The sequence below is a fragment of the Dendrobates tinctorius genome, unplaced genomic scaffold, assembly GCF_039654945.1.
Source record: "Dendrobates tinctorius isolate UK_male_01 unplaced genomic scaffold, ASM3965494v1 ptg000160l, whole genome shotgun sequence".
Classification (NCBI taxonomy): domain Eukaryota; kingdom Metazoa; phylum Chordata; class Amphibia; order Anura; family Dendrobatidae; genus Dendrobates; species Dendrobates tinctorius.
The window spans coordinates 29,662,330-29,734,418 of NW_027361827.1; positions in this window are offsets into that span (position 1 = coordinate 29,662,330).

Genomic DNA, 72,089 nt, shown 5'->3' on the forward strand with positions numbered 1-72,089 from the left:
TTACACAGTGGACCAGAGCACCCGATATCAAAAAGTTGCGGAGACTCCAAGTTGGGTCTCTATCTGTTAGGTTGCCTGTAGTGTAAAGGGTGTCAGGACCCATTATATTATTTCTACTCTGTAGAAATTGATGCCACTTTAGTGGTGTTCACTATTTTTTTTAAATGTGGAGACTCCAAGTTAGGTCTCCATCTGGTAGGTTGCCTGTAGTGGAAGTTGTGTCAGTGGTCCATTACACGGTTTATACTCTGTGAAATATGATGCAACTTAAGTGGTGTGTGACAATCATTTTTTTAAATGTTGGTACTCCAAGTTGGATCTTCATTGGGTTGTTGGGTTGCCTGTAGTGGAAGGGGCATCAGAGGCCCATTATACTATTTCTACTCTGGGAAACTGATGCCACTTTAGGGATGTGTAACAATAATTTTTTGAAATGTGGAGATTCCAAGTTGGGTCTCCATCTGGTGGGTTGCCTGTAGTGGAATGGGTGCCAGAAGCCCCTTATACTATTTCTACTAAGGGAAAATTCATGACACTATAGTGGTGTGTGACAATTTTTTTTTAAATATGGACACTCCAAGTTGGGTTTCCATCTCATGGGTTGCTTGTAGTGGAAGGGGTGTCAGAGGCCCATTACCCTATTTCTATTATGGGGAAATTGATGCCACTTTATTGATGTGTGGAAATATTTTATTTTTCAAATGTTTGCACTAAAAGTTGGGTCTCCTTCATGTGTGTTGCATGTAGCAGTAGGGCTCCCAGACTGGCAGGCTTGCACTTACTTTCAGTCAACTACCTGTATTACTATCCTTAAATTTTTCTAACACTTGTGGTCTAAAAAGCTGACATTTGTGCCACCCAAGTGTGGTTGAAAAAAGCAATTTGAGCTGTTGCATGATGTATCAGGGCTCCCAGAAAAGAAGGCTCACATCGGTCCCTCACCCACCTCATATTAGTTTAAACTTAAATTCAAAGCTCTAAATGATGCCCCAGAACCTGACACCTCATGCATGGCCCATCGATGACTGCTCCTGTGCCATTAACAAATTTTTACTGTGGGTCAATTGATGCCACTTTTCCTGGTGTCTGCCCCTAATTTATTTGGAAAGGTTTAGACTCCAAGTTGGGTCTCTTTCATGTGTGTTGCCTTAATTTGGCAGGGCTCTCAGAGCACCAGGCCTACACCTCTGATTTTACCTTTATACCCTTTATTATATTTTTGTGCCTATTATCTTTTTGCTCTATTTGAAACATTCTCTACAATTGACTCCTTCTACAGATAAATCCCTGGTTAAAAAAGAGAATCCAGATGTCATCACAACTTCCTCTGCGTTCCACTATGCGTGTCACCGGTACTTCCGGCCACGGCCATTTTACCATGACGCACTTCCGGTTGTGCGTTCCACCCTGCATTCCACAGCAGACACACTTCTGGGAAGCCGACACATGTGCGCCTGGGCGCACACTCTATCCCTGACACACGACCGATATATAAGTCCGAACACTAGCACTTTCACTTTAGCGACCTCTCCACCTGCAGCGGACACCCGCATTTCTGACAGGCGCCGTTATCACAGACACCCCGTTTCCTGCAGTTCTGTGGTAAGCTGAATATGTTTTTTCATGGGCACACTATGCTGGGCTCCTTTTGCCTATGTTAGTATTAAGCATGTCATTACCTCTTATCAGTGCCATGATAGGCGATTTCACCTACTAATTATACAAGGGAACACACGGGGCATCTCTGGAGGTTTATAAGGGTAAGAGGCATTAGAATTTTTTGTCTTATTTTCCCCATTTTTATTTTCATTTTTTTATTTATTTTTTTCTGGCTAGAAATGCCTCGCTTTTTCTTTTTCTTTTCATCAGCCATACAATACTACATATCTTTGTGATTCTGATATATGCTGATGCTATATTTAATTTTTCCATACCCCTCTATTAGTATTACTCTATTAAATTTTAAGTCAGATTGTACATAGTGTTTATATTTAAACTATGTAGTGCTATATCTCAGATTGATCATTTTTCCTTAATATGTACTATGTGTGAAAGGCTTATCATTTATTATATATTTTTTCTTGTGATTAGTGTTGAGCATTCCGATACCGCAAGTATCGGGTATCGGCCGATACTTGCTGTATCGGAATTCCGATACCGACTTCCGATATTTTTTCAATATCGGAATTCGGCATCGGAATCGGAAGTTCAGTTGATTGACGGCCTGACGTCATCATGATGCGCGGTGTGTGCGCATCATGATGCGCCGTCATTTCGGGCCTTCCGGGGGTCTCTGCCGGCCTGCCGGGGGGCTGTGCCGGCCTGCCGGGGGGCTGTGTGGACTGCCCGGGGTCTGTACCGGCCTGCCGGGGGGCTGTGCCGGCCTGCCGGTGGTCTGTGCACCCTGTGGGGGTCTGTACCGGCCTGCCGGGGGGCTGTGCCGGCCTGCCGGGGGGCTGTGCTGATGTCCGGGGGTCTGTGCAAGCATCGTCCGATGGGACTACAAGTCCCATCGGGCGATGCCTGCTACCATGACAGTGATTGACACATTAGCCAATGATGGGACAGTAGTAGTCCCATCATCCGGCTAATGTGTTAAATGTTAAAAAAAAAAAAAAAAAAAAAAAAAAAATACTACATACATACTACATGCATGCTACATACATACTACATGCTACATACATACTACATGCTACATACATACTACATACATGCTACATGCATGCTACATACTACATATATACTACATGCATGCTACATACATACTACATACATACTGCATGCTACATACATACTACATACATACTACATAACATACTACATACATACTACATGCATGCTACATACATACTACATATATACTACATGCATGCTACATACATACTACATGCTACATACATACCACATACATACTACATACATGCTACATATATACTACATGCATGCTACATACATACTACATATATACTACATGCATGCTACATACATACTACATGCTACATGCATGCTACATACATACTACATACATACTACATGCTACATACATACCACATACATACTACATACATGCTACATATATACTACATGCATGCTACATACATACTACATATATACTACATGCATGCTACATACATACTACATGCTACATACATACCACATATATACTACATACATACTACATGCTACATACATACCACATATATACTACATACATACAATACATTCATACAATACATACATAGACATACAGTACATATAACATAGAGTAACATACTTACCAATACTTGTCACATTGTTCCCCGAAGCCATTGTCTTTTCCGGGATAAATATTAACATAACAAACCACAAAAATACTCACCCACGATCCGAAGCAGTCCACGAGTGTGTCCCACGACGATCTTGGGTAGAGAACTGCAGCATCAGATGATGCTGCCGTTCTCTACGGGCTGCAGGAATCCAATGACGGAAGGTAGGTATCCTTCCGCACTGTATTCCTCCGCCACTTAAAAAAAAAAAAGTCCCTAGTCTCACTTTATGCCATTGCTGTGTGGGAAATTCCCACGCAGCAATGGCATAAAGTGAGACTAGGGACTTTTTTTTTTTTAAGTGGCGGAGGAATACAGTGCGGAAGGATACCTACCTTCCGTCATTGGATTCCTGCAGCCCGTAGAGAACGGCAGCATCATCTGATGCTGCAGTTCTCTACCCAAGATCGTCGTGGGACACACTCGTGGACTGCTTCGGATCGTGGGTGAGTATTTTTGTGGTTTGTTATGTTAATATTTATCCCGGAAAAGACAATGGCTTCGGGGAACAATGTGACAAGTATTGGTAAGTATGTTACTCTATGTTATATGTACTGTATGTCTATGTATGTATTGTATGAATGTATTGTATGTATGTAGTATGTATGTAGTATGTATGTAGCATGTAGTATGTAGCATGCATGTAGTATATATGTAGTATGTATGTAGCATGTAGTATGTATGTAGCATGCATGTAGTATATATGTAGTATGTATGTAGCATGTAGTATGTATGTAGCATGCATGTAGTATGTATGTAGCATGCATGTAGTATGTATATGGTATGTATGTAGCATGTAGTATGTATGTAGCATGCATGTAGTATATATGTGTTATGTATGTGGTATGTATGTAGCATGCATGTAGTATGTATGTAGTATGTATGTAGCATGTAGTATGTATGTTGCATGTAGTATATATGTAGTATGTATGTAGCATGTAGTATGTATGTAGCATACATGTAGTATATATGTAGTATGTATGTAGCATGTAGTATGTATGTAGCATGCATGTAGTATGTATGTAGCATGCATGTAGTATGTATATGGTATGTATGTAGCATGTAGTATGTATGTAGCATGCATGTAGTATATATGTGTTATGTATGTGGTATGTATGTAGCATGCATGTAGTATGTATGTAGTATGTATGTAGTATATATGTAGTATGTATGTAGCATGTAGTATGTATGTAGTATGTATGTAGCATGCATGTAGCATGCAGTATGTATGTAGCATGCATGTAGTATATATGTAGTATGTATGTAGCATGTAGTATGTAGCATGCATGTAGTATATATGTAGTATGTAGCATGTAGTATGTATGTAGCATGCATGTAGTATATATGTGTTATGTATGTAGCATGTAGCATGCATGTAGTATATATGTAGTATATATGTGGTATGTATGTAGCATGCAGTATGTATGTAGCATGCATGTAGTATATATGTAGTATGTATGTTGCATGTAGTATTTATGTAGTATGAATGTAGCATGTATGTAGTATGTAGTATGAATGTAGCATGTATGTAGTATGCATGTTGTATGTATGTAGCATGTAATTTTTTTTTTTTTTTTTTTTTTTTACATTTAACACATTAGCCGGATGATGGGACTACTACTGTCCCATCATTGGCTAATGTGTCAATCACTGTCATGGTAGCAGGCATCGCCCGATGGGACTTGTAGTCCCATCGGACGATGCCTGCACAGACCCCCGGAGCCTGCACAGACCACCGGCAGGCCGGCACAGCCCCCCGGCAGGCCGGCACAGCCCCCCGGAGCCTGCACAGCCCCCCGGCAGGCCGGCACAGCCCCCCGGAGCCTGCACAGACCACCGGCAGGCCGGCACAGACCACCGGAGCCTGCACAGACCCCCTGGCAGGCCGGCACAGCCCCCCGAAAGGCCCGTACAGACCCCAGAGAGGCTGTACAAGGGCAGGAAAGGGTTTTTCTTATTCCGATACCGGAAGTCCCATAGACTTGAATGGGACTTCCGGTATCGGAATCGGCGATACCGATACTTTTTTTAAAGATCGGCCGATACCATCCGATACGATACTTTGAAGTATCGGACGGTATCGCTCAACTCTACTTGTGATATATTCGTGCTTTTTTCTTTATGACATAGAGATACCTCTCTTTTTGGGTTTAGCAGCCATCTTTTCTGCTTCTATGTACTATAGTCTTTGATGCATTATGTGTATGTAAACCAGTTCACATTGACTGACTATGTACTTTGTTTTTTTCTTCTGTTTATTAAGTCTGAAGAAGGTCCTAATTGAGACCGAAACGTTACATTATTATAAACCTTTCTGGATTCCTATCTTGTGAATAAAGAAATAACTTTTCTCCTGCAAAGAGAGTGCCGGAATATTTTTTTCTATACATACACCCAGGGGTGGGATTTGGCCGGTTCTCCCTGGTTCGATGGAACCGCTTGTTAAAAAAGCAGCCGGTTCCCCGAACCGGGGAGATTCAGAGCTGCGATCCGGTACTGCCATGGGGGACCCTGCAGGGCAGCGGGCAGGGAGCGATCAAAGTAACTCTGCTGCCTTCAAAAGAAAATAGCAGCGGAGCTGCAAGGATCCGTCCTGCTTCCTGCCCGCTGCCCGCGCTTCCTGACAGAGGAGCGCCGCTGAATGACGTCATCATTCAGCGGCCGCTGCTGTGCCAGAGCGTGGATAGGAAGGGCGGGTGGCAGGCAGGCGAGAGAGGTGCTGCTGTGTTTGTGTGCGCACGCTCCCTTGGAAGAAGCATCACGCGAAACACGCGTCGGGGGTGTCATGGCTCATTGGAGGTACGACGTATTGCATTCAGCTGCCAATTTTTACTTATCTCTCAGCCTGCTCTCTGTGCTTTTTCCTTACCGCATCACTTGAGTCTATTTTGGGACACTCGGATATTGAAGCAATTGTTTTTTAGGCAATAGAGCTGATTGCTCCTAATATGGTTCACATATGGATAATATATTTTCGCCACTACTATTGTATATAGTATGTGCCCTCTCTACATAATGAGCATTATAAAGTTGGTTACTGTTTTTTTAAGCACTGTGCACTTTGCTAGCAGGCCCTCTGGCTGCTTGATATGTATATATATGTGTATTACTCGCATTGTGAGACTAATTCATACAACCTATTTGCTTATTAGTTCATACCATCTTGCTTTTTCATTCCTCCAATAGCCGTTCTTTTTTGCATTGTTTGTCCCCATTTTTTTAACTTTTTAGTAGGTTCATTGTATCATTTTAATACTACCTAATAAAAATGTATATTTTTATGGCAATATGACTTCCTGATTTTTCTTATATGACAATTTGATATTTGGAGGTTGCCACAGGTCTAGGCATCTTGTTGTTTTTTATAACTGCCACAATGTCCATCATTAAGAACCACGGCCTATATCATGGTTGCCCCCTGTCCAATGCTTTCCCTTGCACTTTCTATATCTCCATACTGTCCCCTGCTATGCTAACCTTTGTCCATACTGTGCACTAGAGATGAGCGAAACGGGTCGAAAAATTTCAAAAGTCGCCGACTTTTGGTAAAGTTGGGTTTCATGAAACGAAACCCAACCCTAGGGTGAGGTCAGCCACGAGCTCGGCGACTTTAGCGCCAAAGTCGCGTTTCAAAAGTTTGTTTTCCGCCCTTTTTCAGCCAATCAGGATCCACGGACACTGGGGGCAACGTGATGACATAGACAGGAGTCACCACCATCTTTGAGAAGGGCATGCAAGTGATTGGCTTGATTTAGGGGGCGTCACAGGGGGTATAAAAGGGCGTGTACTCCGACCGCCATGTTACTCATGCTGATCTCAGAATAGGGAGAGCTGCTGCTGCTGCTGATTCTGTAGGGAGAGCGTTAGGCAGGGAAGAAGACACCAAAAACTGCTTCTGCTGCTAGCAATTTTGCCTGTACAACACACCAGTCACTGTTTGTGCAGTGCAAGTGGAGGCTATATTTTGCTGGATCAGCTGTGTTGGTTGTTAGGCTGCCTTATAAGGCTTCCTGATAGCTGCATTGCTGTTTTCCCACTGCTCTGCAAACTGCTTTTTTAAAAGCAATCCAAATTTTTTTTTTTTGTCCTGGTGAGGTACTGAGCGTGCATTTTTTCACACCATACAGCGGTGTACGCTCCTCACACAGTACCGTGTAACGGCTGTTATCACGGCCACAGTGAAGCTATCTGTGTGTGACTCTGTAAGAATAAGTCGAGGACATGTTCCGTTCTTACAGACCTCCACCTTCTAGTTTTGTCTGCTTTTCAAACAGTTAAGTATATTTGCTGTTTGATCACATTCAAAACTATAGACAGCGTGTGTCAGTCCGTATACTTAAAAAACACAGAGATTGACAATTTTACGGACGTCGGACAGCGGTGTACGTGCACGCTCCTCTCTCAGTACCGTGTAACGGCTGTTATCACGGCCACAGTGAAGCTATCTGTGTGTGACTCTGTAAGAATAAGTCGAGGACATGTTCCGTTCTTACAGACCTACACTCTAGGGAGATTCCTATTCTGCCCAATTCTATATACACCTTGTAGTTTGTCATACACTAGCCAATTTCTGCCTGTGACATAGCGGTGTGATATTAACTGGGCCTCACACAACAGTGTCCACAAGTGTGCTCAGAAATTCTACATCTCCCCTGTCCTATAGTGACATTTTTCACACCTGCGACATTGAGCCTGTGACATAGCGGTGTGATATTAACTGGGTCTCACACAATCCAACAGTGTCCACAAGTGTGTTCAGAAATTCTACATCTCCCCTGTCCTATAGTGACATTTTTCACACCTACGACATTGAGCCTGTGACATAGCGGTGTGATATTAACTGGGCCTCACACAACAGTGTCCACAAGTGTGTTCAGAAATTCTACATCTCCCCTGTCCTATAGTGACATTTTTCACACCTGCAACATTGAGCCTGTGACATAGCGGTGTGATATTAACTGGGCCTCACACAACAGTGTCCACAAGTGTGTTCAGAAATTCTACATCTCCCCTGTCCTATAGTGACATTTTTCACACCTGCGACATTGAGCCTGTGACATAGCGGTGTGATATTAACTGGGCCTCACACAATCCAACAATGTCCACAGGTGTGTTCAGAAATTCTACATCTCCCCTGTCCTATAGTGACATTTTTCACACCTGCAACATTGAGCCTGTGACATAGCGGTGTGATATTAACTGGGCCTCACACAACAGTGTCCACAAGTGTGTTCAGAAATTCTACATCTCCCCTGTCCTATAGTGACATTTTTCACACCTGCGACATTGAGCCTGTGACATAGCGGTGTGATATTAACTGGGCCTCACACAATCCAACAATGTCCACAGGTGTGTTCAGAAATTCTATATCTCCCCTGTCCTTTAGTGACATTTTTCACACCTGCAACATTGAGCCTGTGACATAGCAGTGTGATATTAACTGGGCCTCACACAACAGTGTCCACAAGTGTGTTCAGAAATTCTACATCTCCCCTGTCCTATAGTGACATTTTTCACACCTGCGACATTGAGCCTGTGACATAGCGGTGTAATATTAACTGGGCCTCACACAATCCAACAATGTCCACAAGTGTGTTCAGAAATTCTACATCTCCCCTGTCCTATAGTGACATTTTTCACACCTACGACATTGAGCCTGTAACATAGCGGTGTGATATTAACTGGGCCTCACACAATCCAACAGTGTCCACAAGTGTGTTCAGAAATTCTACATCTCCCCTGTCCTATAGTGACATTTTTCACACCTGCGACATTGAGCCTGTGACATAGCGGTGTGATATTCACTGGGCCTCACACAATCCAACAGTGTCCACAAGTGTGTTCAGAAATTCTACGTCTCCCCTGTCCTAGAGTGACATTTTTCACACCTACGACATTGAGCCTGTGACATAGCGGTGTGATATTAACTGGGCCTCACACAATCCAACAGTGTCCACAAGTGTGTTCAGAAATTCTACATCTCCCCTGTCCTATAGTGACATTTTTCACACCTGCGACATTGAGCCTGTGACATAGCGGTGTGATATTCACTGGGCCTCACAATCCAACAGTGTCCACAAGTGTTTTCAGAAATTCTACGTCTCCCCTGTCCTATATACACCTTGTACCTTGTTTTACATTACTATATAGTTTGTGGGATTTTGTGTACATTTTTACCAAAAATGAGGAAGGCTGGTGGAAGAGGCCATGGAATTGGGCTGGGGTTGCCAGCTGGTAATGATGGCGTTGGTGGTGGATCTGATGGTAATGGCAAAAGCAAAATAGGACCGAATGCAGGAGGTGCTGAGCCTGCGTCATCGTCTGGCTCCACAAGGCCTCGAAGGCTTAATTTTCTAGGAGTTGGCAAACCGCTTTTAAAGCCAGAGCTTCAGGAAAAAGTTTTGGCTTACATTGCTGAATCAGCCTCCAGCTCGATCGCCTCCTCTTCTGAAGTTGTAAAAAATAAAAGCACGTTATTGGAGGCTCATGTTCATGAACCACACCTTTCCTTGTGTCCTTCACCCCAACCAAGTTTGAAGGATGACGCAGGCCATACAACTGATTACTCCATGGAGCTGTTTTCACATACCATGCCTGGGTTATCAAGTGAAATGAATTACCCAGGCCAAGATGAATCTGACATGGAGTGCACTGATGCACAGCCACTGATAGATGATTCTGCTGGTACATTCACTCAGAGCACTACATTGTCCTCGCAGTGTAATGAGCCAGATTCTGACCCTGATAAGACTCAGGTGCCCCTTCCCGCATACTATACCACCATACACGGTGACACAGAGGAAGGTGCACATGCCATTGAAGAGGAGGTGATGGATGACCCAGTTGTTGACCCAGATTGGCATCCATTGGGGGAAGAGGGTGCTGCTTCCAATAGCTCAGATGAGGAGGAGGAGCATCCACAGCCGACATCGACATCGCAACAGCTGTTATCTGGCAGGCCCGGAGCACTCCAAAAACAGGTTCCAAAAATCAAAAGAGTTGCTGCACAGCTTGTCCAAACGGTCAAAATAGCACAGGCCACAAAATGTCTTCCAAAGCAGGAAGAGAGCAGTGTGGCACTTTTTTGAACAAAATCCTCATGATCAGGCCAAGGTTATCTGTAAGAAGTGCGCAAAGACCTTTAGCCGAGGGAAAAATCTGAAAAATTTGAATACCAGTTGCAAGCTTAGACATTTAACCAGCATGCACTTGCAAGCGTGGACACAACACCAAACCTCAAGTACCACATGTGCAACTGATCACAAAGAAGGTAGTCAGCAACGCTACATTGTTTCCCCCCCTGTGAGCCCACCGGTTATCACAGCAGCAAATGTTGAGGTGTCATTGCAAGGCCAAAGCAGTCAGGGAATCCCACTGTTATATCAACGAAAGACTGAATCTAGGCCATCAGAAAAAACACCAAATCCATCACCATCATCAACCCTCTCTCAGTCCGCCCTGTCCACCGCTACTTCCACCATATGCAGCTCTCAAGTCCAGCTCACCCTCCCAGACACTATGAGTAGGTCAAGAAAGTACTCAGTCTCTCATCCGCGTACACTGGGTTTGAACGCCCACATTGCCAAACTAATCTCGTTAGAGATGATGCCCTATCGGTTGGTGGAAAGCGCAGCTTTCCGCAAACTCATGGCCTATGCAGTACCACGCTATGACCTACCCAGTCGCCACTTCTTCTCTCGCAAAGCCATCCCAGCCCTCCACCATCATGTGAAAGACTGCATTGTCCATGCACTCAAGCAGTCAGTGAGTGGAAAGGTGCACCTCACAACAGATGCATGGTCCAGTCGGCATGGCCAGGGCCGTTACGTGTCCATCACTGCGCACTGGGTCAATGTGGTGGATGCAGGGTCCACAGGGTACAGCTGTGATGGCACAGTGCTGCCTACCCCACGGTATAGGAAACAGTTGGCTGTAGGCGTTCGACCCTCCTCCTCCTCCAGAAGCGAAAGCTCGTCCACAGAGCGCAGTCGTACGAGCACTCCATCTGCAGCTGCCACTATTGCACACGAGGTGTCCCCCTATCGAGCAGCTAGTGGAAAGCGTCAGCAGGCTGTGTTGCAGATAATGTGTTTGGGCGACAGACACACCGCGGAGGTGCTGGCCGAGTACTTTCAGCGACAAACTGAGTTATGGCTGGGCAGTATACATCTTGAGGCAGGCAAGGTAGTTAGTGATAACGGCCGTAATTTTGTGGCAGCCATAGCCCTTTCAAAACTCAGCCACATACCTTGCTTGGCTCACACCTTGAACCTGGTGGTGCAGTGCTTCCTCAACAATTATCCGGAGTTAACAGCCCTGCTCCAGAAGGTGCGAAGACTGTGCGCGCACATCCACCGGTCGCCTGTACACTCCATTCATATGCAGAAGCTGCAGTGATTGCTCCACCTTCCCAACCACCGCCACATTATGGACATTGCAACAAGGTGGAACTCCACCCTGCACATGGTTGAGCAGCTGTGCGAACAGAGGCAGGCCATAATGCATTTGTGGGAGGATACACGGCCAGGCACTTTGAGAGCAGACATGGAGTTGACAGGTGTGCAGTGGTCGAAGCTGAAAGACCTCTGTAAAGTCCTTCAGTGTTTTGAGGAATGCACACGGCTGGTAAGCGCAGACGACCCCATCCTAAGCATGAGCATCCCACTTATGCGTCTGCTCATGCAAACTTTGACGCACCTTAAGGAGCAGGAGGCTGCAGCCAATGTTGACGAGGAGGAAGAGGAGGAGGGAATCCTTGATGACATTCAGCCATTGTCTGCTCAGGGACCTCTTCTGGACGAGGTGGAGGAAGAAGAGGAGGAGGAGAATGATGATGGGGATGATTACTTAGGGGAGGAGGATGCATCTCGTGGGGCAAGTGAAAATGTTGGCGTGGCAAGGTCTGGTACAGGGTTTGTGCGTGACTGGAGGTATGTGGATTTGCCAGAAAGTGCTCTTCCAACCAGCACTCGCAGTGCATCATTGACCCCGGGAACATTGGTCCACATGTCAGATTATGCCTTGCAGATCCTAAAAAGGGACCCCCGCATTGCCAAAATGATGAACGACGACGACTACTGGTTGGCCAGCATCCTGGATCCACGCTATAAAGGCAAATTACAAAACATCAACCTTCATTAAAATGATCCATGCATGGGTTTCCAAGGATTTTGTCCCACCTTCCCCTGATGACACATAGCGTGACAGAAAAATGGCTTGCTTTGGTCCTCCTCTTCCTGGGACTTGAACAATTTCGCCTTTTGCATCAGCTGAATGTCCAACATCAACATATGCCACTTTCTAAAACTCCCTAACTGTGCTGCCTCCCCCCCCATGGCCAGGGTCACCACCTAGCACACGAAACCGTGCAAGTGCCGTTGCCCTGGACAGGTGGGTAGGCCGACTCTTGGGCGCGGGCACTGGCACAGGGTCCCTCATAGTGCAATCAAGTGTCTCGGACGGTGGTGGTGCACACCCGCCGTCAGACATACCGCCGTACTATGAGGGGCCCAGTGCCAGTACCGACGCCCACGAGTGGGCCCCCCTTGCTTGAGCAGGGCCCCAGCATTTGCAATCTTTACCTCTCCCTGCTCCTCCGCTGTGTAGTCTGGGCCGTAAAATCCATACTGGGCCTGACACCGTCTGAGCCTGCCTCCTGATCTATAGACATATATTTTGAATGTGTACACTATGCTATCCATACATGTTATCCGGTGATACGGTACCCTTTCTCACCTTTGTGCAATCATGTGTAATCTATACTGGGCCTGACACCGTCTGAGCCTGCCTCCTGATCTATAGACATATATTTTGAATGTGTACACTAACTATGCTATCCATACATGTTATCCGGGGATACGGTACCCTTTCTCACCTTTGTGCAATCACGTGTAATCCATACTGGGCCTGACACCGTTTGAGCCTGCCTCCTGATCTATAGACATATATTTTGAATGTGTACACTATGCTATCCATACATGTTATCAGGGGATACGGTACCCTTTCTCACCTTTGTGCAATCACGTGTAATCCATACTGGGCCTGACACCGTTTGAGCCTGCCTCCTGATCTATAGACATATATTTTGAATGTGTACACTATGCTATGCATACATGTTATCCGGTGATACGGTACCCTTTGTCACCTTTGTGCAATCACGTGTAATCCATACTGGGCCTGAGAACGGCTGGCGAGCTGTTAAGCAAGCTACAGCACCTGTGGTTTGCACACGTAAGTTTTTCATTTTTTCAGGAATGATGGTTAGGCCTAATTCCGGAACTACGGTTGACCTGCATTTACTGGGAAATCATCGTTCGTGGGTAATAATTGTAATCCCAGATCCCCATCACTAACGTTGTTCAGCGGGTTATCTGCACCTGTAAGCGACAAACGCTGGCCTTTTCAGTGTAGCGCACATGCAGCCTCGGACATGTAAGGGCATGACACACCAGTTATTGGCCAATCTCACGTGCCAGAGCCTCGCGTGTCCCTCTAGTAAGCCGGACTCGGACCGCGGGGCATGACGGAGTCTCGTTCGTTAACGGAATTAAGCTTGCAATGTGTGCATCTTTTTTGTTGCTGGATGGTTGAGGTTGCCCGTGTTGAGTCAAATTATGCCGTAGGCTCCACTCCTGGTGGTGCCCTTCTGGACATTCCTTTAAGGTTCAGCTTTGCAACCATACTGCCCACGTAAAACAAACACTTTGCCTTCATGAACGCTGTTTGGAGGGTCGTGACTCGTGGGAATAACGCCGCCCAATCAGTTAACCCGCTAGAGAGATCCTTCGTTGCTCCCAAGCATGACATCACACTCCCTAGGAGGAAGATAATGCCACTGTGATGACCGTACTTCTGGGGGCGACACAAGTGCACTGATGCCCAGCCACTGCTCGATGAATCTGCTGGTACATTGACCCAGACCACTACATTCCCCTTGCACGCTACACGGCCTGAATCTGACCCTGATGAAACTCAGGTTACCCTTCCCATATACAGTTCCATCTTACACGGTGACAAAGAGGAAGCTGCAGATGAAAGTGCAGGTTCGGCCCACCCACCGTCAGACACACTACCGTACTATCAGTGGCCCTGTGCCAGTGCCGTCGCCAATGAGTGGGCCCCCCCTGCTTGCTCAGGATCACAGCACTTGCAAGGTTGAAATACTGTGCAGTGAGATGGAAGATGGGGAAGACGAGGAGTCCAGACTAGTACAGGGATTCCCTAGCGAGGAGACTTATTTCATTGTTTTCAATGTTGGGACAGCAATTTTTGGGGAGCACTATACTCTGGAGAATGATAGATGGGGCCCACCATACACTGGAACATTCCAAAGGTGGACATCAGACACTGGAGCAGCATATACAGGGCCCATTATACACTAGAGCATTAGAAATGGGGCCCATTATGTTTGGAGCATTATTTGGGCCCGTAAGACAGTGGAGCTTCATCCATGGGGACCAACATATACTGTAGCATTATGTGGAGTTCATCATATACTGTTTCAAACATTATATGGGACCAATGATTCTGTATAGAGAAATAGATGGGCCTCATCATGAGATGTGAAAAGTGAAGTATTTTTCATTGTACTATACCGCTATTTCTCTGCCGTATCGGAGCATCATGAGTTGTGGTATGTGTTAAAGGGGCGCTCTTTCGCCCAGGGCACATGAAAACCTGGAGCCAGCCCTACCCCCCCACAACTTTAGCCAAATAACCCCCATTTTTCAGTGCGTAACTAGTATTATGAAGTAAATTAAGGTTGACAAGCTTAAGTAATAAGAATTGATGCTTTTGGCATTTAAATGGGCACTGTAGGTGTGTTTCCTGTCCTCCTCTCACTGCCGACTTTAATTCCCCATTGACTTACATTGGGTTTCGTGTTTCGGTCGGACCCCCGACTTTTCCCTATAGTCGGCCGATTTTGCTCGACCCGACTTTTGGAAAAGTCGGGTTTCATGAAACGAAACTCGACCCTAAAAAAGCAAAAGTCGCTCAAAACTAGTGTTCACTATTTTTTTTAAATGTGGAGACTCCAAGTTAGGTCTCCATCTGGTAGGTTGCCTGTAGTGGAAGTTGTGTCAGTGGCCCATTATACGGTTTATACTCTGTGAAACATGATGCAACTTTAGTGGTGTGTGACAATCATTTTTTTAAATGTTGGTACTCCATGTTGGATCTTCATTGGGTTGTTGGGTTGCCTCTAGTGGAAGGGGCATCAGAGGTCCACTATACTATTTCTACTCTGGGAAACTGATGCCACTTTAGGGGTGTGTGACAATAATTTTTTGAAATGTGGAGATTCCAAGTTGGGTCTCCATCTGGTGGGTTGCCTGTAATGGAAGGGGTGCCAGAAGCCCCTTATACTATTTCTACTAAGGGAAAATTCATGACACTATAGTGGTATGTGACAATTTTTTTTTAAATATGGACACTCCAAGTTGGGTTTCCATCTCGTGGTTTGCTTGTGATGAAAGGGGTGTCAGAGGCCCATTACCCTATTTCTATTATGGGGAAATTGATGCCACTTTATTGATGTGTGGAAATATTTTATTTTAAATGTTTGCACTACAAGTTGGGTCTCCTTCATGTGTGTTGCATGTAGCAGTAGGGCTCCCAGACTGGCAGGCCTGCACTTACTTTCAGTCAACTGCCTGTATTACTATCCTTAAATTCAAAGCTCTAAATGATGCCCCAGACCCTGACACCTCATGCATGGCCCATCGATGACTGCTCCTGTGCCATTAACAAATTTTTACTGTGGGTCAATTGATGCCACTTTTCCTGGTGTCTGCCCCTAATTTATTTGGAAAGGTTTAGACTCCAAGTTGGGTCTCTTTCATGTGTGTTGCCTTAATTTGGCAGGGCTCTCAGAGCACCAGGCTTACACCTCTCATTTTACCTTTATATCCTTTATTATATTTTTGTGCCTATTGTCTTTTGCTCTATTTGAAACATTCTCTACAATTGACTCCTTCTACAGATGAATCCCTGGTTAAAAAAGAGAATCCAGACGTCATCACAACTTCCTCTGCGTTCCACTATGCGTGTCACCGGTACTTCCGGCCGCGGCCATTTTACCATGACGCACTTCCGGTTGTGCGTTCCACCCTGCATTCCACAGGGATGCATCCATTACAAGCAGACACACTTCTGGGAAGCCGACACATGTGACCCTGGGCGCACACTCTATCCCTTACACACGACCGATATATAAGTCCGAACACTGGCACTTTCACTTTAGCGACCTCTATACCTGCAGCAGACACCCGCATTTCTGACAGGCGCCGTTATCACAGACACCCCGTTTCCTGCACTTCTGTGGTAAGCTGAATATGTTTTTTTCACGGGCACACTATGCTGGGCTCCTTTTGCCTATGTTAGTATTAAGCATGTCATTACCTCTTATCAGTGCCATGATAGGCGATTTCACCTACTAATTATACAAGGGAACACACGGGGCATCTCTGTAGGTTTATAAGGGTAAGAGGCATTAGAATTTTTTCGTCTTATTTTCCCCATTTTTATTTTCATTTTTTTATTTATTTTTTTCTGGCTAGAAACGCCTCACTTTTTCTTTTTCTTTTCATCAGCCATACAATACTACATATCTTTGTGATTCTGATATATGCTGATGCTATATTTAATTTTTCCATACCCCTCTATTAGTATTACTCTATTAAATTTTAAGTCAGATTGTACATAGTGTTTATATTTAAATTATGTAGTGCTATATCTCAGATTGATCAGTTTTCCTTAATATGTACTATGCGGGAAAGGCTTATCATTTATTATATATTTTGTCTTGTGATATATTTGTTTTTTTTCTTTATGACATAGAGATACCTCTCTTTTTGGGTTTAGCAGCAATCTTTTCTGCTTCTATATACTATAGTCTTTGATGCATTATGTGTATGTAAACCAGTTCACATTGACTGACTATGTACTTTGTTTTTTTTTTCTGTTTATTAAGTCTGAAGAAGGTCCTAATTGAGACCGAAACGTTACATTATTATAAACCTTTCCATCTTATGAATTAAGAAATAACTTTTCTCCTGCAAAGAGAGTGCCGGAATATTTTTTCTATACATACACCCAGGGGTGGGATTTGGCCATTTCTCCCTGGTTCGATGGAACCGCTTGTTAAAAAAGCAGCCGATTCCCCGAACCGGGGAGATTCAGAGCTGCAATCTGGTACTGCCATGGGGGGCCCTGCAGGGCAGTGGGCAGGGAGCGATCAAAGTAGCTCTGCTGCCTGCAAAAGAAAATAGCAGCGGAGCTGCAAGGATCCGTCCTGCTTCCTGCCCGCCGTCCGCGCTTCCTGACACAGAGGAGCGCCGCTGAATGACGTCATCATTCAGCGGCTGCTGCTGTGCCAGAGCGTGGATAGGAAGGAAGGGCGGGCGGCAGGCAGGCGAGAGGTGCTGCTGTGTGGGCGTGCACACGCTCCCTTGGAAGAAGAATCATGCGAAACACGCGTCAGGGGTGCCATGGCTCATTGGAGGTATGACGTATTGCATTCAGCTGCCAATTTTTACATATCTCTCAGACTGCTCTCTGTGCTTTTTCCTTACCGCATCACTTGAGTCTATTTTGGGACACTCGGATATTGAAGCAATTGTTTTTTAGGCAATAGAGCTGATAGCTCCTAATATGGTTCACATATGTATAATATATTTTCGCCACTACTATTGTATATAGTATGTGCCCTCTCTACATAATGAGCATTATAAAGTTGGTAACTGTTTTTTTAAGCACTGTGCACTTTGCTAGCAGGCCCTCTGGCTGCTTGATATGTATATATGTGTATTACTCGCATTGTGAGATTAATTCATACAACCTATTATTTGCTTATTAGTGCATACCATCTTGCTTTTTCATTCCTCCAATAGCCGTTCTTTTTTGCATTGTTTGTCCCCATTTTTTTAACTTTTTAGTAGGTTCATTGTATCATTTTAATACTACCTAATAAAAATTTATATTTTTATGGCAATATGACTTCCTGATTTTTCTTATATGATAATTTGATATTTGGAGGTTGCCACAGGACTTGGCATCTTGTTGTTTTTTATAACTGCCACAATGTCCATCATTAAGAACCACGGCCTATACCATGGTTGCCCCCTGTCCACTGCTTTCCCTTACACTCTCTATATCTCCATACTGTCCCCTGCTATGCTAACCTTTGTCCATACTGTGCACCATTTCACGCTGTCCCCTTTCCATATCCATTTTGTGCCTTCTCTTTACACTATGCCCTCATACTGCTCACCATTTTGTCCTCTCCAAACTGTACCACTACACAGCAAGATGGTCACCACAGCTACCCATACAGTATATACACAACAACTTCCAAATATACACTATGATGTCAACCACAGCCCCCTATGCAGTATGATGTGCACCACAGCCCCCATTATATAGTATTGTCACCAGCACAGCCCTTAACATACAGTATAATGCCCCCAACAGCCTCCCATATAATATGATGTCCCCCAGAGCCCCTCTTGTAATGTCCCCAAAGCCAGCCCCTTGTAATGTTCCCACAGTCAGCCCCTCTTGTAATGTGCCCACAACCAGACCCTCATAATGTCGTCAAATCCACATTATAATTCACTGCTTCATAGTCCTCCATGTAGTAAAATGGACCCCATAGTCCTACATACAGTATAATGCACTGCCTATAGTTATCCATGTAGTATAATGCACCCCCATAGTTCTCCATACAGTATTCTGGCCACCATAAAGTTATGATTAAAAAAACAAACTCATTTATCCTTCTCATTCACCCACTGCTGTGGTCTCTGCAGTAATCTCTCTTTTAATCAGTACAATTAGACCAGACTTATTATTATCAGACTTAATATCAGACTTATTATTCCCAGATCAGTAGATCTTGGAATAATAATAAGTTCTACAATTGGATGTCTTTTAAAAAAAATGTTTCTGTACCAAGATAATCTTATAAATATGCCCCTGCTGTGTACTGTGTAATGACCGTGTCTGACCATACAGGAACATGGTCTGATCATACCACAGCTCCTCGGCTGGGGGGGAAGCAAAAGAGAGTATACAGACATTACAGCATTGGATCACCGCTAATTCTTTTTGTGAGATAAAGCATTTCCCTGCCTATTTTTTAAAAAAGATTTACCTCAAAGAAAGAATTTACAATCCTGTACTGTAAAGGCCCCGTCACATAGCGATATCGCTAGCAATATCGCTATAACGTCACTGGTTTTGTGACGCAGCAGCGATATCGCTATGTGTGATACTTACCTCCAACCGGCTCCCCCGCTGATTATCGCTGATCGCGCGAGAACGGCCTAAGCCATTTCTTGTCGTCAGCTTCCTGCTGGGCTTCCTGCTGTGGAGACGAGCGATGCGTGGACGCGGGCGGGAGGACGTCTTCATCGCCTCGTCTGACAGGTAAGTAGCGACCCCCAACCCCTGCTATGTCGCTGGTGAGATCTGCCTGTTTGGCAGCTCACTAGCGACCACTTAACGATGCACCAGCGATCCTGACCGGGTCATATCGTTGTCGGGATCACTGGTGCATCGCTAAGTGTGACGGTACCTTAATGTCTGTATACTCTCTTGGCTTCCTTCCGGAATAATTATTATTATTCCGAGATCTATTGATTAAAATGAACTTTGTTTGTGGGACAACCCCTTTAAGTAGACTTCACGATTTTAGATATTGTCAGATTCAACAAGCGGTGAAGAGTACGAATGAATCAAATAACTTTCACATCAACACTCAAAGGAATGGATTACTTATTGATCATTTGCCACACAAAAAAAATCTAAATGCACACGTACCGGAACTCTCGCGGAAATTACCGCGAGAATTCCGGAATTCCATTCCGCGGGAAAATCGCATTTTAAATTCCCGCGATTTTCCCGCGGAAAAACTAGCATTTTGCAAGCGTAATTAGCTTGCAAAATGCTAGCGTTCTCCAAGCGATCTGTAGCATCGCCTGGAGAACTGATTGACAGGTTGGTCACACTCGTCAAACATAGTGTTTGACGAGTGTGACCAACTTTTTACTACTGAGGCCGCCTATGCAGCATCAGTAGTAAAAGATAAAATGTAAAAAAAAATAAAAAATGGTGTTATTCTTACCCTCCGACGTCCCGCGCATCCGTTCCCAGTAATCCTTTGCGAAAATGCCCGCGATGACGTCAGTTCTCGCGGGATTGCGACGTCTCACGGTAATTCGCGATGACGTCGCGCGAATGACCGCAAGACTTCGCGATCCCGCGAGATCGGACGCCATCGCGGGCATTTTCGCAAAGGACTACTGGGAACGGGAGCGTGAAGAGAAGTGGGAAGACTGCGCGGGACGCCGGAGGGTGAGAATAACAATATTTTTTATTTTTAAATTCTTTTTTTTACAGGGATATGGTACCCAAAGCCTGGAGGACAGTCTCCTCTCCTCCGGACCATGGGTACCATCCGCAAATGTTCTGCTTACTTTCCGCATGTTGTGCACAGCCACATGCGGGAAGTAAGCGGAACAATGCATTCCTATGGGTGCGGGATCGCCGCGATTCCGCAAATTAATGAGCATGCTGCGGTTTTTACCGCGAAGCGATTCCGCCGCGGTAAAAACCGCAGCATTAGCACAGCATTGCGGAATCCCATAGGAATGCATGGGATGCTTATTTTTTGCGTTTTCGCGGCAAAATCGCGCGGTTAAAACAGCCGCGGAAACGCGAAAAAAAGCCACGTGTGAACCCAGCCTTAACGATGCACCAGCGATCCTGACCGGGTCATATCGTTGTCGGGATCACTGGTGCATCGCTAAGTGTGACGGTACCTTAATGTCTGTATACTCTCTTGGCTTCCTCCCTTGCCCAGGAGCTGTGGTATGATCAGACCATGTTCCTGCACGGTCAGACACAGCCATTACACAGTACACATCAGGGGCACATTTATAAGATTATCTCAGCACAGGAACATTTTTTTTAAACACATCCAATTGTGGAAATTATTATTATTCCGAGATCTATTGATTAAAATGAACTTTGTTTGTGGGACAACCCCTTTAAGTAGAGTTCACGATTTTAGATATTGTCAGATTCAACAAGCGGTGAAGAGTACGAAGGAATCAAATAATTTTCACATCAACACTCAAAGGAATGGATTACTTATTGATCATTTGCCACACGAAAAAAATCTAATAATAATAACCTTGTATATACAATATGCTATAATGTAATAAATACATTTATACACTAATAACTGGGGAGATTACATGCATAATTTTATCTTTGAGAGTTAGATTAATGTATGGAGAAAATATTAGAGTCATTATATATACATATATTTACATATAAGTGGGATGTCAATCAATAAATTCATAAATTGACCCAGTTGATCCATTGGTCCCATTATTTTCACCAAGCACTATACAGAATGCAGAAGAAAGCGGACAATACTTGTAAACTGTGTAAGGAACATGGGCAGATCTGATACATTTATCAGAGGGTATGAAGATATAGATTGGAAACTGGGGACTCAGATCTCCATTGAGATCAAGTCAACAATTGTAAAATGCTCTTTGGAGCAGAAGAGATGAAATGAGGAAGAAGAGTCTTAAGTAGGCGGCTTTATATAGGAAGAGTGGATTTCATTTGGAAATGGATAAGGAAAAAATGGAGTATTACACAAGAGAAGAAATTACTTAAGAGAGTTACAAAATATGACAGGGTCTGGTTTTGCTCCTCAGAGAATTTTGAAAATTGGGAGAACAATTGGAAAAAAATGTAGTGGAGAGCATTAAAACACGGAGAAAGGGATAATCAACAGCTTAAACATTAGTGGAGTTTCTTTATTTTTTATGTTGATTTATGTGTTTTTTTAATTATTATATATTTACGAACAATTGGAAAAAGGTCGGGAGTGAAGGAATTAGGAAGATTGTTGTTTTTATCTGATTTCCTTTTTTTGTATTTGTACAGTATGCTTTGTATAATTAATGTTGTAAAATACAAAAAAATGAGCAAACAATTGCAGCATTCTAATGATGTCACAATTGGCTGGACACTATAGAACGCTCCGTCATCCAGGATTCCGTTGAGGGTTTTTGTAGGCGTTTGTGGAGAGAGGAGTGTTGTGAGTGACTTGTGCTAATATGATGCGAAAAAAGCGATTTAAGCGAATTATAGTTCTCTCTGACAGCGAGGACAGCAGTGATGATGACGACTTCCATCAGGTATCATTTTATATTCTTAAATTACTAAAATATATTTGGGACAAATGTTCCAGAAAAAGATGGTGGGACCAAAAATGTAGCTTCAAGTAGATGGGGTGATACTTTGGATCATGTTTGCAGAGTAAAGGCTGCCCTCACTTGTAATATTTGTGACAATATGTCCATGTACAGGATACATAATAATATTATATGAAGACACATAAATGTCACCACCGCCCCTATCCATAGCTAACCATAAGTGTCCGGTACACCCTTTACACTCTGTATATGAAATAAGCACAGGCCAATGGAAACCACATTCATATCTGTGTCTACCTGTAATCAGTGGAATATGGAGAAATATTATAGATAGGAGAAGTTCATGGTTATAGATTCTATCTGACATGTTTGCCATTTTTTCAGTATCATCCAAGAAAGAAGCCAATTCCTAGGTCTCAAGGCCAAGATAACATCACTGGCTTCAATTCGGGCCCGACTCCGAGTTTACCAGGTACTGTATCCCTAATCCAGAGTAAAGGCTCTGATACATATCGATGCCATATTGTAGGCATTGGGTGCAGATCACGTGCACATTGTGGTCAGGGCTTGGATTTATTTCTATTGGAAGCCTACAGTAAATGAGCTCATATTAACCATTTCTTTTCAGCATTTGGTCAGGAATATTCATGCAGGAGTTATGAAGTCAGACAGAAGTGGGATTTGGGGAATGCTTCTCATGGTGGCCATGTACAGGGCAGATTACTGCAGCTGAATGCATTTTTTGCCCCATGTACATATAGAAGTACACTGGATACTTTATTAGGATTTATTTCTTTTGATATTGAGCCTCAGTCATTGCTATTACAATATTCTAATAAGAGGTTTATGTTGTGTTGCCCCCACAGATCTGAGTTTACCACCATCAGATCATGGTCCGGACAGTACCACCTGGTAAGACGCACGTCTCCTCCATTACTAAGTACATGATGGGGATTAATGATTAATGGTGGCTCATTACCTGTTACATTTATTTCACAGTTCCGATGACATCATTCTTAATGATGATGACAATGATTCCAATAGGGCAGGAACTTCCACGTATAATAGTAAGTTATCATTTCTAGATAACATCCGGGGTTATTATAGAAAGAACACTGAACCTTCTCTATTGTCACAGATCAGTTTCCAAATGTAACAATTAAAGGTAAATTATAGAAGGGTCTGTGCATTTTTAAATTAAAGATACATTAAAGGGGTAATCCTATTTTAGTCAAGCTTTATTGGTGTACGTCCACCACCACCATTTTCACAATGTTGTCAGGAACATTATTCATACATTCGCTCTTAAGTCAGCCAGAAATGAGATTTGGGGATTTCTTCTGATGGTGGCCATGCACAGTGTGAGTTACTGTAGCTGAATGTGATTTTTCGCCCCATGTACATATAGGGGTACACTGCATAATTTATTAGAATGTTTTTATTTGATATTGAGCCTCAGTCGTTGCTATTACAATAGTCTAATAAGGGATTTATGTTGTGTTGCCCCCACAGATCTGATTTCACCATCATCAGATGATACGGACAGTTCCACCTGGTAAGGCTTACACCTCCTCCATTACTAGATAGTCCATGATGGGGATTAATGACTAATGGTGGCTCATATTCTGTTACACTCATTTCACAGCTCCGATGACATCAGTAGTATTGATGATGACGAATCAAATACTAGAGGAACTTTCACATACAATAGTAAGTTATCATTTCTAGACACAATCCAGGTTTATGTTATTGTAGAAATAACAATGACTTTTTTGTACTGTCACTGGTCAGTTTTCATTCATTCTCTACTGACGAGCGCCGTACATAGGTGTTAAGGGGTTAAATTAAAGATACCTTACAGAGGTAATCCTATTTTACACATGCTTGATTGGTGTGGGTCCTATATCTCAGACACTTCCATATTTGGAGAACAACTAACCGCCATGTTGACTTATGGCCATTGCTGTCCCTATAGAATTTATTACAGATGTGCAACACATTTGCTTTTCTCTTTTCATAAATCCAATATACATCAATAGAGAAAGCCCTGCACAAGGAATCCCACATCTCCATTAAACCCAATGGAGGCTACCATAAATCAGGAAATAAGGTGATAGGACATCTAGTCTTATTTTACATGAAGGCCCCAGAGAACAGACCCTTACCATTTGAGGGTCCACCCTCCAGTCATTGAGGACACGTTCACTTCTGATCTTTTACTGAGCACATACAACATTAATAAGGATCGATTAGCTGAGCAATAGGTGGAATAGACGTCTGAGAGTTTATAGGCCCTGTTGTTGTTGAACCCCATTATAATTTCAGAACCTGATCCCAATGGATGATCCTGTGGATTTCTGGTGGTCTGGTCAGCTACGTGTTCTGCTTTGGTCAGATCCCATATTCATAGTCTTATCAGTGGTCTATACTCTATATAATCTATAGACCTCTCTCTGGTACGGACCTGCATACTAACATGTCTGATTTGAACCTTATAAAAAGTATTTTCACGCTTCAATATTTCTGTACAGATAATTCACCATCTGACAGCGAGGAGAGCTCTGATACAGAGGAGAGGTAAGTTATGCCAGGTGCATCTACCTCTATATAAAGCCATGAACTAGGCAAGATGTTTCCTGTGGATTTATATATGATTCCTTATCTTACCCAGGACACCACTATGTAACATCCCCAGCTGTTTCCTGGAAGAGATTATTTCTCCCACCTCCATCTATGTTACCAACTTCCAGGAAACAAAGAATGAGCTGGTGGAGCGACTGTACAATCTGTACAACAGGACAGTCTTCAGGAATAAGGTATCACATCTTTTCATCGGTTTCTGGGTGATACATGACTTCTCTATTATCTCCCCCATTAAACAACAAATTCCAAGAAAAATATCTATAACTTTCTGAAGGGTATCATAACCCCTTTGTCATGTTTCTGTAATATAGTTATGGAATATATCAGGTAAATCTCACTTAGTTTGGTAAATGTCATCACCTTCTTCTTATCTGTGGGAAGAGAAGATACCTTAGATGATCCACCGCGCAGAGACAAAAAGATTAGCAACTTTTGGCTTGAAGTTCGCAGGATTTTTACATATATAAAAACCATTTAGTTGATATTTGGACATTTTCAAAAAAGTTTATTTTTATTTTTGTTCTCACATCTTGGATCTCTCGGTAGACCCCATGCCCCATACAAGTAGACCAGTGCTGTAAATCACACATGAGAGTTGGGGACTTTGTAAGACTGGGGTCAAAGAGTTTAATGATGTAATGGAATTTGTTTCCTCTATTTTAGCTCCCTATGAAAATGGACATTTCATGGAGCAAGAGGCTGACATCAACATCCGCTCAGTGCTGGAACAAGCTGGATAACAACCGCCGAGTCTCAGTTATTGAGCTTTCTGAGAAAGTCTTGGATTCTGCCGGTAGGTTTCACATCACATCCATCCTGCGGCTTCATAAGACAATCTGTATACAGAGCAAAAAACTGCTGCTTGTGATGTAATACATCTTATAAGATCACTGTACATACTGTGATAAGAAAAACTAAGTACACCCTCTATGAAGTCTAATATTTTACATATCAGGAGAAAATAAAAAAAAAGTATCAGGTCCTTAGAAAGTCCTAAAAGTAGGGAAATTCAATCTCAGAAAACAACATGATAAATAAATAATGATGTAGTGGTTTTTTTTTTTCTTTAAAAACTTAGTCAAAATTCCAGAGCAATGTGTGATAAATTAAGTACACCACTGATGCAACTTCAAATTATTGCTGCTAAAGATGATTCTAAAAGCTATTGATTCATGGGGTGTACTTATTTTTCACTCTCTGCTACTGCATTTGTAAGTAATTTTTGGTAACTAATGGCACGGTTGACTTGTCACGTGTTGTTCATATCAGGATGTATTTTGTCCTGATATGTAAAACCAAACAGTTCAACCAGGGTGTACTCAGATTTTCTCATAACTGTATAACCTCTTGTTTTAGGGCGAGTACGATCCACACTTGTGCACGAGTTGTGCCATGCGGCCTGTTGGATAATCATCGGTGAACAAAGAGACAACCACGGCCCGTGGTGGCAGGCTCTCACCAGGAGGGTAAATCGTATCCATCCCGAGCTGCCAAAAGTGACAGAACATCACAGTTATACCATCCACTATAAGTACAAGTATAAATGCGACCTGTGTGATAAAGAGTAAGTGGATTTTATGATTTATCTCCTCATGACACACAATCACTGCGGAGACGTCCGTGCGGTTCTGTTGGTAGAATGCTTTTATACTTTACTACTATCAGAGTGGACTGACCTCGGAGCCGTAGGGTTTAGGATGTTACATGTTATATTTTCTGTGCTGGGGCCAGATCTTAATATATTGGTTTCAATTTGTTCTTTTTAATTAAATCCATGGTATAAGTGAACATTCATTCCACTCCGGTAACCAATATTCCTCTTATCTTTGCAGAATTGGGCGTTTTCAAAAAATAGCCGACAACAAATGTTTCTGTCGCCGATGCGGAGGACGATTACGTCAACTGTCCATCAGCTAAACATGTAACTATTCTTCAGAATATTCAGTCTCTAATTTTGTTTCTTTATAATTTAAAGTTCAGACACTTTTATATATTTTCCCTGAGTAGTGAGACAATGAATATCTGCGTTCATGACCAGCAATTAGCAGTAAATATCCGGAATCCGTCCTCATAGGCTACCAGATAAACCCCGGTTACATTTTCCATAACTTGCTGGATATGGAATGATTGACAATTCCCAGCATCTATCTACAATGCTTTGGAAAAGCTTCTATGAGTTTAAGCTTTGTTGGATGTAATTATTTTTCTTTATATTTTCAGGCTTATTATTTGAATAATGAGACTTATCTAAATATCGTCATCTCATCTACCTGTGATGGAGGTAAGAACGGAGCCTCCACTATCGTCAGCAATCTATAATAAGTGATTTTTAAAATATTGAGAGTCTTGAGTCTCTAATTTAGTCTCTTATTGAGTTTTATCATTTAAACTTTAAATGTTTTTATATACTTTGCCTTTTTTTCCCCACGTAGGGAGACAATCAGTTTACATCTTCATCACAAGCAGCTAACAGCAAATGTTCAGAATCCACCTATTCTGATTGACACAAAGCTTCCACCATGTATTTTCCAGGTAAATATTTCTGTGGTTTTCCTCCATTTATATATGTTCTTCATGTCAATACTAAATCATTGTAAGTATCAATCATTCTTGTTTTCAAGAAGAGCAACAGCGAGGACATGATAGTGTAAGCAAGGTGTAATAATAGAAGAAATGTAATACAGTTTTTATTACTGTATTTCTTATAATTATGTTTTCTTGCTGTACAATTTTTTAATTCTGGTTGAGAAAAGCAGGAAATAATGAAAGTTATCAGCCTACTGCTGCGGAAGAATCGCCAACACACAATCTGACGGGCGAGATAAGTCCCTCAGACATTACAAGCCGTACAGATCTATTGTGAGTGCTCTCACCAGTCATATGGCTCATATTGCATTTTTCTATCATTACACTAATATTGGCAACTTCCTTTTTTCAATTTCCAGATTGGCCCTTTTTGCAGACAATATATAATGCAATATTTCATGTCGATTTCAACTTCAGCTGATGACCAGAAATATAATGCTGAAGTTGCCTTTGCTGAGTTTGTTTCATTTGATAACCAGTGCATATTGTCTAGTTTTTTTAAAACATGCCTTTTAATTGTTTTCAGGTTAATGAGAAAGGCGACTTATCGCTTCTATACAGGCATGACACATCTCGGAAGAAAAAGGTGAATATCTGCACTGACCTGCGCTGAGAACATGAGCAGATGCAGTTTCCAAGACCTGGAGAATCTCTACAAGTGTTTTTTTCAGAGCTGCCCGGCAATGGATATGGCGTTGGACATTTGAACTTTAATATTCATAAATTGTTGATAAACATATTACAATCAATGTTGTCTACTTGTGTTATTCAACCATCATCTGCCTCGAACAGCCGAGAGGATCGGGGTTCTGTCAGTGGCTGTTAAACTGTTAAATGCCGCTGTCAATCTGTGACAGTAGCATTTAATGTGCAGGTGGACTAACCGTTCTGTGTGTCCATTGGTGCCGCAGTGAAATGATCGTGGTTCGCTGATAGGTTGCCATTATGACCAGAAGTCTGCTGATGACCCGCGTGGCTGTCATAATGGTACTCCTGTGAAAACCAGTTTGTGACTGCCATTCATAGGGGACCATGATATTTGTTATATACAGCAATCCTGTGGCAATACTGTGCATAGCACGAGTGATCAGATGATCGCAAGTTTTGTAGTAGCCACAAAATATGGTCTGGTCCTGTTTCGGAACAATTACAATTAGGGAGGCCCACTTACTTTTGGACTTTCGTCTTACCCCCAGTTTCAATATTTCCTCTGTTTCCCACTGAATATCTGCCTTTACCTGTAAAGAAACCCGGTATACTGACTATCTGATGGTTGGGGTTGCCTTTGTTTACTTGATGAACGGCCAGGGAAGTCCTTTCTGATGAATATGTCTAGATAGAGAGCCATTATATCACACAATTAGGACCTCTGTTCTGATGATAATTGGGGATTAATTTGAGCATCTTCAAGCGGTCATGCCTCCTGGGTAAAGATGAGCGAACTTTTCAAGGTTCGGATCAATGAACACCCTGATGTTCACCGAACATGTTCGCTGTAAGGTTCAACGAATATATCCGAACCCCAAGTAATACAATAGAAGGCAAAACCAAACACATAGACAACGCCTTCATTGAGGCCAAAAATATTTCAAAACAGCTCAAACTAGAGGTTAACACCAGGAAATGTGGCATCAATTGACCCAGAGTACAAATAGTATAATTGTGCAGCATGAATGCATGGGACAGGGCTTGGGCCAGCATTTTTGGCTTTAAAATTGATCAGTAACAGATGAATGAATGACAAACGTAGTCCTGGTGCTCTGACCATCACTGAACCCATGGATACATTTAGTGAAGCCAGGATTTGGACCCACCAGTCACCTGAGCCCGATGGATACATTTGGGAAAGCCAGGTTTGGGGTCCACCGGTCACCTGTCTCCATGGAGATGTTTGGAGAAGACAGGTTGTGACCCTCTGGTCACCTGGCCTCATACCTCAGTAGACCGTCAGCTTCCTAAGCTTGTCATTACCTCCTCTCTGTGTGTGTAACAGGTGGGGGTAGCCAGCCCTGGAAGTCGCAGCTGCTTTAATCTCGGCGAGTCAACAGAAGGCTGAGACTCTGTAATTATGGACCATCTTGGGTATTTTGCTGGGCCTGTTCTATGTGTTACTGTCTGTTCGTGGTTCAATTAAGTATTACCGCACTGTTTTACCCTCACTCTGTGTTATCTGAGTAATATTATGCTCAGAGTAAAAGGTGAGCAGGCATTCAGTGGGATGATCCCGGTCTTGGGCCAGTGGACTACAGCACCAGTTGATCCCCCCATGTCTCCACATTTTGGTGGTAGCAGCGGGATACTACTCAGCCCGACGGATATGGAGAGCTGCAGGGGACTGATGTTCATAGACACCATCCCAGGGCTCCAAAGTCAGGAAGGCATACAGATACAAAAAGACCCAGCAGACCATAGGTGAGGCATGCACACCAGGTTTCATATGCCACTATGTCAAACCCCACCAGCTCTGCCTTGGGAAGAGGACCTGAGTGGATGTATAACTGCAACAAAAAGCTGCAACTATAAAAGAAATGGCAACTAAAGGTGCTGTGCCAGCTTTAAGAGAATGCCAGGCCACTGACACTTGATCGGATTTAATCCAGAAACCACTTGATGTGGAGGACACCATGTGTTGACAAAATGGATACGAGTCGGTTCTCATCAATTACGTGCAGAGTTTATTCGCAAAGTAAAACATGAAATATGCTCTGAGGAAACTGCATGATATGTGTAATCATGTCTGTGCTTCAAGACATGCTGATGGATAGTCGCCGGTAAGTAGAGAAGGATGATTGAAAGTCTATCACATCTGGCTAATTAAGATGGGGGAGCAATGTGACAACACAGCATTTCTTCTTAATTATGTCAGATGTAAGTTTAAGTAAGCAAGTATGCATAGACTTTTATCTTTATGCTGACTTTTGAATTTATGTGTTTGCCTTTGGTTGGTCAAGAAGCAAAGACTATTGTTCGTATGAGCCTGGATGTTGACGTTTGAGTTACTTTTTGTTGTAACTTATTCTCTGTTATTTCTGCAAGACAAGGGTGTGGTGCCATTGAACAGTCAGTGTTTGATAATATGCTGATTGACTATTGTGGCTCCATGTAGATGTTGAGAGAAGTCAGGTCACCTGGCTTCGTACCTCAATGGACTGTCAGCTTCCTAAGCTTGTTGTTACCTGTTGTTACCTTCTCTCTGTGCGTGCCATGGGTAGAGGTAGTTGGCCCTTGAAGTCGCAGCTGCTTTAATCTGGGCGAGTCAGTGGAAGGGTGAAATTCTGTAATTTTGGACCATTTAGGGTATTTTGTTGGGACAGTTCTATGTGTTATTATCTGTTTGTGGTTCAATATAGTATTGACACACTGTTTTACTCTAACCCTGTGTTGTCTGAGTAGTATTATACCCATGGTAAAAAAAAAAAAAGTGGCCGTTCAGTGGGATGATCCCTGGTCCATGCAATCTTGAGCCAGTGTGTAAGGATTCCGGACTTCCTTGCACCAGTTCGCCCTGATCCAAGATGGAGTCTTGGATCTCGTCCTGTCATGGAACTTCTTGTCTGTCCTGATTATTTAAGTCCGGGTCATGTGCTCTCCTGTGCCTGAGTATTTTGTGGCTGCCTGGCTCCTGCCCATCTGCTAGCGTACTCCCTGCTGTGGCTGCTGCTCGTTACTCGGTGCTCTTCCCCTCTACATTCTGCTGCCTACTGCCCTGCAAGAATCAACTACTGTGTGGAATTCTGGTGTGGAGATGATCACCCTTGGAGCTGCTGTGGCCATTATGGAATCATGACTTTTGCCATCTCCTTTGTGTCTGAGTCTGTTGGGGCTGCGTTGCTGGACTTGTGCAGGACGTTCAGCCCTATAGGTACATATAGCGACCTTCTCCTGTTTTGCTTCTCCTGGGTCACGCTGGACTTCTATGTTTGAATACCGTGTGCATTTCACCCTTATGTTAGCTGGACTTATGCACCCTAGTACTGTGTGCATGCTGATTTACTACATCGTGGGACTGCCTCATTAATACGTTGTACTTCCTTACATACGGAATCTGCTGCTGGACTCCTACGTTCTGTGCCCTGTGCGCACTTGAGTATTAGTACTGTTGGACTGATTATAAAGAGGGGTCTTACCTTGCTCTTCAGTCGCTTAGGACATATCCATATTGTGCTGAGTTTTCGTTACAATTGCAGAAAGTGTACTGCCGGTTTTGCTTTACCTGCATTATTCCATATTGTGCTGCGATTCTGTTACTGTTGCAGAAAGTATTATGTTTAGTTTTGTCACTCTTGTGAAATATACTTATCTACATCAACTTTTGTCTCTGTCTCTTATTGTCCCTCGTGATCAGATTCCAAAGTACCCATATAATTACGGTATTACACAGTGGACCAGAGCACCCGATATCAAAAAGTTGCGGAGACTCCAAGTTGGGTCTCTATCTGTTAGGTTGCCTGTAGTGTAAAGGGTGTCAGGGCCCATTATATTATTTCTACTCTGTAGAAATTGATGCCACTTTAGTGGTGTTCACTATTTTTTTTAAATGTGGAGACTCCAAGTTAGGTCTCCATCTGGTAGGTTGCCTGTAGTGGAAGTTGTGTCAGTGGTCCATTACACGGTTTATACTCTGTGAAATATGATGCAACTTAAGTGGTGTGTGACAATCATTTTTTTAAATGTTGGTACTCCAAGTTGGATCTTCATTGGGTTGTTGGGTTGCCTGTAGTGGAAGGGGCATCAGAGGCCCATTATACTATTTCTACTCTGGGAAACTGATGCCACTTTAGGGATGTGTAACAATAATTTTTTGAAATGTGGAGATTCCAAGTTGGGTCTCCATCTGGTGGGTTGCCTGTAGTGGAAGGGGTGCCAGAAGCCCCTTATACTATTTCTACTAAGGGAAAATTCATGACACTATAGTGGTGTGTGACAATTTTTTTTTAAATATGGACACTCCAAGTTGGGTTTCCATCTCATGGGTTGCTTGTAGTGGAAGGGGTGTCAGAGGCCCATTACCCTATTTCTATTATGGGGAAATTGATGCCACTTTATTGATGTGTGGAAATATTTTATTTTTCAAATGTTTGCACTACAAGTTGGGTCTCCTTCATGTGTGTTGCATGTAGCAGTAGGGCTCCCAGACTGGCAGGCTTGCACTTACTTTCAGTCAACTACCTGTATTACTATCCTTAAATTTTTCTAACACTTGTGGTCTAAAAAGCTGACATTTGTGCCACCCAAGTGTGGTTGAAAAAAGCAATTTGAGCTGTTGCATAATGTATCAGGGCTCCCAGAAAAGAAGGCTCACATCGGTCCCTCACCCACCTCATATTAGTTTAAACTTAAATTCAAAGCTCTAAATGATGCCCCAGACCCTGACACCTCATGCATGGCCCATCGATGACTGCTCCTGTGCCATTAACAAATTTTTACTGTGGGTCAATTGATGCCACTTTTCCTGGTGTCTGCCCCTAATTTATTTGGAAAGGTTTAGACTCCAAGTTGGGTCTCTTTCATGTGTGTTGCCTTAATTTGGCAGGGCTCTCAGAGCAACAGGCCTACACCTCTCATTTTACCTTTATACCCTTTATTATATTTTTGTGCCTATTGTCTTTTGCTCTATTTGAAACATTCTCTACAATTGACTCCTTCTACAGATGAATCCCTGGTTAAAAAAGAGAATCCAGATGTCATCACAACTTCCTCTGCGTTCCACTATGCGTGTCACTGGTACTTCCGGCCGCGGCCATTTTACCATGACGCACTTCCGGTTGTGCGTTCCACCCTGCATTCCACAGGGATGCATCTATTACAAGCAGACACACTTCTGGGAAGCCGAGACATGTGCGCCTGGGCGCACACTCTATCCCTGACACACGACCGATATATAAGTCCGAACACTGGCACTTTCACTTTAGCGACCTCTCCACCTGCAGCGGACACCCGCATTTCTGACAGGCGCCGTTATCACAGACACCCCGTTTCCTGCACTTCTGTGGTAAGCTGAATATGTTTTTTAACGGGCACACTATGCTGGGCTCCTTTTGCCTATGTTAGTATTAAGCATGTCATTACCTCTTATCAGTGCCATGATAGGCGATTTCACCTACTAATTATACAAGGGAACACACGGGGCATCTCTGTAGGTTTATAAGGGTAAGAGGCATTAGAATTTTTTCGTCTTATTTTCCCCATTTTTATTTTCATTTTTTTATTTATTTTTTTCTGGCTAGAAACGCCTCGCTTTTTCTTTTTCTTTTCATCAGCCATACAATACTACATATCTTTGTGATTCTGATATATGCTGATGCTATATTTAATTTTTCCATACCCCTCTATTAGTATTACTCTATTAAATTTTAAGTCAGATTGTACATAGTGTTTATATTTAAATTGTGTAGTGCTATATCTCAGATTCATCATTTTTCCTTAATATGTACTATGTGTGAAAGGCTTATCATTTATTATATATTTTTTCTTGTGATATATTCGTGCTTTTTTCTTTATGACATAGAGATACCTCTCTTTTTGGGTTTAGCAGCCATCTTTTCTGCTTCTATGTACTATAGTCTTTGATGCATTATGTGTATGTAAACCAGTTCACATTGACTGACTATGTACTTTGGTTTTTTTTTCTGTTTATTAAGTCTGAAGAAGGTCCTAATTGAGACCGAAACGTTACATTATTATAAACCTTTCTGGATTCCTATCCTGTGAATAAAGAAATAACTTTTCTCCTGCAAAGAGAGTGCCGGAATATTTTTTTCTATACATACACCCAGGGGTGGGATTTGGCCGATTCTCCCTGGTTCGATGGAACCGCTTGTTAAAAAAGCAGCCGGTTCCCCGAACCGGGGAGATTCAGAGCTGCGATCCGGTACTGCCATGGGGGACCCTGCAGGGCAGCGGGCAGGGAGCGATCAAAGTAACTCTGCTGCCTTCAAAAGAAAATAGCAGCGGAGCTGCAAGGATCCGTCCTGCTTCCTGCCCGCGCTTCCTGACACAGAGGAGCGCCGCTGAATTACGTCATCATTCAGCGGCCGCTGCTGTGCCAGAGCGTGGATAGGAAGAGCGGGTGGCAGGCAGGCGAGAGAGGTGCTGCTGTGTTTGTGTGCGCACGCTCCCTTGGAAGAAGCATCACGCGAAACGCACGTCGGGGATGTCATGGCTCATTGGAGGTATGACGTATTACATTCAGCTGCCAATTTTTACTTATCTCTCAGCCTGCTCTCTGTGCTTTTTCCTTACCGCATCACTTGAGTCTATTTTGGGACACTCGGATATTGAAGCAATTGTTTTTTAGGCAATAGAGCTGATTGCTCCTAATATGGTTCACATATGGATAATATATTTTCGCCACTACTATTGTATATAGTATGTGCCCTCTCTACATAATGAGCATTATAAAGTTGGTTACTGTTTTTTTAAGCACTGTGCACTTTGCTAGCAGGCCCTCTGGCTGCTTGATATGTATATATATGTGTATTACTCGCATTGTGAGACTAATTCATACAACCTATTATTTGCTTATTAGTGCATACCATCCGGCTTTTTCATTCCTCCAATAGCCGTTCTTTTTTGCATTGTTTGTCCCCATTTTTTTAACTTTTTAGTAGGTTCATTGTATCATTTTAATACTACCTAATAAAAATTTATATTTTTATGGCAATATGACTTCCTGATTTTTCTTATATGATAATTTGATATTTGGAGGTTGCCACAGGTCTAGGCATCTTGTTGTTTTTTATAACTGCCACAATGTCCATCATTAAGAACCACGGCCTATACCATGGTTGCCCCCTGTCCACTGCTTTCCCTTGCACTCTCTATATCTCCATACTGTCCCCTGCTATGCTAACCTTTGTCCATACTGTGCACTAGAGATGAGCGAAACAGGTCGAAAAATTTCAAAAGTCGCTGACTTTTGGTAAAGTTGGGTTTCATGAAACGAAACCCGATCCTAGGGTGAGGTCAGCCACGAGCTCGGCGACTTTAGCGCCAAAGTCGCGTTTCAAAAGTGTTTTCCGCCCTTTTTCAGCCAATCAGGATCCACGGACACTGTGGGCAACGTGATGACATAGGCAGGAGTCACCAACATCTTTGAGAAGGACATGCAAGTGATTGGCTTGGTTTGGGGGGCGTCACAGGGGGTATAAAAGTGCGTTTACGCCGACCGCCATGTTACTCATGCTGATCTCAGAATAGGGAGAGCTGCTGCTGCTGCTGATTCTGTAGGGAGAGCGTTAGGCAGGGAAGAAGACACCAAAAACTGCTTCTGCTGCTAGCAATTTTGCCTGTACAACACACCAGTCACTGTTTGTGCAGTGCAAGTGGAGGCTATATTTTGCTGGATCAGCTGTGTTGGTTGTTAGGCTGCCTTATAAGGCTTCCTGATAGCTGCATTGCTGTTTTCCCACTGCTCTGCAAACTGCTTTTTTAAAAGCAATCCAAATTTTTTTTTTTGTCCTGGTGAGGTACTGAGCATGCATTTTTTCACACCATACAGCGGTGTACGCTCCTCACACAGTACCGTGTAACGGCTGTTATCACGGCCACAGTTAAGCTATCTGTGTGTGACTCTGTAAGAATAAGTCGAGGACATGTTCCGTTCTTACAGACCTACACTCTAGGGAGATTCCTATTCTGCCCAATTCTATATACACCTTGTAGTTTGTTATACACTAGACAATTTCTGCCTGTGACATAGCGGTGTGATATTAACTGGGACTCACACAACAGTGTCCACAAGTGTGCTCAGAAATTCTACATCTCCCCTGTCCTATAGTGACATTTTTCACACCTACGACATTGAGCCTGTGACATAGCGGTGTGATATTCACTGGGCCTCACACAATCCAACAGTGTCCACAAGTGTGTTCAGAAATTCTACGTCTCCCCTGTCCTAGAGTGACATTTTTCACACCTGCGACATTGAGCCTGTGACATAGCGGTGTGATATTCACTGGGCCTCACAATCCAACAGTGTCCACAAGTGTTTTCAGAAATTCTACGTCTCCCCTTTCCTATATATACCTTGTACCTTGTTTTACATTACTATATAGTTTGTGGGATTTTGTGTACATTTTTACCAAAAATGAGGAAGGCTGGTGGAAGAGGCCATGGAATTGGTCTGGGATTGCCAGCTGGTAATGATGGCGTTGGTGGTGGATCTGATGGTAGTGGCAAAAGCAAAATAAGACCGAATGCAGGAGTTGTTGAGCCTGCGTCATCGTCTGGCTCCACAAGGCCTCGAAGGCTTAGTTTTCTAGGAGTTGGCAAACCGCTTTTAAAGCCAGAGCTTCAGGAAAAAGTTTTGGCTTACATTGCTGACTCAGCCTCCAGCTCGATCGTCTCCTCTTCTGAAGTTGTAAAAAATAAAAGCACTGAGTCATCATTGGAGGCTCATGTTCATGAACCACACCTTTCCTTGTGTCCTTCACCCCAACCAAGTTTGAAGGATGACGCAGGCCATATAACTGATTACTCCATGGAGCTGTTTTCACATACCATGCCTGGGTTATCAAGTGAAATGGTGAATTACCCAGGCCAAGATGAATCTGACATGGAGTGCACTGATGCACAGCCACTGATAGATGATTCTGCTGGTACATTCACTCAGAGCACTACATTGTCCTCGCAGTGTAATGAGCCAGATTCTGACCCTGATGAGACTCAGGTGCCCCTTCCCGCATACTATACCACCATACATGGTGACACAGAGGAAGGTGCACATGACATTGAAGAGGAGGTGATGGATGACCCAGTTGTTGACCCAGATTGGGATCCATTGGGGGAGGAGGGTGCTGCTTCCAATAGCTCAGATGAGGAGGAGGAGCATCCACAGCCGACATCGACATCGCAACAGCTGTTATCTGGCAGGCCCGGAGCACTCCAAAAACAGGTTCCAAAAATCAAAAGAGTTGCTGGACAGCTTGTCCAGACGGTCAAAATAGCACAGCGTGCTAGGCCGCAAAATGTCTTCCAAAGTAGGAAGAGTGCAGTGTGGCACTTTTTTGAACAAAATCCTCATGATCAGGCCAAGGTTATCTGTAAGAAGTGCGCAAAGACCTTTAGCCGAGGGAAAAATCTGAAAAATTTGAATACCAGTTGCAAGCTTAGACATTTAACCAGCATGCACTTGCAAGCGTGGACACAACACCAAACCTCAAGTACCACATGTGCAACTGATCACAAAGAAGGTAGTCAGCAACGCTACATTGTTTCCCCCCCTGTGAGCCCACCGGTTATCACAGCAGCAAATGTTGAGGTGTCATTGCAAGGCCAAAGCAGTCAGGGAATCCCACTGTTATATCAACGAAAGACTGAATCTAGGCCATCAGAAAGAACACCAACTCCATCACCATCATCAACCCTCTCTCAGTCCGCCCTGTCCACCGCTACTTCCACCATATGCAGCTCTCAAGGCCAGTTCACCCTCCCAGACACTATGAGTAGGTCAAGAAAGTACTCAGTATCTCATCCGCGTACACTGGGTTTGAACGCCCACATTGCCAAACTAATCTCGTTAGAGATGATGCCCTATCGGTTGGTGGAAAGCGCAGCTTTCCGCGAACTCATGGCCTGTGCAGTACCACGCTATGACCTACCCAGTCGCCACTTCTTCTCTCGCAAAGCCATCCCAGCCCTCCACCATCATGTGAAAGACTGCATTGTCCATGCACTCAAGCAGTCAGTGAGTGGAAAGGTGCACCTCACAACAGATGCATGGTCCAGTCGGCATGGCCAGGGCCGTTACGTGTCCATCACTGCGCACTGGGTCAATGTGGTGGATGCAGGGTCCACAGGGGACAGCTGTGATGGCACAGTGCTGCCTAGCCCACGGTATAGGAAACAGTTGGCTGTAGGCGTTCGACCCTCCTCCTCCTCCAGAAGCGAAAGCTTGTCCACAGAGCGCAGTCGTACGAGCACTCCATCTGCAGCTGCCACTGTTGCACACGAGGTGTCCCCCTATCGAGCAGCTAGTGGAAAGCGTCAGCAGGCTGTGTTGCAGATGATGTGTTTGGGCGACAGACACACCGCGGAGGTGCTGGCCGAGTACTTTCAGCGACAAACTGAGTCATGGCTGGGCAGTATAAATCTTGAGGCAGGCAAGGTAGTTAGTGATAACGGCCGTAATTTTGTGGCAGCCATAGCCCTTTCAAAACTCAGCCACATACCTTGCTTGGCTCACACCTTGAATCTAGTGGTGCAGTGCTTCCTCAACAATTATCCGGAGTTAACAGCCCTGCTCCAGAAGGTGCGAAGACTGTGCGCGCACATCCGCCGGTCGCCTGTACACTCCATTCATATGCAGAAGCTGCAGCGATTGCTCCACCTTCCCAACCACCGCCTCATTATGGACATTGCAACAAGGTGGAACTCCACCCTGCACATGGTTGAGCGGCTGTGCGAACAGAGGCAGGCCATAATGCATTTGTGGGAGGATACACGGCCAGGCACTTTGAAAGCAGATATGGAGTTGACAGGTGTGCAGTGGTCGAAGCTGAAAGACCTCTGTAAAGTCCTTCAGTGTTTTGAGGAATGCACACGGCTGGTAAGCGCAGACGACCCCATCCTAAGCATGAGCATCCCACTTATGCGTCTGCTCATGCAAACTTTGACGCACCTTAAGGAGCAGGCGTCTGCAGCCAATGTTGACGAGGAGGAAGAGGAGGAGGGATTCCTTGATGACATTCAGCCATTGTCTGCTCAGGGACCTCTTCTGGACGAGGTGGAGGAAGAAGAGGAGGAGGATGATGATGGGGATGATTACTTAGGGGAGGAGGATGCATCTCGTGGGGCAAGTGAAAATGTTGGCGTGGCAAGGTCTGGTACAGGGTTTGTGCGTGACTGGAGGTATGTGGATTTGCCAGAAAGTGCTCTTCCAACCAGCACTCGCAGTGCATCATTGACACCGGGAACATTGGCCCACATGTCAGATTATGCCTTGCAGATCCTAAAAAGGGACCCCCGCATTGCCAAAATGATGAACGATGACGACTACTGGTTGGCCAGTATCCTGGATCCACGCTATAAAGGCAAATTACAAAACATCATGCCACACGAGAACCTTGACCTAATATTGGCTAATAAACAAGCAACTCTGGTAAACCGGTTGGTTGAGGCATTCCCAGCACAGAGCAGCGGTGATGGTTCTCACACGAGCCATACGGGCTGGGGGCAGCTTGGCAGAGGTGTTCGTGGTGCACACAGCAGAAGTGGTGTTGGAGACAGGGGTTTCATGACAATGTTGTGGACTGATTTTTCAAGTACCGCTCACACAACTGGTAATACTGCATCGATGGAAAGTGACGGGAGACAGCAGTTGTCAACTATGGTTACAAACTACTTTTCCTCCCATATCGATGTTCTCCCGCACAGGTCATTCCCCTTTGACTATTGGGCCGCTAAACTGGACACCTGGCCTGAATTGGCACAATATGCCTTACAGGAGCTCGCTTGCCCAGCTGCAAGTGTGCTATCGGAAAGAGTCTTCAGTGCAGCTGGATCAATCCTGACAGAAAAATGGACCCGTCTGTCAACCCAAAAAGGGGATGATCTAACCTTCATTAAAATGATCCATGCATGGGTTTCCAAGGATTTTGTCCCACCTTCCCCTGATGACACATAGGGTGACAGAAAAATGGCTTGCTTTGGTCCTCCTCTTCCTGGGACTTGAACAATTTCGCCTCTTGCATCAGCTGAATGTCCAACATCAACATATGCCACTTTCTAAAACTCCCTAACTGTGCTGCCTCCCCCCCCCATGGCCAGGGTCATCACCTAGCGCACGAATCCGTGCAAGTGCCGTTGCCCTGGACAGGTGGGTAAGACGACTCTTGGGCGCGGGCACTGGCACAGGGTCCCTCATAGTGCAATCAAGTGTCTCTGACGGTGGTGGTGCACACCTGCCGTCAGACACACCGCCGTACTATGAGGGGCCCAGTGCCAGTACCGATGCCCACAAGTGGGCCCCCCTTGCTTGAGCAGGGCCCCAGCATTTGCAATCTTTACCTCTCCCTGCTCCTCCGCTGTGTAGTCTGGGCCATCAAATCCATACTGGGCCTGACACCGTCTGAGCCCTCCTGATCTATAGACATATATTTTCAATGTGTACACTATGCTATCCATACATGTTATCCGGGGATACGGTACCCTTTCTCACCTTTGTGCAATCACGTGTAATCCATACTGGGCCTGACACCGTTTGAGCCTGCCTCCTGATCTATAGACATATATTTTGAATGTGTACACTATGCTATCCATACATGTTATCCGGGGATACGGTACCCTTTCTCACCTTTGTGCAATCACGTGTAATCCATACTGGGCCTGACACCGCTTGAGCCTGCCTCCTGATCTATAGACATATATTTTGAATGTGTACACTATGCTATCCATACATGTTATCCGGTGATACGGTACCCTTTCTCACCTCTGTGCAATCACGTGTAATCCATACTGGGCCTGACACCGTCTGAGCCTGCCTCCTGATCTATAGACATATATTTTGAATGTGTACACTAACTATGCTATCCATACATGTTATCCGGGGATACGGTACCCTTTCTCACCTTTGTGCAATCACGTGTAATCCATACTGGGCCTGACACCGTTTGAGCCTGCCTCCTGATCTATAGACATATATTTTGAATGTGTACACTATGCTATCCATACATGTTATCCGGGGATACGGTACCCTTTCTCACCTTTGTGCAATCACGTGTAATCCATACTGGGCCTGACACCGTGTGAGCCTGCCTCCTGATCTATAGACATATATTTTGAATGTGTACACTATGCTATCCATACATGTTATCAGGGGATACGGTACCCTTTCTCACCTTTGTGCAATCACGTGTAATCCATACTGGGCCTGAGAACGGCTGGCGAGCTGTTAAGCAAGCTACAGCACCTGTGATTTGCACACGTAAGTTTTTCATTTTTTCAGGAATGATGGTTAGGCCTAATTCCGGAACTGCGGTTCACCTGCACTTTCTGGAAATCATCGTTCGCGGGTAATAATTGTAATCCCAGATCCCCATCACTAACGTTGTTCAGCGGGTTATCTGCACCTGTAAGCGTCAAACGCTGGCCTTTTCAGTGTAGTGCACATGCAGCCACGGACATGTAAGGGCATGACACACCAGTTATTGGCCAATCTCACGTGCCCCCCTCGCGTGGGGGCGACACAAGTGCACTGATGCCCAGCCACTGCTCGATGAATCTGCTGGTACATTGACCCAGACCACTACATTCCCCTTGCACGCTACACGGCCTGAATCTGACCCTGATGAAACTCAGGTTACCCTTCCCATATACAGTTCCATCTTACACGGTGACAAAGAGGAAGCTGCAGATGAAAGTGCAGGTTCGGCCCACCCACCGTCAGACACACTACCGTACTATCAGGGGCCCTGTGCCAGTGCCGTCGCCAATGAGTGGGCCCCCCCTGCTTGCTCAGGATCACAGCACTTGCAAGGTTGAAATACTGTGCAGTGAGATGGAAGATGGGGAAGACGAGGAGTCCAGACTAGTACAGGGATTCCCTAGCGAGGAGACTTATTTCATTGTTTTCAATGTTGGGACAGCAATTTTTGGGGAGCACTATACTCTGGAGAATGATAGATGGGGCCCACCATACACTGGAACATTCCAAAGGTGGACATCAGACACTGGAGCAGCATATACAGGGCCCATTATACACTAGAGCATTAGAAATGGGGCCCGTTATGTTTGGAGCATTATTTGGGCCCATAAGACAGTGGAGCTTCATCCATTGGGACCAACATATACTGTAGCATTATGTGGAGCTCATCATATACTGTTTCAAACATTATATGGGACCAATGATTCTGTATGGAGAAATAGATGGGCCTCGTCTTGAGATGTAAAAAGTGAAGTATTTTTCATTGTACTATACCGCTATTTCTCTGCCGTATCGGAGCATCATGAGTTGTGGTATGTGTTAAAGGGGCGCTCTTTCGTCCAGGGCACATGAAAACCTGGAGCCAGCCCTACCCCCCCACAACTTTAGCCAAATAACCCCCATTTTTCAGTGCGTAACTAGTATTATGAAGTAAATTAAGGTTGACAAGCTTAAGTAATAAGAATTGATGCTTTTGGCATTTAAATGGGCACTGTAGGTGTGTTTCCTGTCCTCCTCTCACTGCCGACTTTAATTCCCCATTGACTTACATTGGGTTTCGTGTTTCGGTCGGACCCTCGACTTTTCCCTATAGTCGGCCGATTTTGCTCGACCCGACTTTTGGAAAAGTCGGGTTTCATGAAACGAAACTCGACCATAAAAAAGCAAAAGTCGCTCAAAACTAGTGTTCACTATTTTTTTTAAATGTGGAGACTCCAAGTTAGGTCTCCATCTGGTAGGTTGCCTGTAATGGAAGGGGTGCCAGAAGCCCCTTATACTATTTCTACTAAGGGAAAATTCGTGACACTATAGTGGTGTGTGACAATTTTTTTTTAAATATGGACACTCCAAATTTTAAGTCAGATTGTACATAGTGTTTATATTTAAACTAGATTATGGCCCGATGCTATCGCATCGGGAGGATGCGATAGCATCACAACTCTTGCCATGTTAACCCTCAACACACACACTCCTCAACACACACTCCTCTCACCTTTCACCATCTCCACTCACTCTTTCACTCCACATATGACCCCTTCTCTCACTCTGTCTCTCATACTCACGCCGTCATCGCCGCTGCTCCACGATCCCCGAGATCATCTTCCGCCGGCGCCATCTTGAATCCAGACGTTGTCCACGCCGGCGACATGTTCTTGCGGCGACGCCATCTTGAGTATCGTGAAATCCCGCGATAGTCAAGATAGCGTCGCCGGAAGAACATGTCGCCAGCGTGGACGACGTCGGGATCCAAAATGGCGTCGGCGAAATCTCGCGAGTTTTCGCCGACGCCATTTTGGATCCAAACGTCGTCCTCGCCGGCGACATGTTCTTGCGGCGACGCCATCTTGACTATCGCGGGATTTCGCCGATCCAAAATGGCGTCGCCGCAAGAACATGTCGCCGGCGTGGACGACATCGGGATCCAAAATGGCGTCGGCGTAATCTCGCGAGATTTCGCCGACGCCATCTTTTTGGATCCCGAGTCGTCCACGCCAGCGACATGTTCTTGCGGCGACGCCATCTTGAATCTCGTGGGATTTCACGAAATCCAAGATGGCGTCGCCGCAAGAACATGTCGGCGGCCTGGAGAACGTCTGGATCCAGGATCACGGCGGCGGAGGAAGATGTCGGGGCAGCGACGACGACGGTGTGAGTATGAGAAACGGAGTGAGAGAAAGGAACGTATGTGGAGTGAAAGAGTGAGTGGATGTGAGTGGAGGTGAAAGGTGAGAGGAGTGTGTGTTGAGGCGGTGTGGTGTGTTGAGGGTTAACATGTGCGTGTGTGTGGTGACGTCACCGGTTACAACTGGACGGAAGTTGTTACAACCGGAAGCTGCTTAGGGCATTTATTATTATAGATGATGAGGAAGAAGCCGTCTGTTGTTGGCGGTGATGGCGTGAAGAGGCTTCTTCAGCCAATGTAATAGATTTAGAGTTAGGGGATTCGTGTGTGAGACGACGGCGTTTATAAGCCTTAATCTTGTCAAGTCGATGCTGTTTTTCCTCAGGAGTCTCATTAGCACGGCGTTGTTTTTGTCGTAGTGCTAAAGCTGCTTTACTTTCACTGGCATTGGCATACTGTGCATCGGTATTGAATGGTGGTATTGATAGGGCAGAAACAGATTGCTGATTAGTTATGTCAGTGAACGGCATATGGGATGAAGTGTAGCAGTAAATTGTTCCACATGCTGATGTGGAAGCATCCTGTTGTGAGTCTAATAATAATGATGAAGAAGAGGCCGTCTGTTGTCGGCGGTGACGGTGTGCAGAGGCTTCTTCAGCCAATCTTATGGATTTAGAGTTAGGGGATTCGTGTGTGAGGCGACGGCGTTTATAAGCCTTAATCTTCTCAAGGCGATGGTGTTTTTCCTCAGGAGTCTCATTAGCACGGCGTTGTTTTTGTCATAGTGCTAAAGCTGCTTTCCTTTCACTGGCATTGGCATACTTTTTGTTATGACTCATGTTGGCACAGGTAAAGGAGTCTATTTGGCAGTTATCTGGCAGTGAAGAAGGCGTCCTGGAGTATTGTAGAGTAAACAGATACTAATTGACCCTGTAATTGCCCAGCAGTAGTTTATGAAGTGGTAGTGGCAAATTGGCCCTGTAGTTAGACACCGGAAGAGGAGCAAGGCAGCAGTAGTTATGGCGGTAGAGGCAAATTGGCCCTGTAATTAGACACCGGCAGAGGAGCAAGGCAGCAGTAGTTATGGCGGTAGAGGCAAATTGGCCCTGTAATTAGACCCCGGCAGAGGAGCAAGGCAGCAGTAGTTATGGCGGTAGAGGCAAATTGGCCCTGTAATTAGACACAGGCAGTGAACAGTCAGAGGAGCAAGGCAGCAGTACTTATGGCGGTAGAGGCAAATTGGCCCTGTAATTAGACACCGGCAGAGGAGCAAGGCAGCAGTAGTTATGGCGGTAGAGGCAAATTGATCCTGTAATTAGACACCAGAAGAGGAGCAAGGCAGCAGTAGTTATGGCGGTATTGGCAAATTGGCCGTGTAATTAGACACCAGCAGAGGAGCAATGCAGCAGTAGTTATGGCGGTAGAGGCAAATTGATCCTGTAATTAGACACCGGCAGAGGAGCAAGGCAGCAGTAGTTATGGCGGTAGAGGCAAATTAGCCCTGTAATTAGACACCGGCAGAGGAGCAAGGCAGCAGTAGTTATGGCGGTAGAGGCAAATTGATCCTGTAATTAGACACCGGCAGAGGAGCAATGCAGCAGTAGTTATGGCGGTAGAGGCAAATTAGCCCTGTAATTAGACACCGGCAGAGGAGCAAGGCAGCAGTAGTTATGGCGGTAGAGGCAAATTAGCCCTGTAATTAGACACCGGCAGAGGAGCAAGGCAGCAGTAGTTATGGCGGTATTGGCAAATTGGCCCTGTAATTAGACACCAGCAGAGGAGCAATGCAGCAGTAGTTATGGTGGTAGAGGCAAATTGATCCTGTAATTAGACACTGGCAGAGGAGCAAGGCAGCAGTAGTTATGGCGGTAGAGGCAAATTGGCCCTGTAATTAGACACCGGCAGAGGAGCAAGGCAGCAGTAGTTATGGCGGTAGAGGCAAATTGATCCTGTAATTAGACACCGGCAGAGGAGCAATGCAGCAGTAGTGATGGCGGTAGAGGCAAATTAGCCCTGTAATTAGACACCGGCAGAGGAGCAAGGCAGCAGTAGTTATGGCGGTATAGGCAAATTGGCCCTGTAATTAGACACCGGCAGAGGAGCAATGCAGCAGTAGTTATGGCGGTAGAGGCAAATTAGCCCTGTAATTAGACACCGGCAGAGGAGCAAGGCAGCAGTAGTTATGGCGGTATAGGCAAATTGGCCCTGTAATTAGACACCGGCAGAGGAGCAATGCAGCAGTAGTTATGGCGGTAGAGGCAAATTAGCCCTGTAATTAGACACCGGCAGAGGAGCAAGGCAGCAGTAGTTATGGCGGTAGAGGCAAATTAGCCCTGTAATTCGACACCGGCAGAGGAGCAAGGCAGCAGTAGTTATGGCGGTATAGGCAAATTAGCCCTGTAATTAGACACCGGCAGAGGAGCAATGCAGCAGTAGTTATGGCGGTAGAGGCAAATTAGCCCTGTAATTCGACACCGGCAGAGGAGCAAGGCAGCAGTAGTTATGGCGGTAGAGGCAAATTAGCCCTGTAATTAGACACCGGCAGAGGAGCAATGCAGCAGTAGTTATGGCGGTAGAGGCAAATTAGCCCTGTAATTAGACACCGGCAGAGGAGCAAGGCAGCAGTAGTTATGGCGGTATAGGCAAATTAGCCCTGTAATTAGACACCGGCAGAGGAGCAATGCAGCAGTAGTTATGGCGGTATAGGCAAATTGGCCCTGTAATTAGACACTGGCAGAGGAGCAAGGCAGCAGTAGTTATGGCGGTATAGGCAAATTAGCCCTGTAATTAGACACCGGCAGAGGAGCAAGGCAGCAGTAGTTATGGCGGTAGAGGCAAATTGGCCCTGTAATTAGACACAGGCAGTGAACAGTCAGAGGAGCAAGGCAGCAGTAGTTATGGCGGTATAGGCAAATTAGCCCTGTAATTAGACACCGGCAGAGGAGCAATGCAGCAGTAGTTATGGCGGTAGAGGCAAATTAGCCCTGTAATTCGACACCGGCAGAGGAGCAAGGCAGCAGTAGTTATGGCGGTAGAGGCAAATTAGCCCTGTAATTAGACACCGGCAGAGGAGCAATGCAGCAGTAGTTATGGCGGTAGAGGCAAATTAGCCCTGTAATTAGACACCGGCAGAGGAGCAAGGCAGCAGTAGTTATGGCGGTATAGGCAAATTAGCCCTGTAATTAGACACCGGCAGAGGAGCAATGCAGCAGTAGTTATGGCGGTATAGGCAAATTGGCCCTGTAATTAGACACCGGCAGAGGAGCAAGGCAGCAGTAGTTATGGCGGTATAGGCAAATTAGCCCTGTAATTAGACACCGGCAGAGGAGCAAGGCAGCAGTAGTTATGGCGGTAGAAGCAAATTAGCCCTGTAATTAGACACCGGCAGAGGAGCAAGGCAGCAGTAGTTATGGCGGTAGAGGCAAATTAGCCCTGTAATTAGACACCGGCAGAGGAGCAAGGCAGCAGTAGTTATGGCGGTAGAGGCAAATTAGCCCTGTAATTAGACACCGGCAGAGTAGCAAGGTAGCAATAGTTATGGCAGTATAGGCAAATTGGTCCAGTAATTAGACACCGGCAGTAAACAGGCATAGGACCAAGGCAGCAGTAGTTATGGTGGTACAGGCAATGCCAAGCGTCCGCACAGCAAGTCTGCGTGAGGTAAATGACGCAATTTCACGAATGCAAGATGGCGTCGGCGAAATCTTGCGAGATTTTGCCGACGTCGTTAAGGCTGTGTGCACACGCTGCGGATTAGGTGCGGATTCATCCGCGCGGATTTTGTAAAATCCGCAGGTGAAACCGCAGGTCAAAAGACCTGCGGTTTTACCTGCGGACTGCTCTGCGGTTTTGCCCTGCGGTTTTTCATCTCCTCAATAGAGGAGATGGCAAACCGCAGGAGAATCCGCAGAAAGAATTGACATGTCAATTCTTTCTGCGGATTGAAAACCGCAGATAATTCGCGCGGAAAATTCCGCACCGTCTGCACTGTGGTTTTTGATTCCCATAGGGAATCATGGTACTGTACACCGCAGCAAAAACTGCTGCGGGTCCGCAGTGGCCAAAACCGCTGCGGAACCGCAGCAAAATCCGCAGCGTGTGCACACAGCCTCACACCTCTTGCCATGTTAACCCTCAACACACCACACCGCCTCAACACACACTCCTCTCACCTTTCACCTCCACTCATGTCCACTCACTCTTTCACTCCACATACGTTCCTTTCTCTCACTCCGTTTCTCATACTCACACCGTCATCGTCGCTGCCCCGACATCTTCCTCCGCCGCCGCGATCCAGGATCCAGACGTTCTCCAGGCCGCCGACATGTTCTTGCGGGACGCCATCTTGGATTTCGTGAAGTCCCGCGATATTCAAGATGGCGTTGCCGCAACAACATGTCGCTGGCATGGGCGACATCGGGATCCAAAATGGCGTCGGCGTAATCTCGCGAGATTTCGCCGACGCCATCTTTTTGGATCCCGATGTCGGCGGCCTGGAGAACGTCTGGATCCTGGATCGCGGCGGCGGAGGAAGATGTCGGGGCAGCGACGATGACGGTGTGAGTATGAGAAACGGAGTGAGAGAAAGGAACGTATGTGGAGTGAAAGAGTGAGTGGACATGAGTGGAGGTGAAAGGTGAGAGGAGTGTGTGTTGAGGCGGTGTGGTGTGTTGAGGGTTAACGTGCGTGTGTGTGTGGTGACGTCACCGGTTACAACTGGACGGAAGTTGTTACAACCGGAAGCTGGTTAGGGCATTTATTATTATAGATTATGTAGTGCTATATCTCAGATTGATCATTTTTCCTTAATATGTACTATGCGTGAAAGGCTTATCATTTATTATATATTTTGTCTTGTGATATATTTGTTTTTTTTCTTTATGACATAGAGATACCTCTCTTTTTGGGTTTAGTAGCCATCTTTTCTGCTTCTATGTACTATAGTCTTTGATGCATTATGTGTATGTAAACCAGTTCACATTGACTGACTATGTACTTTGGTTTTTTTTTCTGTTTATTAAGTCTGAAGAAGGTCCTAATTGAGACCGAAACATTACATTATTATAAACCTTTCTGGATTCCTATCTTATGAATAAAGAAATAACTTTTCTCCTGCAAAGAGATTGCCGGAATATTTTTTCTATACATACACCCAGGGGTGGGATTTGGCCGGTTCTCCCTGGTTCGATGGAACCGCTTGTTAAAAAAGCAGCCGATTCCCCGAACCGGGGAGATTCAGAGCTGCGATCTGGTACTGCCATGGGGGGCCCTGCAGGGCAGTGGGCAGGGAGCGATCAAAGTAGCTCTGCTGCCTGCAAAAGAAAATAGCAGCGGAGCTGCAAGGATCAATCCTGCTTCCTGCCCGCCGCCCGCACTTCCTGACACAGAGAAGCGCTGTGCCAGAGCGTGGATAGGAAGGGCGGGCGGCAGGCAGGCGAGAGGTGCTGCTGTGTGGGCGTGCGCACGCTCCCTTGGGAGAAGAATCATGCGAAACACGCGTCAGGGGTGCCATGGCTCATTGGAAGTATGACGTATTGCATTCAGCTGCCAATTTTTACTTATCTCTCAGCCTGCTCTCTGTGCTTTTTCTTTACCGCATCACTTGAGTCTATTTTGGGACACTCGGATATTGAAGCAATTGTTTTTTAGGCAATAGAGCTGATTGCTCCTAATATGGTTCACATATGGATAATATATTTTCGCCACTACTATTGTATATAGTATGTGCCCTCTCTACATAATGAGCATTATAAAGTTGGTTACTGTTTTTATAAGCACTGTGCACTTTGCTAGCAGGCCCTCTGGCTGCTTGATATGTATATACAGTGGGGCAAAAAAGTATTTAGTCAGTCAGCAATAGTGCAAGTTCCACCACTTAAAAAGATGAGAGGCGTCTGTAATTTACATCATAGGTAGACCTCAACTATGGGAGACAAACTGAGAAAAAAAAATCCAGAAAATCACATTGTCTGTTTTTTTTTCATTTTATTTGCATATTATGGTGGAAAATAAGTATTTGGTCAGAAACAAAATTTCATCTCAATACTTTGTGATATATCCTTTGTTGGCAATGACAGAGGTCAAACGTTTTCTGTAAGTCTTCACAAGGTTGCCACACACTGTTGTTGGTATGTTGGCCCATTCCTCCATGCAGATCTCCTCTAGAGCAGTGATGTTTTTGGCTTTTCGCTTGGCAACACGGACTTTCAACTCCCTCCAAAGGTTTTCTATAGGGTTGAGATCTGGAGACTGGCTAGGCCACTCCAGGACCTTGAAATGCTTCTTACGAAGCCACTCCCTCGTTGCCCTGGCGGTGTGCTTTGGATCATTGTCATGTTGAAAGACCCAGCCACGTTTCATATTCAATGCCCTTGCTGATGGAAGGAGGTTTGCACTCAAAATCTCACGATACATGGCCCCATTCATTCTTTCATGTACCCGGATCAGTCGTCCTGGCCCCTTTGCAGAGAAACAGCCCCAAAGCATGATGTTTCCACCACCATGCTTTACAGTAGGTATGGTGTTTGATGGATGCAACTCAGTATTCTTTTTCCTCCAAACACGACAAGTTGTGTTTCTACCAAACAGTTCCAGTTTGGTTTCATCAGACCATAGGACATTCTCCCAAAACTCCTCTGGATCATCCAAATGCTCTCTAGCAAACTTCAGACGGGCCCGGACATGTACAGGCTTAAGCAGTGGGACACGTCTGGCACTGCAGGATCTGAGTCCATGGTGGCGTAGTGTGTTACTTATGGTAGGCCTTGTTACATTGGTCCCAGCTCTCTGCAGTTCATTCACTAGGTCCCCCCGCGTGGTTCTGGGATTTTTGCTCACCGTTCTTGTGATTATTCTGACCCCACGGGGTGGGATTTTGCGTGGAGCACCAGATCGAGAGAGATTATCAGTGGTCTTGTATGTCTTCCATTTTCTAATTATTGCTCCCACAGTTGATTTCTTCACTCCAAGCTGGTTGGCTATTGCAGATTCAGTCTTCCCAGCCTGGTGCAGGGCTACAATTTTGTTTCTGGTGTCCTTTGACAGCTCTTTGGTCTTCACCATAGTGGAGTTTGGAGTCAGACTGTTTGAGGGTGTGCACAGGTGTCTTTTTATACTGATAACAAGTTTAAACAGGTGCCATTACTACAGGCAATGAGTGGAGGAAAGAGGAGACTCTTAAAGAAGAAGTTACAGGTCTGTGAGAGCCAGAAATCTTGTTTGCTTGTTTCTGACCAAATACTTATTTTCCACCATAATATGCAAATAAAATGAAAAAAAAAACAGACAATGTGATTTTCTGGATTTTTTTTTCTCAGTTTGTCTCCCATAGTTGAGGTCTACCTATGATGTAAATTACAGACGCCTCTCATCTTTTTAAGTGGTGGAACTTGCACTATTGCTGACTGACTAAATACTTTTTTGCCCCACTGTATATGTGTATTACTCGCATTGTGAGACTAATTCATACAACCTATTATTTGCTTATTAGTGCATACCATCTTGCTTTTTCATTCCTCCAATAGCCGTTCTTTTTTGCATTGTTTGTCCCCATTTTTTTAACTTTTTAGTAGGTTCATTGTATCATTTTAATACTACCTAATAAAAATTTATATTTTTATGGCAATATGACTTCCTGATTTTTCTTATATGATAATTTGATATTTGGAGGTTGCCACAGGACTTGGCATCTTGTTGTTTTTTATAACTGCCACAATGTCCATCATTAAGAACCACGGCCTATACCATGGTTGCCCCCTGTCCACTGCTTTCCCTTGCACTCTCTATATCTCCATACTGTCCCCTGCTATGCTAACCTTTGTCCATACTGTGCACCATTTCACGCTGTCCCCTTTCCATATCCATTTTGTGCCTTCTCTTTACACTATGCCCTCATACTGCTCACCATTTTGTCCTCTCCAAACTGTACCACTACACAGCAAGATGGTCACCACAGCTACCCATACAGTATATACACAACAACTTCCAAATATACACTATGATGTCAACCACAGCCCCCTATGCAGTATGATGTGCACCACAGCCCCCATTATATAGTATGGTCACCAGCACAGCCCTTAACATACAGTATAATGCCCCCAACAGCCTCCCATATGATATGATGTCCCCCAGAGCCCCTCATGTAATGTCCCCAAAGCCAGCCCCTTGTAATGTTCCCACAGTCAGCCCCTCTTGTAATGTGCCCACAACCAGACCCTCATAATGTCGCCAAATCCACATTATAATTCACTGCTTCATAGTCCTCCATGTAGTAAAATGGACCCCATAGTCCTACATACAGTATAATGCACTGCCTATAGTTGTCCATGTAGTATAATGCACCCCCATAGTTCTCCATACAGTATTCTGGCCACCATAAAGTTATGATTAAAAAAACAAACTCATTTATCCTTCTCATTCACCCATTGCTGTGGTCTCTGCAGTAAGCTCTCTTTTAATCAGTACAATTAGACCAGACTTATTATTATCAGACTTAATATCAGACTTATTATTCCCAGATCAGTAGATCTTGGAATAATAATAAGTTCTACAATTGGATGTCTTTTAAAAAAAATGTTTCTGTACCAAGATAATCTTATAAATGTGCCCCTGCTGTGTACTGTGTAATGGCCGTGTCTGACCATACAGGAACATGGTCTGATCATACCACAGCTCCTCGGCTGGGGGGAAGCAAAAGAGAGTATACAGACATTACAGCATTGGATCACCGCTAATTCTTTTTGTGAGATAAAGCATTTCCCTGCCTATTTTTTAAAAAAGATTTACCTCAAAGAAAGAATTTACAATCCTGTACTGTAAAGGCCCCGTCACACATAGCGATATCGCTAGCAATATCGCTATAACGTCACTGGTTTTGTGATGCAGCAGCGATATCGCTATGTGTGATACTTACCTCCAACCGGCTCCCCCGCTGATTATCGCTGATCGCGCGAGAACGGCCTAAGCCATTTCTCGTCGTCAGCTTCCTGCTGTGGAGACGAGCGATGCGTGGACGCGGGCGGGAGGACGTCTTCATCGCCTCGTCTGACAGGTAAGTAGCGACCCCCGACCCCTGCTATGTCGCTGGTGAGATCTGCCTGTTTGGCAGCTCACTAGCGACCACTTAACGATGCACCAGCGATCCTGACCGGGTCATATCGTTGTCGGGATCACTGGTACATCGCTAAGTGTGACGGTACCTTAATGTCTGTATACTCTCTTGGCTTCCTCCCTTGCCCAGGAGCTGTGGTATGATCAGACCATGTTCCTGCACGGTCAGACACAGCCATTACACAGTACACAGCAGGGGCACATTTATAAGATTATCTCAGCACAGGAACATTTCATTTAAACACATCCAATTGTGGAAATTATTAATATTCCGAGATCTATTGATTAAAATGAACTTTGTTTGTGGGACAACCCCTTTAAGTAGAGTTCGCGATTTTAGATATTATCAGATTCAACAAGCGGTGAAGAGTATGAAGGAATCAAATAACTTTCACATGAACACTCAGAGGAATGGATTACTTATTGATCATTTGCCACACGAAAAAAATCTAATAATTATAACCTTGTATATAACATACAATATGCTATAATGTAATAAATACATTTATACACTAATAACTGGGGAGATTACATGCATAATTTTATCTTTGAGAGTTAGATTAATGTATGGAGAAAATATTAGAGTCATTATATATACATATATTTACATATAAGTGGGATGTCAATCAATAAATTCATAAATTGACCCAGTTGATCCATTGGTCCCATTATTTTCACCAAGCACTATACAGAATGCAGAAGAAAGCGGACAATACTTGTAAACTGTGTAAGGAACATGGGCAGATCTGATACATTTATCAGAGGGTATGAAGATATAGATTGGAAACTGGGGACTCAGATCTCCATTGAGATCAAGTCAACAATTGTAAAATGCTCTTTGGAGCGGAAGAGATGAAATGAGGAAGAAGAGTCTTAAGTAGGCGGCTTTATATAAGAAGAGTGGATTTCATTTGGAAATGGATAAGGAAAAAATGGAGTATTACACAAGAGAAGAAATTACTTAAGAGAGTTACAAAATATGACAGGGTCTGGTTTTGCTCCTCAGAGAATTTTGAAAATTGGGAGAACAATTGGAAAAAAATGTAGTGGAGAGCATTAAAACACGGAGAAAGGGATAATCAACAGCTTAAACATTAGTGGAGTTTCTTTATTTTTTATGTTGATTTATGTGTTTTTTTTTATTTATTATATATTTACGAACAATTGGAAAAAGGTCGGGAGTGAAGGAATTAGGAAGATTGTTGTTTTTATCTGATTTCCTTTTTTTGTATTTGTACAGTATGCTTTGTACAATTAATGTTGTAAAATACAAAAAAATGAGCAAACAATTGCAGCATTCTAATGATGTCACAATTGGCTGGAGGCTATAGAACGCTCCGTCATCCAGGATTCCGTTGAGGGTTTTTGTAGGCGTTTGTGGAGAGAGGAGTGTTATGAGTGACTTGTGCTAATATGATGCGAAAAAAGCGATTTAAGCGAATTATAGTTCTCTCTGACAGTGAGGACAGCAGTGATGATGACAACTTCCATCAGGTATCATTTTATATTCTTAAATTACTAAAATATATTTGGGACAAATGTTCCAGAAAAAGATGGTGGGACCAAAAATATAGCTTCAAGTAGATGGGGTGATACTTTGGATCATGTTTGCAGAGTAAAGACTGCACTCACTTGTAATATTTGTGACAATATGTCCATGTACAGGATACATAATAATATTATATGAAGACACATAAATGTCACCATCGCCCCTATCCATAGCTAACCATAAGTGTACGGTACACCCTTTACACTCTGTATATGAAATAAGCACAGGACAATGGAAACCAAATCCATATCTGTGTCTACCTGTAATCAGTGGAATATGGAGAAATATTATAGATTGGAGAAGTTCATGGTTATAGATTCTATCTGACATGTTTGCCATTTTTTCAGTATCATCCAAGAAAGAAGCCAATTCCTAGGTCTCAAGGCCAAGATAACATCACTGGCTTCAATTCGGGCCCGACTCCGAGTTTACCAGGTACTGTATCCCTAATCCAGAGTAAAGGCTCTGATACATATCGATGCCATATTGTAGTCATTGGGTGCAGATCACGTGCACATTGTGGTCAGGGCTTGGATTTATTTCTATTGGAAGCCTACAGTAAATGAGCTCATATTAACCATTTCTTTTCAGCATTTGGTCAGGAATATTCATGCAGGAGTTATGAAGTCAGACAGAAGTGGGATTTGGGGAATGCTTCTCATGGTGGCCATGTACAGGGCAGATTACTGCAGCTGAATGCATTTTTTGCCCCATGTACATATAGAAATACACTGGATACTTTATTAGGATTTATTTCTTTTGATATTGAGCCTCAGTCATTGCTATTACAATATTCTAATAAGAGGTTTATGTTGTGTTGCCCCCACAGATCTGAGTTTACCACCATCAGATCATGGTCCGGACAGTACCACCTGGTAAGACACACGTCTCCTCCATTACTAAGTACATGATGGGGATTAATGATTAATGGTGGCTCATTACCTGTTACATTTATTTCACAGTTCCGATGACATCATTCTTAATGATGATGACAATGATTCCAATAGGGCAGGAACTTCCACGTATAATAGTAAGTTATCATTTCTAGATAACATCCGGGGTTATTGTAGAAAGAACACTGAACCTTCTGTACTGTCACAGATCAGTTTCCAAATGTAACAATTAAAGGTAAATTATAGAAGGGTCTGTGCATTTTTAAATTAAAGATACATTAAAGGGGTAATCCTATTTTAGTCAAGCTTTATTGGTGTAGGTCCACCACCACCATTTTCACAATGTTGTCAGGAACATTATTCATACATTCGCTCTTAAGTCAGCCAGAAATGGGATTTGGGGATGTCTTCTGATGGTGGCCATGCACAGTGTGAGTTACTGTAGCTGAATGTGATTTTTCACCCCATGTACATATAGGAGTACACTGCATAATTTATTAGAATGTATTTATTTGATATTGAGCCTCAGTCGTTGCTATTACAATAGTCTAAAAAGGGACTTATGTTGTGTTGCCCCCACAGATCTGATTTCACCATCATCAGATGATACAGACAGTTCCACCTGGTAAGGCTTACACCTCCTCCATTACTAGATAGTCCATGATGGGGATTAATGACTAATGGTGGCTCATATTCTGTTACACTCATTTCACAGCTCCGATGACATCAGTAGTATTGATGATGATGAATCAAATACTAGAGGAACTTTCACATACAATAGTAAGTTATCATTTCTAGACACAATCCAGGTTTATGTTATTGTAGAAATAACAATGACTTTTTTGTACTATCACTGGTCAGTTTCCAAATCTAACAATTACAAGGGCACTGATCACGAGTTGGAACAGTGAGCCACTTGGGAAATGTGCTGTAAATGCCACTGTCAGAGAATGACTGTAGCATTTAACAGGTTAACAGAAGCAGGCAGAGCTCTAATCTACTCTCGACTGTCAGAGGCAGATGATGGCTGAATGACAAAACCATCATCTGCCGGGAAAGAGTCGGGCTCAACTCCAGAGACCTCTCCATTCATTCTCTACTGACGAGCGCCGTACATAGGTGTAAAGGGGTTAAATTAAAGATACCTTACAGAGGTAATCCTATTTTACACATGCTTGATTGGTGTGGGTCCTATATCTCAGACACTTCCATATTGGGAGAACAACTCACCGCCATGTTGACTTATGGCCATTGCTGTCCCTATAGAATTTATTACAGATGTGCAATACATTTGCTTTTCTCTTTTCATAAATCCAATATACATCAATAGAGAAAGCCCTGCACAAGGAATCCCACATCTCCATTAAACCCAATGGAGGCTACCATAAATCAGGAAATAAGGTGATAGGACATCTAGTCTTATTTTACATGAAGGCCCCAGAGAACGGACCCTTACCATTTGAGGGTCCACCCTCCAGTCATTGAGGACACGTTCACTTCTGATCTTTTACTGAACACATACAACATTAATAAGGATCGATTAGCTGAGCAATAGGTGGAATAGACGTCTGAGAGTTTATAGGCCCTGTTGTTGTTGAACCCCATTATAATTTCAGAACCTGATCCCAATGGATGATCCTGTGGACTTCTGGTGGTCTGGTCAGCTACGTGTTCTGCTTTGGTCAGATCCCATATTCATAGTCTTATTAGTGGTCTACACTCTATATAATCTATAGACCTCTCTCTGGTACGGACCTGCATACTAACATGTCTGATTTGAACCTTATAAAAAGTATTTTCACGCTTCAATATTTCTGTACAGATAATTCACCATCTGACAGCGAGGAGACCTCTGATACAGAGGAGAGGTAAGTTATGCCAGGTGCATCTACCTCTATATAAAGCCATGAACTAGGCAAGATGTTTCCTGTGGATTTATATATGATTCCTTATCTTACCCAGGACACCACTATGTAACATCCCCAGCTGTTTCCTGGAAGAGATTATTTCTCCCACCTCCATCTATGTTACCAACTTCCAGGAAACAAAGAATGAGCTGGTGGAGCGACTGTACAATCTGTACAATAGGACAGTCTTCAGGAATAAGGTATCACATCTTTTCATCGGTTTCTGGGTGATACATGACTTCTCTATTATCTCCCCCATTAAACAACAAATTCCAAGAAAAATATCTATAACTTTTTGAAGGGTATCATAACCCCTTTGTCATGTTTCTGTAATATAGTTATGGAATATATCAGGTAAATCTCACTTAGTTTGGTAAATGTCATCACCTTCTTCTTATCTGTGGGAAGAGAAGATACCTTAGATGATCCACCGCGCAGAGACAAAAAGATTAGCAACTTTTGGCTTGAAGTTCGCAGGATTTTTACATATATAAAAACCATTTAGTTGATATTTGGACATTTTCAAAAAAGTTTATTTTTATTTTTGTTCTCACATCTTGGATCTCTCGGTAGACCCCATGCCCCATACAAGTAGACCAGTGCTGTAAATCACACATGAGAGTTGGGGACTTTGTAAGACTGGGGTCAAAGAGTTTAATGATGTAATGGAATTTGTTTCCTCTATTTTAGCTCCCTATGAAAATGGACATTTCATGGAGCAAGAGGCTGACATCAACATCCGCTCAGTGCTGGAACAAGCTGGATAACAACCGCCGAGTCTCAGTTATTGAGCTTTCTGAGAAAGTCTTGGATTCTGCCGGTAGGTTTCACATCACATCCATCCTGCGGCTTCATAAGACAATCTGTATACAGAGCAAAAAACTGCTGCTTGTGATGTAATACATCTTATAAGATCACTGTACATACTGTCATAAGAAAAACTAAGTACACCCTCTATGAATTCTAATATTTTACATATCAGGAGAAAATAAAAAAAAAGTATCAGGTCCTTAGAAAGTCCTAAAAGTAGGGAAATTCAATCTCAGAAAACAACATGATAAATAAATAATGATGTAGTGGGTTTTTTTTTCTTTAAAAACTTAGTCAAAATTCCAGAGCAATGTGTGATAAATTAAGTACACCATTGACGCAACTTCAAGTTATTGCTGCTAAAGATGATTCTAAAAGCTATTGATTCATGGGGTGTACTTATTTTTCACTCTCTGCTACTGCATTTGTAAGTATTTTTTGGTAACTAATGGCACGGTTGACTTGTCACGTGTTGTTCATATCAGGATGTATTTTGTCTTGCTATGTAAAACCAAACAGTTCAATCAGGGTGTACTCAGATTTTCTCATAACTGTATAACCTCTTGTTTTAGTGCGAGTACGATCCACACTTGTGCACGAGTTGTGCCATGCGGCCTGCTGGATAATCATCGGTGAACAAAGAGACAACCACGGCCCGTGGTGGCAGGCTCTCACCAGGAGGGTAAATCGTATCCATCCCGAGCTGCCAAAAGTGACAGAACATCACAGTTATACCATCCACTATAAGTACAAGTATAACTGCGACCTGTGTGATAAAGAGTAAGTGGATTTTATGATTTATCTCCTCATGACACACAATCACTGCAGAGACGTCCGTGCGGTTCTGTTGGTAGAATGCTTTTATACTTTACTACTATCAGAGTGGACTGACCTCGGAGCCGTAGGGTTTAGGATGTTACATGTTCTATTTTCTGTGCTGGGGCCAGATCTTAATATATTGGTTTCAATTTGTTCTTTTTAATTAAATCCATGGTATAAGTGAACATTCATTCCACTCCGGTAACCAATATTCCTCTTATCTTTGCAGAATTGGGCGTTTTCAAAAAATAGCCGACAACAAATGTTTCTGTCGCCGATGCGGAGGACGATTACGTCAACTGTCCATCAGCTAAACATGTAACTATTCTTCAGAATATTCAGTCTCTAATTTTGTTTCTTTATAATTTAAAGTTCAGACACTTTTATATATTTTCGCTGAGTAGTGAGACAATGAATATCTGTGTTCATCACCAGCAATTAGCAGTAAATATCCGGAATCCGTCCTCATAGGTTACCAGATAAACCCCGGTTACATTTTCCATAACTGGCTGGATATGGAATGATTGACAATTCCCAGCATCTATCTACAATGCTTTGGAAAAGCTTCTATGAGTTTAAGCTTTGTTGGATGTAATTATTTTTCTTTATATTTTCAAGCTTATTATTTGAATAATGAGACTTATCTAAATATCGTCATCTCATCTACCTGTGATGGAGGTAAGAACGGAGCCTCCACTATCGTCAGCAATCTATAATAAGTGATTTTTAAAATATTGAGAGTCTTGAGTCTCTAATTTAGTCTCTTATTGAGTTTTATCATTTAAACTTTAAATAGTTTTATATACTTTGCCTTTTTTTCCCCACGTAGGGAGACAATCAGTTTACATCTTCATCACAAGCAGCTAACAGCAAATGTTCAGAATCCACCTATTCTGATTGACACAAAGCTTCCACCATGTATTTTCCAGGTAAATATTTCTGTGGTTTTCCTCCATTTATATATGTTCTTCATGTCAATACTAAATCATTGTAAGTAACAATCATTCTTGTTTTCAAGAAGAGCAACAGCGAGGACATGATAGTGTAAGCAAGGTGTAATAATAGAAGAATTGTAAAACAGTTTTTATTACTGTATTTCTTATAATTATGTTTTCTTGCTGTACAATTTTTTAATTCTGGTTGAGAAAAGCAGGAAATAATGAAAGTTATCAGCCTACTGCTGCGGAAGAATCGCCAACACACAATCTGACGGGCGAGATAAGTCCCTCAGACATTACAAGCCGTACAGATCTATTGTGAGTGTTCTCACCAGTCATATGGCTCATATTGCATTTTTCTATCATTACACTAATATTGGCAACTTCCTTTTTTCAATTTCCAGATTGGCCCTTTTTGCAGACAATATATAATGCAATATTTCATGTCGATTTCAACTTCAGCTGATGACCAGAAATATAATGCTGAAGTTGCCTTTGCTGAGTTTGTTTCATTTGATAACCAGTGCATATTGTCTAGTTTTTTTAAAACATGCCTTTTAATTGTTTTCAGGTTAATGAGAAAGGCGACTTATCGCTTCTATACAGGCATGACACATCTCGGAAGAAAAAGGTGAATATCTGCACTGACCTGCGCTGAGAACATGAGCAGATGCAGTTTCCAAGACCTGGGGAATCTCTACAAGTGTTTTTTTCAGAGCTGCCTAGCAATGGATATGGAGTTGGACATTTGAACTTTAATATTCATAAATTGTTGATAAACATATTACAATCAATGTTGTCTACTTGTGTTATTCAACCATCATCTGCCTCGAACAGCCGAGAGGAGCGTGGTTCTGTCAGCGGCTGTTAAACTGTTAAATGCCGCTGTCAATCTGTGACAGTAGCATTTAATGTGCAGGTGGACTAACCGTTCTGTGTGTCCATTGGTGCCGCAGTGAAATGATCGTGGTTCGCTGATAGGTTGCCATTATGACCAGAAGTCTGCTGATGACCCGCGTGGCTGTCATAATGGTACTCCTGTGAAAACCAGTTTGTGACTGCCATTCACAGGGGACCATGATATTTGTTATATACAGCAATCCTGTGGCAATACTGTGCATAGCACGAGTGATCAGATGATCGCAAGTTTTGTAGTAGCCACAAAATATGGTCTGGTCCTGTTTCGGAACAATTACAATTAGGGAGGCCCACTTACTTTTGGACTTTCGTCTTACCCCCAGTTTCAATATTTCCTCTGTTTCCCACTGAATATCTGACTTTACCTGTAAAGAAACCCGGTATACTGACTATCTGATGGTTGGGGTTGCCTTTGTTTACTTGATGAACGGCCAGGGAAGTCCTTCCTGATGAATATGTCTAGATATAGAGCCATTATATCACACAATTAGGACCTCTGTTCTGATGATAATTGGGGATTAATTTGAGCATCTTCAAGCGGTCATGCCTCCTGGGTAAAGATGAGCGAACTTTTCAAGGTTCGGATCAATGAACACCCTGATGTTCACCGAACATGTTCGCTGTACGGTTCAACGAATATATCCGAACCCCAAGTAATACAATAGAAGGCAAAACCAAACACATAGACAACGCCTTCATTGAGGCCAAAAATATTTCAAAACAGCTCAAACTAGAGGTTAACACCAGGAAATGTGGCATCAATTGACCCAGAGTACAAATAGTATAATTGTGCAGCATGAAGGCATGGGACAGGGCTTGGGCCAGCATTTTTGGCTTTAACATTGATCAGTAACAGATGAATGAATGACAAACGTAGTCCTGGTGCTCTGACCATCACTGAACCCATGGATACATTTAGTGAAGCCAGGATTTGGACCCACCAGTCACCTGAGCCCGATGGATACGTTTGGGAAAGCCAGGTTTGGGGTCCACCGGTCACCTGTCTCCATGGAGATCTTTGGAGAAGACAGGTTGTGACCCTCTGGTCACCTGGCCTCATACCTCAGTAGACCGTCAGCTTCCTAAGCTTGTCATTACCTCCTCTCTGTGTGTAACAGGTGGGGGTAGCCAGCCCTGGAAGTCGCAGCTGCCTTAATCTCGGCAAGTCAACAGAAGGCTGAGACTCTGTAATTATGGACCATCTTTGGTATTTTGCTGGGCCTGTTCTATGTGTTACTGTCTGTTCGTGGTTCAATTAAGTATTACCGCACTGTTTTACCCTCACTCTGTGTTATCTGAGTAATATTATGCTCAGAGTAAAAGGTGAGCAGGCATTCAGTGGGATGATCCCTGGTACATGCGGTCGTGGGCCAGTGGACTACAGCACCAGTTGATCCCCCCATGTCTCCACATTTTGGTGGTAGCAGCGGGATACCACTCAGCCCGACGGATATGGAGAGCTGCAGGGAACTGATGTTCATAGACACCATCCCAGGGCTCCAAAGCCAGGAAGGCATACAGATACAAAAAGACCCAGCAGACCATAGGTGAGGCATGCACACCAGGTTTCATATGCCACTATGTCAAACCCCACCAGCTCTGCCTTGGGAAGAGGACCAGAGTGGATGTATAACTGCAACAAAAAGCTGCAACTATAAAAGAAATGGCAACTAAAGGTGCTGTGCCAGCTTTAAGAGATTACCAGGCCACTGACACTTGATCGGATTTAATCCAGAAACCACTTGATGTGGAGGACACCATGTGTTGACAAAATGGATACGAGTCGGTTATCATCAATTACGTGCAGAGTTTATTCGCAAAGTAAAACATGAAATATGCTCTGAGGAAACTGCATTATATGTGTAATCATGTCTGTGCTTCAAGACATGCTGATGGATAGTCGCCGGTAAGTAGAGAAGGATGATTGAAGGTCTATCACATCTGGCTAATTAAGATGGGGGAGCAATGTGACAACACAGCATTTCTTCTTAATTATGTCAGATGTAAGTTTAAGTAAGCAAGTATGCATAGACTTTTATCTTTATGCTGACTTTTGAATTTATGTGTTTGCCTTTGGTTGGTCAAGAAGCAAAGACTATTGTTCATATGAGCCTGGATGTTGACGTTTGAGTTACTTTTTGTTGTAACTTATTCTCTGTTATTTCTGCAAGACAAGGGTGTGGTGCCATTGAACAGTCAGTGTTTGATAATATGCTGATTGACTATTGTGGCTCCATGTAGATGTTGAGAGAAGTCAGGTCACCTGGCCTCGTACCTCAATGGACTGTCAGCTTCCTAAGCTTGTTGTTACCTGTTGTTACCTTCTCTCTGTGCGTGCCATGGGTAGAGGTAGTTGGCCCTTGAAGTCGCAGCTGCTTTAATCTGGGCGAGTCAGTGGAAGGGTGAAATTCTGTAATTTTGCACCATTTAGGGTATTTTGTTGGGACAGTTCTATGTGTTATTATCTGTTTGTGGTTCAATATAGTATTGCCACACTGTTTTACTCTAACCCTGTGTTGTCTGAGTAGTATTATACCCATGGTAAAAAAAAAAAAAAGTGAGCGTTCAGTGGGATGATCCCTGGTCCATGCAAACTTGAGCCAGTGTGTAAGGATTCCGGACTTCCTTGCACCTGTTTGCCCTGATCCAAGATGGAGTCTTGGATCTCGTCCTGTCATGGAACTTCTTGTCTGTCCTGATTATTTAAGTCCGGGTCATGTGCTCTCCTGTGCCTGAGTATTTTGTGGCTGCCTGGCTCCTGCCCATCTGCTAGCGGACTCCCTGCTGTGGCTGCTGCTCGTTACTCGGTGCTCTTCCCCTCTACATTCTGCTGCCTACTGCCCTGCAAGAATCAACTACTGTGTGGAATTCTGGTGTGGAGATGATCACCCTTGGAGCTGCTGTGGCATTTATGGAATCATGACTTTTGCCATCTCCTTTGTGTCTGAGTCTGTTGGGGCTGCGTTGCTGGACTTGTGCAGGACGTTCAGCCCTATAGGTACATATAGCGACCTTCTCCTGTTTTGCTTCTCCTGGGTCACGCTGGACTTCTATGTTTGAATACCGTGTGCATTTCACCCTTATGTTAGCTGGACTTATGCACACTAGAACTGTGTGCATGCTGATTTACTACATCGTGGGACTGCCTCATTAATATGTTTTACTTCCTTGCATACGGAATCTGCTGCTGGACTCCTACGTTCTGTGCCCTGTGCGCACTTGAGTATTAGTACTGTTGGACTGATTATAAAGAGGGGTCTTACCTTGCTCTTCAGTCGCTTAGGACATATCCATATTGTGCTGAGTTTTCGTTACAATTGCAGAAAGTGTACTGCCGGTTTTGCTTTACCTGCATTATTCCATATTGTGCTGCGTTTCTGTTACTGTTGCAGAAAGTATTATGTTTAGTTTTGTCACTCTTGTGAAATATACTTATTTACATCAACTTTGGTCTCTGTCTCTTATTGTCCCTCGTGATCAGATTCCAAAGTACCCATATAATTACGGTATTACACAGTGGACCAGAGCACCCGATATCAAAAAGTTGCGGAGACTCCAAGTTGGGTCTCTATCTGTTAGGTTGCCTGTAGTGTAAAGGGTGTCAGGGCCCATTATATTATTTCTACTCTGTAGAAATTGATGCCACTTTAGTGGTGTCCACTATTTTTTTTAAATGTGGAGACTCCAAGTTAGGTCTCCATCTGGTAGGTTGCCTGTAGTGGAAGTTGTGTCAGTGGTCCATTACACGGTTTATACTCTGTGAAATATGATGCAACTTAAGTGGTGTGTGACAATCAATTTTTTAAATGTTGGTACTCCAAGTTGGATCTTCATTGGGTTGTTGGGTTGCCTGTAGTGGAAGGGGCATCAGAGGCCCATTATACTATTTCTACTCTGGGAAACTGATGCCACTTTAGGGATGTGTGACAATAATTTTTTTAAATGTGGAGATTCCAAGTTGGGTCTCCATCTGGTGGGTTGCCTGTAGTGGAAGGGGTGCCAGAAGCCCCTTATACTATTTCTACTAAGGGAAAATTTATGACACTATAGTGGTGTGTGACAATTTTTTTTTAAATATGGACACTCCAAGTTGGGTTTCCATCTCATGGGTTGCTTGTAGTGGAAGGGGTGTCAGAGGCCCATTACCCTATTTCTATTATGGGGAAATTGATGCCACTTTATTGATGTGTGGAAATATTTTATTTTTCAAATGTTTGCACTACAAGTTGGGTCTCCTTCATGTGTGTTGCATGTAGCAGTAGGGCTCCCAGACTGGCAGGCTTGCACTTACTTTCAGTCAACTACCTGTATTACTATCCTTAAATTTTTCTAACACTTGTGGTCTAAAAAGCTGACATTTGTGCCACCCAAGTGTGGTTGAAAAAAGCAATTTGAGCTGTTGCATGATGTATCAGGGCTCCCAGAAAAGAAGGCTCACATCGGTCCCTCACCCACCTCATATTAGTTTAAACTTAAATTCAAAGCTCTAAATGATGCCCCAGACCCTGACACCTCATGCATGGCCCATCGATGACTGCTCCTGTGCCATTAACAAATTTTTACTGTGGGTCAATTGATGCCACTTTTCCTGGTGTCTGCCCCTAATTTATTTGGAAAGGTTTAGACTCCAAGTTGGGTCTCTTTCATGTGTGTTGCTGTAATTTGGCAGGGCTCTCAGAGCACCAGGCTTACACCTCTCATTTTACCTTTATACCCTTTATTATATTTTTGTGTCTATTGTCTTTTGCTCTATTTGAAACATTCTCTACAATTGACTCCTTCTACAGATAAATCCCTGGTTAAAAAAGAGAATCCAGATGTCATCACAACTTCCTCTGCGTTCCACTATGCGTGTCACCGGTACTTCCGGCCACGGCCATTTTACCATGACGCACTTCCGGTTGTGCGTTCCACCCTGCATTCCACAGCAGACACACTTCTGGGAAGCCGACACATGTGCGCCTGGGCGCACACTCTATCCCTGACACACGACCGATATATAAGTCCGAACACTGGCACTTTCACTTTATCGACCTCTCCACCTGCAGCGGACACCCGCATTTCTGACAGGCGCCGTTATCACAGACACCCCGTTTCCTGCACTTCTGTGGTAAGCTGAATATGTTTTTTCACGGGCACACTATGCTGGGCTCCTTTTGCCTATGTTAGTATTAAGCATGCCATTACCTCTTATCAGTGCCATGATAGGTGATTTCACCTACTAATTATACAAGGGAACACACGGGGCATCTCTGGAGGTTTATAAGGGTAAGAGGCATTAGAATTTTTTGTCTTATTTTCCCCATTTTTATTTTCATTTTTTTATTTATTTTTTTCTGGCTAGAAATGCCTCGCTTTTTCTTTTCATCAGCCATACAATACTACATATCTTTGTGATTCTGATATATGCTGATGCTATATTTAATTTTTCCATACCCCTCTATTAGTAGTAAGTCGAGGACATGTTCCGTTCTTACAGACCTACACTCTAGGGAGATTCCTATTCTGCCCAATTCTATATACACCTTGTAGTTTGTCATACACTAGCCAATTTCTGCCTGTGACATAGCGGTGTGATATTAACTGGGCCTCACACAACAGTATCCACAAGTGTGCTCAGAAATTCTACATCTCCCCTGTCCAATAGTGACATTTTTCACACCTGCGACATTGAGCCTGTGACATAGCGGTGTGATATTAACTGGGTCTCACACAATCCAACAGTGTCCACAAGTGTGTTCAGAAATTCTATATCTCCCCTGTTCTATAGTGACATTTTTCACACCTGCAACATTGAGCCTGTGACATAGCGGTGAGATATTAACTGGGCCTCACACAACAGTGTCCACAAGTGTGTTCAGAAATTCTACATCTCCCCTGTCCTATAGTGACATTTTTCACACCTGCGACATTGAGCCTGTGACATAGCGGTGTGATATTAACTGGGCCTCACACAATCCAACAATGTCCACAAGTGTGTTCAGAAATTCTACATCTCCCCTGTCCTATAGTGACATTTTTCACACCTACGACATTGAGCCTTTAACATAGCGGTGTGATATTAACTGGGCCTCACACAATCCAACAGTGTCCACAAGTGTGTTCAGAAATTCTACATCTCCCCTGTCCTATAGTGACATTTTTCACACCTGTGACATTGAGCCTGTGACATAGCCGTGTGATATTCACTGGGCCTCACACAATCCAACAGTGTCCACAAGTGTGTTCAGAAATTCTACGTCTCCCCTGTCCTAGAGTGACATTTTTCACACCTACGACATTGAGCCTGTGACATAGCGATGTGATATTAACTGGGCCTCACACAATCCAACAGTGTCCACAAGTGTGTTCAGAAATTCTACATCTCCCCTGTCCTAGAGTGACATTTTTCACACCTACGACATTGAGCCTGTGACATAGCGATGTGATATTAACTGGGCCTCACACAATCCAACAGTGTCCACAAGTGTGTTCAGAAATTCTACATCTCCCCTGTCCTATAGTGACATTTTTCACACCTGCGACATTGAGCCTGTGACATAGCGGTGTGATATTAACTGGGTCTCACACAATCCAACAGTGTCCACAAGTGTGTTCAGAAATTCTATATCTCCCCTGTTCTATAGTGACATTTTTCACACCTGCAACATTGAGCCTGTGACATAGCGGTGTGATATTAACTGGGCCTCACACAACAGTGTCCACAAGTGTGTTCAGAAATTCTACATCTCCCCTGTCCTTTAGTGACATTTTTCACACCTGCGACATTGAGCCTGTGACATAGCGGTGTGATATTAACTGGGCCTCACACAATCCAACAGTGTCCACAAGTGTGTTCAGAAATTCTACATCTCCCCTGTCCTATAGTGGCATTTTTCACACCTGCGACATTGAGCCTGTGACATAGCCATGTGATATTCACTGAGCCTCACACAATCCAACAGTGTCCACAAGTGTGTTCAGAAATTCTACGTCTCCCCTGTCCTAGAGTGACATTTTTCACACCTACGACATTGAGCCTGTGACATAGCGATGTGATATTAACTGGGCCTCACACAATCCAACAGTGTCCACAAGTGTGTTCAGAAATTCTACATCTCCCCTGTCCTATAGTGACATTTTTCACACCTGCGACATTGAGCCTGTGACATAGCGGTGTGATATTCACTGGGCCTCACAATCCAACAGTGTCCACAAGTGTTTTCAGAAATTCTACGTCTCCCCTGTCCTATATACACCTTGTACCTTGTTTTACATTACCATATAGTTTGTGGGATTTTGTGTACATTTTTACCAAAAATGAGGAAGGCTGGTGGAAGAGGCCATGGAATTGGGCGGGGGTTGCCAGCTGGTAATGATGGCGTTGGTGGTGGATCTGATGGTAGTGGCAAAAGCAAAATAGGACCGAATGCAGGAGGTGTTGAGCCTGCGTCATCGTCTGGCTCCACAAGGCCTCGAAGGCTTAGTTTTCTAGGAGTTGGCAAACCGCTTTTAAAGCCAGAGCTTCAGGAAAAAGTTTTGGCTTACATTGCTGACTCAGCCTCCAGCTCGATCGCCTCCTCTTCTGAAGTTGTAAAAAATAAAAGCACTGAGTCGTCATTGGAGGCTCATGTTCATGAACCACACCTTTCCTTGTGTCCTTCACCCCAACCAAGATTGAAGGATGACGCAGGCCATACAACTGATTACTCCATGGAGCTGTTTTCACATACCATGCCTGGGTTATCAAGTGAAATGGTGAATTACCCAGGCCAAGATGAATCTGACATGGAGTGCACTGATGCACAGCCACTGATAGATGATTCTGCTGGTACATTCACTCAGAGCACTACATTGTCCTCGCAGTGTAATGAGCCAGATTCTGACCCTGATAAGACTCAGGTGCCCCTTCCCGCATACTATACCACCATACACGGTGACACAGAGGAAGGTGCACATGCCATTGAAGAGGAGGTGATGGATGACCCAGTTGTTGACCCAGATTGGCATCCATTGGGGGAAGAGGGTGCTGCTTCCAATAGCTCAGATGAGGAGGAGGAGCATCCACAGCCGACATCGACATCGCAACAGCTGTTATCTGGCAGGCCCGGAGCACTCCAAAAACAGGTTCCAAAAATCAAAAGAGTTGCTGCACAGCTTGTCCAAACGGTCAAAATAGCACAGCGTGCTAGGCCGCAAAATGTCTTCCAAAGTAGGAAGAGTGCAGTGTGGCACTTTTTTGAACAAAATCCTCATGATCAGGCCAAGGTTATCTGTAAGAAGTGCGCAAAGACCTTTAGCCGAGGGAAAAATCTGAAAAATTTGAATACCAGTTGCAAGCTTAGACATTTAACCAGCATGCACTTGCAAGCGTGGACACAACACCAAACCTCAAGTACCACATGTGCAACTGATCACAAAGAAGGTAGTCAGCAACGCTACATTGTTTCCCCCACTGTGAGCCCACCGGTTATCACAGCAGCAAATGTTGAAAGACTGAATCTAGGCCATCAGAAAGAACACCAACTCCATCACAATCATCAACCCTCTCTCAGTCCGCCCTGTCCACCGCTACTTCCACCATATGCAGCTCTCAAGTCCAGCTCACCCTCCCAGACACTATGAGTAGGTCAAGAAAGTAATCAGTCTCTCATCCGCGTACAATGGGTTTGAACGCCCACATTGCCAAACTAATCTCGTTAGAGATGATGCCCTATCGGTTGGTGGAAAGCGCAGCTTTCCGCAAACTCATGGCCTATGCAGTACCACGCTATGACCTACCCAGTCGCCATTTCTTCTCTCGCAAAGCCATCCCAGCCCTCCACCATCATGTGAAAGACTGCATTGTCCATGCACTCAAGCAGTCAGTGAGTGGAAAGGTGCACCTCACAACAGATGCATGGTCCAGTCGGCATGGCCAGGGCCGTTACGTGTCCATCACTGCGCACTGGGTCAATGTGGTGGATGCAGGGTCCACAGGGGACAGCTGTGATGGCACAGTGCTGCCTAGCCCACGGTATAGGAAAGAGTTGGCTGTAGGCGTTCGACCCTCCTCCTCCTCCTCCTCCAGAAGCGAAAGCTCGTACACAGGGCGCAGTCGTACGAGCACTCCATCTGCAGCTGCCACTGTTGCACACGAGGTGTCCCCCTATCGAGCAGCTAGTGGAAAGCGTCAGCAGGCTGTGTTGCAGATAATGTGTTTGGGCGACAGACACACCGCGGAGGTGCTGGTCGAGTACTTTCAGCGACAAACTGAGTTATGGCTGGGCAGTATACATCTTGAGGCAGGCAAGGTAGTTAGTGATAACAGCCGTAATTTTGTGGCAGCCATAGCCCTTTCAAAACTCAGCCACATACCTTGCTTGGCTCACACCTTGAACCTGGTGGTGCAGTGCTTCCTCAACAATTATCCGGAGTTAACAGCCCTGCTCCAGAAGGTGCGAAGACTGTGCGCGCACATCCACCGGTCGCCTGTACACTCCATTCATATGCAGAAGCTGCAGCGATTGCTCCACCTTCCCAACCACCGCCTCATTATGGACATTGCAACAAGGTGGAACTCCACCCTGCACATGGTTGAGCGGCTGTGCGAACAGAGGCAGGCCATAATGCATTTGTGGGAGGATACACGGCCAGGCACTTTGAGAGCAGACATGGAGTTGACAGGTGTGCAGTGGTCGAAGCTGAAAGACCTCTGTAAAGTCCTTCAGTGTTTTGAGGAATGCACACGGCTGGTAAGCGCAGACGACCCCATCCTAAGCATGAGCATCCCACTTATGCGTCTGCTCATGCAAACTTTGACGCACCTTAAGGAGCAGGAGTCTGCAGCCAATGTTGACGAGGAGGAAGAGGAGGAGGGAATCCTTGATGACATTCAGCCATTGTCTGCTCAGGGACCTCTTCTGGACGAGGTGGAGGAAGAAGAGGAGGAGGAGGATGATGATGGGGATGATTACTTAGGGGAGGAGGATGCATCTCGTGGGGCAAGTGAAAATGTTGGCGTGGCAAGGTCTGGTGCAGGGTTTGTGCGAGACTGGAGGTATGTGGATTTGCCAGAAAGTGCTCTTCCAACCAGTACTCGCAGTGCATCATTGACACCGGGAACATTGGCCCACATGTCAGATTATGCCTTGCAGATCCTAAAAAGGGACCCCGGCATTGCCAAAATGATGAACGATGACAACTACTGGTTGGCCAGCATCCTGGATCCAACCAGTACTCGCAGTGCATCATTGACACCGGGAACATTGGCCCACATGTCAGATTATGCCTTGCAGATCCTAAAAAGGGACCCCCGCATTGCCAAAATGATTAACGATGACGACTACTGGTTGGCCAGCATCCTGGATCCACGCTATAAAGGCAAATTACAAAACATCATGCCACACGAGAACCTTGACCTAATATTGGCTAATAAACAAGCAACTCTGGTAAACCGGTTGGTTGAGGCATCCCCAGCACACAGCAGTGGTGATGGTTCTCACACGAGCCATACGGGCCGGGGGCAGCTTGGCAGAGGTGTTCGTGGTGCACACAGCAGAAGTGGTGTTGGAGACAGGGGTTTCATGACAATGTTGTGGACTGATTTTTCAAGTACCGCTCACACAACTGGTAATACTGCATCGATAGAAAGTGACGGGAGACAGCAGTTGTCAACTATGGTTACAAACTACTTTTCCTCCCATATCGATGTTATCCCGCACAGGTCATTCCCCTTTGACTATTGGGCCGCTAAACTGGACACCTGGCCTGAATTGGCACAATATGCCTTACAGGAGCTCGCTTGCCCAGCTGCAAGTGTGCTATCGGAAAGAGTCTTCAGTGCAGCTGGATCAATCCTGACAGAAAAAAGGACCCGTCTGTCAACCCAAAATGTGGATGATCTAACCTTCATTAAAATGATCCATGCATGGGTTTCCAAGGATTTTGTCCCACCTTCCCCTGATGACACATAGGGTGACAGAAAAATGGCTTGCTTTGGTCCTCCTCTTCCTGGGACTTGAACAATTTCGCCTTTTGCATCAGCTGAATGTCCAACATCAACATATGCCACTTTCTAAAACTCCCTAACTGTGCTGCCTCCCCCCCCCATGGCCAGGGTCACCACCTAGCACACAAAACCGTGCAAGTG